The 72089-nt window shown below is 39.2% G+C and overlaps 2 protein-coding genes and 1 long non-coding RNA gene across 3 annotated transcripts; 2 read left to right on the top strand and 1 right to left on the bottom strand.

Moving 5' to 3' along the window:
• Positions 1 to 14319: 14319 nt before the first annotated feature.
• TTC14 (tetratricopeptide repeat domain 14) lies at positions 14320 to 22979 on the top strand. Its single transcript, XM_039381851.1, is given in 11 exon segments — positions 14320 to 14692; positions 14975 to 15174; positions 15550 to 15634; positions 15723 to 15852; positions 16453 to 16605; positions 17276 to 17347; positions 17860 to 17979; positions 18059 to 18181; positions 18882 to 18999; positions 20971 to 21080; positions 21533 to 22979. Coding segments are annotated over 11 exon segments (2439 nt in total). The 5' UTR covers positions 14320 to 14334; the 3' UTR covers positions 22503 to 22979.
• A 164-nt stretch (positions 22980 to 23143) lies between these two features.
• Positions 23144 to 43389, bottom strand: CCDC39 (coiled-coil domain containing 39). The gene is made up of 20 exons (XM_027709949.2): positions 43242 to 43389; positions 42755 to 42874; positions 41516 to 41662; positions 40334 to 40492; positions 39283 to 39375; positions 39069 to 39197; positions 38362 to 38553; positions 36659 to 36762; positions 36206 to 36338; positions 33133 to 33327; positions 32285 to 32449; positions 30907 to 31044; positions 29456 to 29664; positions 28372 to 28495; positions 27026 to 27185; positions 26163 to 26269; positions 24822 to 24962; positions 24507 to 24686; positions 24206 to 24276; positions 23144 to 23603 (listed from the first exon to the last, which is right to left on the bottom strand). Exons 1-20 carry the CDS (start codon positions 43350 to 43352, stop codon positions 23441 to 23443), a joined length of 2841 nt encoding a protein of 946 aa, XP_027565750.2. The 5' UTR covers positions 43353 to 43389; the 3' UTR covers positions 23144 to 23440.
• Positions 43390 to 43466: 77 nt separating this feature from the next.
• Positions 43467 to 53050, top strand: LOC113982079. Its single transcript, XR_005563712.1, has 3 exons — positions 43467 to 44053; positions 48473 to 48541; positions 52840 to 53050. It is a non-coding gene; the product is annotated as an uncharacterized LOC113982079 (long non-coding RNA).
• Positions 53051 to 72089: the final 19039 nt, after the last annotated feature.

A 72089-nucleotide genomic window follows, 5' to 3' on the forward strand; every position in this document is an offset into this window, starting at 1 on the left:
AGGAAACTTCTGAGTTGGATTTTTTTTTATGGTAGCCGTTTCCATTGTGACATTTGAATGTTCAGATGTGACAGTAATGGTTTGTGGGGGTGAACTGGCCAGTGACTCACAAATGGCTCCTGAATTTGCTATTCCAGGAAACAGCAGGCAAAGGAAAGCTGCAGAGTCTGTCAAGAGTTCAGCTGTTTGATCCACTGCCTGGTAAAATCTCCAGGCACTATGCTCTGCTCTAATCTGTTTCTTATTATTTGTAGTTGAAACTATTTTTAAGTCAGTCAGCAATTACATATTGTTCTTTCTATTTGCTACAAATGTAATTAAAATAATACTGGTACAGGATCTAGTCATGTTCATTTTTTTTCTTGGAAAAATGTTTGCCTGAGCTGAAGTAGAGGTAACGTTGAGGCCACAGTGTGATATAGTTCAGTCCTGCTTTGCCACCTAATGCCATATTTCTGAGATTAGCTTTTCTCAAATGATTCTTTTGCTCCAAGCCAGAGGCCTCAAATTCAGGAATGAGCTGAAATAGCCGCTGGCTAGAAAAGTTATAGCTGATACAGATACCCACTGGAACTGGATTTTAGAGAGAACATTCAGGTTATACAGAAAAGAACACCAAATTATATGTCATTAGTCATGGGTACAGTAAATGTTTTGAAAAATATAATTGTGGGCTAATGCATTTGGGCTAAATCCACTTGCTGCCTCAAGTCCTGTGACTTCAGTAGTGTTTGATATTGTCAAATTCTGACCTTCCTATATCAATATTTTCAGAAAACTTGTGGAGAGTGACATAGTTTTTGGAATTCATGGAGATTTCAGTATGTTTTGAGAAGGTCCCAGAACACTGCAAATCATATTCAGGGGAAGATCACTAGAGAATGTAGAGGCCATTCCTTAACAACACATCTCTGCTCAATGTGTCACTTCAATATATGTTTCATCCAGAAGCTTGCAGATTACAGTGTCATGCATCCTGATCTCTCCTGATTTCTTTTGTCTTGTATGTGATTAAATCTGTAGGTTCTGTTGTTACATCTGACTGAAAGAAATCCAACAGCAGAAGAGAGCCGGGAAAGAACTTCCCATGCTCTAGGTCATGAAGGGCCCATCTGTCCCACACAATGAAATGGAGAGCAATGTAACTTCTCTAATCAATGTTCCTGAACTAATGACTCTGCCTGCAAAGCTGGTGTTACCGCCTCAGATTTGGCACTGCACCAAGGCAGTCACGTTGCTGTCAAGCCCTCAGTGCTCTGTGCACTGTCTGAGTGTCCCAGTGCTGGTTGGCAGTGATGGGTTCTCCTAACAGACCACAATTGCATGTGGGATTTACGTGTAAAAGGCATATCAAAGTTGAAAGATATATCATAGATCAGATTTTGTGGATCCTGAATTATATCACTGCCCAGAGAGCTCATCAAACTAAATTTGAATCCCCTGTCTCCCCTGGGGCTGTGTGGCAGGAACCAACCGCAGGTATCACCCAGTGTGGTCACATACCAGGAGCAGCTGCACAATCCACCAGCATCAGTCCAGCCCTGCGTGAGCTGTGGGCTGGGATTTCTGTGCTGCATTGCTCAGAGGCACAGAGCAGGAGATCACCATTCATTTTTCTCCCCTGGTGTTTGGCACAAACAAGAAATAGCTGGAACTAAAACGGTTAGCATAGGTTTATTAACTTTGAGGGAAACAAATCATAAAAGGGTAAATTGAAATTAACTGGGTTGAACACAGGGTAAATCAATAGGATTATACAAGGTTTACAAAAAGGGAGGACTTTCTTCTATTCTCTGACCTTTTATGAAGACAAGCTTGAGGAAACACACAAGAATGAGAAGACTCTGAGCTCTAGCTAAATAGCAGTAACCAGATGTTTCTAGCAGGTGCTCTAAGCCCTGAACAGTGGGATTTTGCTACATGATGTCTTATTTGTTTAAATCCAAAAAAGGACTTGACTAAGGACAGAAAGATGCAGGTGGCTATGCACTCTGCTTCCAAAAGCTCAGTGGCATCTCATTTGCTCCAGTGGGAATGCAGACAGAAAATTTCTTCTCAACAGACAACTGATCTAAGAATAAATCCCTCAAACTGATATTCAGGCTTCTTTTGTATGTAGATATTAAACAGAAGTAATTCTATGACTACTAAGACAGTTTTTGTTATTGGGAATTTGCATTTGAAGTTGAATTGAATTGGGGAAAAGTTCTCTCTAATGTATTTCCCTCTAATTTTAATTCCGATTTTGAATTTTAAGTTCTTGATGATTTCAGCTCACCATTCAGAGCAGTTTGTCCTATGGCTGCATAGGGTATTACAGCAATGACTACAGCCTGAGCTGTTGCTGCAGGCAGCAGTTGCTGCAGTATCAACTATATTATTAGAAACTGATTGAAATGATTTTGAGTATGAAACATAAAATTGTCATCTGTGCAGTGAATCATACTCATTTTCATATATATATCTGTGCATATATATATATACCAAAATTGCAGATGTTTCCATTCCTGAAATATGATTCAACTTCTATCATACCTTTTAATGTAGCCAAACAGTTGTTTGTTTCCTAAAGCTAATGGTGAGTCGAGAGTAACATCAAGATGCAGTTTGATAAATGCTGGGCCAGAATACGGTGATTAACTGTACAGTTGAGATCACTTGTAGCTCCTGGGAAAATACAGTCCAAGACAAAGAAGGAAATCATACATTAATGAAACCTCCCATCTGTGCTTTGCATGCACTCTGGATGAGTTATTTAAAAGTATAGAAAGAAACTGGGAAGCAAACAGTCTGTTTCTTGGAGGTCTTAAAAACTTGATGAAATGCAACAAAAATTAGATTCAACCTGGTAAAATGCCAGTTAATCTGTCTCAAGAAAAAGAATTCAAGTTCTAGACACTTACTGTGATGGACAAATCTGGAAAGGAATAACATGAAGGACTGAGAAATTGTTGGAATGTCTGTGCTTGTGCAGCATGAATAAGGAGGCATTGTTCAATAACTCTGGCAGAAGAATACATAAGTTTCTAGATACCTCATTACAACAAATTGAAGGTCATTTAGTGTTGGGCAGAAATACCTACAGAGGGATTTTTGTATAGACAAAAAGGGAAGGTGGGAATAGATCAATATTTATAGGCTGGTGAAAGGAAGGTTAAGTGGTTGAGAACAAAGAACTGCCAACAGTCTGCAAAGGGGATAAGCAGCAAGAAGAAATTAAAACTTAGGCTGAATACTAAGATAAAAACTCTGATACAGAAATGTATTTCTAGAAGTCTCCCAGGGGAACTATTTGAACCTCATTGCTTGAAGACTTGGACTAAATATGTTTCTGGGAATAATTCATTTCCATTAGGATCAGGACATGACCTTCTCACCAACTCCCATTAACTCCACTGCATTGTGTATGTGCCTTATGTGGTGGCAGCAGGGACTGGGTTGCCTGTTAGTGCTTGGCTGGGCAAAACTCCAAACAAATGCAATTCAGACCCATGATGGGACCTGGGGCCAGTCCCACCTCCAGGATGAGTCTGTATAGATCTACATTAAGTACCCCCCCAAAAAACTTGGAAACTCGTAAGTCATTTGTATAACAATAGACACTACAGTAATTAACTTCTTTATCTATAAATAACTCCAAAGTGAACTCAGATTTAAAAATACCATCTGTTTTCTCTTTGTGAGTTTGCAGACTGTGGCTTTCCTTCTGGATTTACTTTTTGACAACTCAATGACTTTCTCTTCTGGTCCTTAGGAATTTTCCTCGTGGGAGCACTAAGTGTCTCACTGTCTTTGCTTGGGCTGCAGACAAAGCTCCTGTCATCTTCTCATTCCTCTTTTGCCATATTGTACCAGTGGGACCATCTTCAGCAAACAGGTTCAGATGCTTCCATGGGAAGGAGCAGTCTCCCTGTGGGCTAGATGGGTCCATCCAACTCAGACACAGTTTTAAGGAATATTCTCAGACTGAAAACATCCAAATCAAACATTTACTGTACATTGCAACCTCCCATATTACTTATATCCCACCTTTAGTTCAGGAAGGTTTAGAAAAAGTTAAAAGCCTTCAAACTGTTTGGTAACATATGTGAAAGTAGTTGTGACCTCAAATCACAGATAATCCAGATAAAAAATACTGAAAGCTACTGCTGAACCTGGCACTGACAACTCTGCTGGAAGTCACAGTTAGGTGTGTCACCTAAAGAGGAATAAAAGACAGATTTCCCACGGCAACCTTTGCAACCCAATAAGATGCCGGTGGGGGGAAAGCTTTTGCTGTTTGTGTCACATGATACCAAGACTATATTTTACCTTTACATTCACATTATTATTAAATTTAGTAAGTAAAAGTCTATGCAATTATATCCCAGATCATTTGGGGTGAGTAGCATGAAGTAGCACAAAAGCACACCACTTTTCTGTTTGTTTTGTGTTCTAGGACAGATGAAGAGATGGTTTTCACCAACAGGGTCTTTTTACTTTTCAAGTATGCTTTGCCCTGTAGAAATGTCCTCTGGTGTGTTTTGTTTGGTTTTTTTTAAATGTCACTCTGGGAGTACAGTGTGTGCCTGGGAGCAAATAATGACTCTTAAGATGATTAACATGTTATTAAACTACGGGATAATCACTGTCCTGTCAAGTGTCAGTGCGTGTGTTTCATCAGCCCCATGTGACTGTGCTGGACTGTCCGTTGCTTTCTTTGATCTAAGGAGAGTATTTTTCATGGTCAGCTGCTAAATGTGGCCCCTTTGGAACTGCAAACAGCATAAAAGAAACAAAGGTGGACAAACATTACTAAGTCACTCAAAAAAATAATACCTTTTCGGTACCATTTGAAATAAGCCCAAGCTGACTTCTCACGTGCCAACATTCCGGTGGGACCGGTAACAGCAAACAGCTGGGACAACACAAAGTGTGAACTTTGCAAAAAATTCTTCATTTCAGAGTGGTTGATGAGTCACATAGAGGCATCTGTACAATGAAATGGACCTGTGCCACCTGCTACAAGTGCTTTTACCTGAATTTATGCCAGGGCCTTGCGTACATGCCCTTATGGAGTTTAGTTGGATGAGTTAAGGGGTTTGGTGTACTGAGCTCAAGATCAGCATCTTCGCTGACAAGAACTACCAAGAAGAAAAATAGAAGTGAAGGCTTGCCCCTCCTTTCCTTTGGGGAATTGCTCTTACATTGAGAGTTTGCTGTTGGTTTTGCCATGTTATTTTGCAGCCCTGTTACAGTTGTGTCTGCACCAAGCTCTGACCTCCAAACTTGAACCTAAACCCAAACCCACTGGCTGGTCTTCCAACTGGAGCTGCCTCATCCCTGAGGGCTCACTGAGCTGTCACTGGGCTGTGTCTGGCTCTGATCACTGTCCCCAGCCTTGATCCTGGTGCTGACTTGCTGACCTGCATTCCAGCTCCTCAGTGGGGTCACTGCTTCCCCCTCTTGGTGTGCTCAGCACCCAACTCACCTTCCCTTCCACACAAAGGTGCCCTTCGATGCTCTCAGTTTGTCACTTTACTGATTTCATGCACCTGAGTAACTGGGTTAAGTATGCTTGGTTTGGGGATTCCAAATAAAATAAGTGAATGGCCATAATAATTCCTTTCCAAGGTCCAGCATGTTGCATAGTTAATAACTGAAGTCAAACTTTTAAGTAATGCTGTGTTTTACCCCAAGAGATGAGCAGGACTGAAAGTAAGACAGAGACACCCTGTGAAATGGTACATTCAAACTACAGTTCCCCTGCTGAGACACTTTAATTTCTACCATCCTGTGGCTGCCTCTTTTCAGCTCCGAGATAAGAGACCAGTGGCTTCCTCCACTGAAAAATTCATTTGTTTTGTTTTTTGGGTTTTGCCATGGAGCCAGCTTTAGATCACTAAGATGTGTCATGCTGCTAAGCTGTGTGACAGCTTGATGCACAAAGGGATGCTCTCCACTGAAAATGCAAACTATTTATGCTGTATATTTTTCTACCTAAGGAATCTAAAGATTTTTGCTACTAATAGCTTTCCTTTTTTCCTGTTACAAAACAGTGTCTGCAGTTTTTCCAGTTGCAAAATGTCTGTGTTTCCATTCCTGTATCAGTGAAGCTAAACACCTTTTGTACTCTGATTTTACTTTGTAATATATTTTTCTTCTCTGTGATCGTTATTGTAAAGCACAAAAGCAATAATATGTTTTCTCGGGGAAAAAAAAATATGTATTTGTATATCAGACTAGCCAAGCTTCTGCTTTCTCCTGCTTTTTCTGGTTTCTAATATAGCTCTTAGAGACCAAATGACTGTTTCACCTCCCAGCTGTGTGAGGTGCAATTTCTGAAGTTGAGTACAGAGGATTATGGCCCATTTCAGATACCAGCAGGAACTATTGCTCCGAGTTACATCTTAGAGTTCCACAATGGCCCTTGTTGTATTTTGATACCTTCATTTGGTCTTACTGAAAATCTTACATATCTTAAATTACTTTTTCCCTATCCTCCATTTACTTGTGGTTGAGTGGGGATTTTTTGACAGCATTTTGCCACAAATGATTTGTCAAAGACTCTATATAGTTTCTGACCGCCTGACACTGTAAATTGTTCCTCTGCTGCCCACTCCTTACAAGAAGGTACTGCTAGCTCTGCGTAGGGAAGGCTTTTTCTTTCATCTTGGCACTCAATGTCAAGACAAACCTTCATAACCTTCATAGTCTAGGGAACCCCCTCTCAAATTTTGAAATTTCCAAACCTCTTCTGGATTGCAGGAGCCAGAACACTCTTTGGATGCTAAATATTATTTAAATTACCTGATTTGAAGAAAAACTGTTCCTCATATTTTTGAGATGTACTTTGATCACTCCTAACCCAAGGCAGACTTTTTCAGTTTTAGAGAAGTGAAGTACTACATTTGCATTATGAGATAGCAAACCAACTTAGAGAGGTGAAAGATAAAAAATAATAGAATGCTGCATTTGAGGACCTGACAATAACCTGTTTTCTTGACTTCCACTGAAATTTCTCAGAGGCACATTCTGGCAGTGGGGGCTGACAAGGCAGTTAAACCACATCTGCTTGAAGTGTCACTTTTCAGGACCAACCTTCTCCTGGACTGTTAACCTTCTGTTTAAAATTTTGATTGCACATCTGGTATCTGGCATTACCCAAGCCTTACAACATTTTTGAAAATGCTACATCATTTTCTTCCAACTTCTCAACTAAGGGAACATTCTATTGGAGCTTTGATCAGCTCTCCCGGTCAGTGAAGATACAGATTAGAACTCGAGCGGCCTGGATGGTGCCTATAAGGATTTTTGTTGACATCTTTTTATAGGCAGCATGTTGACATTTTGTACAGATGGAAAAATCTGGATTTGTTTCTCCCACTTACTGTTCTCCTACACATGTACACACAGTCCTTGATGTATATGTTTGCCAGTTTTAGGAGGATCAGATCAGTAATATTACAAGAGGGGAGTTTTAAACACCAGTGGTTTAGATTTGTGTGTTTGTTCCTCACTCACAATCAACTCAGCACAGAGCTACATCTGTAATTGGTTGCGACAGCAAACAATGCTATTTGCATATGTAAGAACCTAATTTGTGGTACTAATTATCATCCTTTCTTAGCCCAGAATTGCAAGGGTATTTACATGCCTAAGCTACTTTTATGGTTTTTTGAAACCTTCTTATGTACCATTCTGTGACTTTAGCTGTCAATACCTTTAAAACCATAATTTGGTATCAGTGTCATAGAATGTGCTAAGAGAGAGAGACGAATGAAATGCATAATTTGCATTTCAGTTTGTCTCTGCATTTGATTTTGGACACAATATTAAAGGTTGGAGTTTTTTTGGTTTGGTTTGGCTTTTTTGTAAGAGAGAAATTCTGGCAGCATTTTTGGCAGGGGTCCCTTACCCCTTCTCTAAATCATGCCTGTTACCTGTGCACATACATGTCTTTCTTTCACAGCAGTATTATTTTTTCCCATTTCAAGCTACCTCCTTCTGTTTCTGCTTTAGATTTTCATCTATTTTAGAGCTTCTGTTTCCTGTGATTACGTATTTGGTTCAATGCCTTAATGAGACAAGAATTGAGAGGAAATCAACAGCCATATATTAATTACATTTCAGCAGTTCCAGTCAAACAGTGTCTGGACTTTGACACTTGATTGCACTGATGTATTTTGATTAATTTGAAATTACAGACAGCAGGGCAAGCATAGAAAGTTTAGTGACTGATTTCTGTCTCTCATGCTTGACCTGGAACCTGCTAAAGTCAACAGTAGCCTACAAAGTCTCCATCCAAAATCCCTCAGAGGCATTAAACTGTGCATTAAAACCAGTGGCAGTTGTTTCTGTCTCAGCCTTTGTAACTTCTTCACTGAGCCAAAAGGCAGAATGGAACATCAGGCAAGAGCTTTTATTGACAGATTTTAAAAGGTTTATGATATAAATTGGAAACCTCTAGTAATAAATTATAAACCTAAAGATAATTATGAAGTTCAGAGCATATTTTTTTTTTTCCATGGCTTGTTAATTTACTTGCAAATAGGCTTTCTGGATTTAATACTGTGAGGAATTCACCAAATGTTTAAATAAACAAATATCATATACATACATCAGTTTGGCATTTCACTGTTCCATCTGGCCTCTGCTTTTGGTTGATTGGAAAAACAAACCTGATCTGTTGAGAGACTAATGAATGTCTACTTATGGCTGTTACTTACTGGAATTATACTGGCCAGATAATACTGGAATTAACTTCTCTTTCTATTTCTAAAATATTTCTTAATCACTGTATTTCCAGACAATTCTTTTGGAGATAAAAATTAATTGGAATCATATCACACCGATTCAGCTTATTATCTTTACTGAGAATTTCACCTGCTAAAGACAAAACTAATTTTTCAATACATTTTATTAAAGGTATGCTCATGCATTAAATGGGAGCAAATATGGAGATAATTAATCTGTGTTGTGAAGTTCCCAACTGTTTAACTCCTAAAATTTTTATTAAAAACAGTCTCAACTTTTTAGTTTTAGTGTAGTTTAAATAGTGACAAATTTTAAAGAAATGAGAAGGCTGCTAACTAGTTTGTGGCAATGGTTACATGCCTGGTTCATTGCAAGCAATTAAGAAAACAACTTCTGATATCTGCTAATTGCTGCTTAGGCAGTATTTATTGCAAATGCTGCACAAATGGAATGTTAGAGCAACTGACCATGAGATACATAAATAAGTAGGTTGTTTTACCAGGAATAGAAGAACTCCAGCTGGTTTAGATCCTCTAAATATTTTTAGAGACTTCTTTGAACATCTTTGGAAAGTTCATACATGTGCTATGGCAGTTTAGAAAGATGAAAATTGCTGGAAAAAGAATTTTACAATGAAAACATGAACACTGCTCTACTATGAATAAGAGACTTAATAACCAAGAGTGGCTGCATGCTTAAAGATCTCCTTGTAGTACTTGCAGCCTTGAGGTCAAATATTCATACCTTGGGAATGTAATTTTTGGGTTTAAGGAGCGATCTACCCTGCTGACTGGAAAGTTGTGATTTCTGCAATCACTCAATCTAAAACCTAAAAATCAGGATGACTCCCCTTTGGTATAAAGCAGGAGATACTGTCAGCCTGTGGAGTGTTAGAAGCTGGAAAATCCATGAAAACCTCACAAAAACCTGTTTACTTGGCACACCTTCTGCTGAGCCCTCATGAATCACAGGAATTTGCTCCATAGGCAGTATTTCTAGAGGTACTGCAGGCTGTACAGGTGGGTGTATGTACATATTGTCTGTGTCATGATTAGCGCTAAGTTGCCCGACTGGTGTTCCTGTCAAATAAGCAAACCTTCCTTCACCACAGCTTGGCTTTCATATTTAGGGTAAAAAATGCCAATGCCAACGTTTCCTCCAGCAACATTTTCAGTCTTACCTGAAGCCTTTAAACGCTTGTCACTACCCTGCAGGCACAAAGCGCTGCACTAAGTGCAGGAGTAGCGCTGCTCACAAAGGCTCAGCAGTGCCACTGCCCGCAGCTTGGCACAAATCGACAGCGCTCAGAGGGGGTTCTCCCTTGACCTTTCTTAACCATTAGTTTTGTTGTACTCCAGCAGGGTCTAATTGTCGATTCAGAGCCTGGGCAGTTTGCACAGCCTGTCTTTGCATATTTATTACATGAGTCTGACTGTTCTTTGTCTACACAGTTTCTAGGAATCTGAGAAGTGCAAAGGTCCCTGACACCAGAAACAGGTGCTGAGCACACTCCAGGTAACTCTACATGTTATATATGGTCTGAAACCATACCCTCTCACAGACCATGCCAAAGCTGGACTTGTTAAAAATGGAAGTGCTTGAAAGGGCATGGCTTGGGTTGTTCCATCATTCTGAGTTTAGGGTTGTTTTCACATTTCCTCCAACAAATTTGGTGATTATGCCTGCAGATATGTTTTCCTCAAAGTAGGGCTACTAACTGGCTAGCAGTTATTTTGTGCTGAACATCCCTTCATCACTCTTTAGCTGAAATAATATCTTGGATATCATACTATCTTTGGGCAGTCCCTTTGCTGCTTCATAAATTAGCAAGTCTGGGCAGCAGGACTGCTTTTGGCAGAATTTGCCAAAAGTCTGGCACAGCTGGAAGTACAGCTCTTCATGCTCATTCTCATTAGCACTATTAGTTCCCTCTTTCTTAGCCCAAAGAACATATTTAGTTGAACATTTCACTTCCATTTCAACAGGCTAAAATTTATTTTCAAATCTGCCCAAACTTGGCAGAAAATAATCCTTTGACGTGCATGATCTTGGAGGATCTTTTTGTCAGTGATAAAACATGGCTCTTGGCACAAAATCCTTTCCTCCATGAGATTTTTCTTGTAAGCTTCACTACTGATATTGGATATTTGGGAACATTTGAGAAGCAGCTTGACCTTGTTGCATTCAAGCTGTGCTTACTGGATTTGGATGAAAATCTGCTTAGTATTTCACATACACACTTTGAAGGTCTATCAAGTCTATCAGTGTTTGGGTTGTTCAGGGACCATACCACTGTGAGTTTGACCCTGGGTTCAAAGCTGGCTTGGTGTAAATTCATCAGCTCTGTACTGTGGGAGTTACAGTCTGCAGGATGGATTTTTGGGAGCTGCCTTTTATCATGCACTGACCTAAACTGTCAGAAAATCTACATCAAGCGTGTTCAGACACGTCGAGTTTCAGAGGATCTGGAATGTTCCTTCCCAAGTAGGGTGATATGTTGACTTGTATCACTTTCTCCTGCAGAATCAGGACACTCCTGCCCACCCTCTTGGTTTATTTAGCATATGGGATCAGGCACTACTCATCCAGGCAGTTCCTAAATCAATGGAACAGAGGATTAATAGCATGTGGAGCATGCCTCCTCCTCAGGCCTGGGGTCTCTTCAGCGGTATATCTACCCTTGGGTTTATTCCATACTGTTCCATTTATCATTATCCCTGCCTGAACTGTGTTGGCTGCTACATCCTTTTATCAAAATTATTTTCTCTTGGGTAACTGAAATAAAGCAAGCAAAGAATGAAAAGAAAAATGGAAAATCCACCACTGAAAAGATGCAGAGATACTTTTTAAAGCACAGTGAATATCCAGGCAGTAGCCTGCAAGAGAAAAGGATACAAAGGCTTATATGTGTGCTGAGTGAGGTGGAACAACACACAAAATGTCACAGTCTTGTTTTGCTTCTGAGTTCATTACTATAACCTGGAAAATAGGAAAGAAGATTACAAGTTCATGCTCAAATACCCTGCTCTGCCAGAGCTATTTCTGAAGATGGAATGATTTGAGGTATTTTAGTTTGTTGGATTAGGATAATTTCAGAATGGGTTTGGCCCAGTTAAAGAATGGATTGCTTTAAATATAAAGGTAGCCCTCACGTTCAGGGGCAACTAATCTACATTCTGTATATTAATGTGGGATAATTGACTGAATTTCCTAAAATGCAATTTATTTTTACTCAGAGAAGAAAATGTCTGTAAGAAGAGCCAAATATTATAGGTGGTTCTGCTTTGCCCATGATTTTTTGCTGGTGTGTTAAGTCCAGAAACTGTAACACATTGAAAGTATTTACTCATAACGTCTAATTTCTTGTACATTGTGTGTGTGTATCTGCATATGAGACCAGAGAAATGCTTACACAAGCAGAGTTTGTGCTTCAAACAACTCATTTTATTACTAGCTCTTGTATTTGCTAAGCAACACCAATTAACTCTTCCTCAAAATACCCTTCCCTCAAATAAAACTGCCGCTATTTGCAGTTGTGCCACACAGCTCAGGACATTGCACTTGCTGTGTGATTCCCCCAGGAAAGGCTCATTTCTGCATCAGATCTGTGCAGGTGCATTAAATGCATTAACCTCCCCATGTCAACCTGTGTCTAATCAGTCTCAATGTCTAGAAACTTCCATCTGGTGTTAATGGTGTTTTCCCACCGTGGTAACCAGAAATCTAAATGCACACCTGGTCTCATACAGATCAGGAAGACTTTAAATCAAATTCCTGGCAGCTGTTTGGTACACAGTAAGTGTTATGCCTCCTTTATCTTCTGTTATATTAAAACAGGGTGACACGAAATGAAAATAAAATATAAATTTGCCCTTCCAGTGTCTTCCCCAAATCTGCTATACCAGCGATATCCCTGCTGGCTTTGAACTGAGCTTCTGAGACCAGCGTCTTTGATATGATCCTTGCCCTCTCGGTCATGCTGCTTCCTAGAGGAGTCTATGTCCCTGATCTGCTGACAGCCAGATTGCTATTTTTTCTTCTGCATTGTACTGAGGGGAGAAGTGACATTATGCTGTTTGCAGTGGATTTTCTTCCCCCTACCCCCCTTTTAAAATTAATTATTAAATGTGATGCCAGGGACAAATTATTCTTCAGGGCTGAAGAACTGTGATCTTTCTAATAGGCTTGGATTATTTCCAGCTGGTTTTAAGCACCTTTCTCCATTAGCTAGAGAGGTGATTAGCATGAAGAGCCTCCTGAGTGAAGTGTCTTTTTAGCATTTAAAGTTAGCACTGGTGAAGAGGAATGCTGAGCCCGGCATCAGGCCCATGGTAATGGCCCAGCTGCACCCTCAGCCCATCACCTTCTCCTGAGGGAATTGCCTGTTTTCCCTCTGTTTCAGTACAGACTTTCTCACAAACAGGGCCAGTACATCCCTGCACACTGCTCTGTGTCACCCGTACAAAGTGCCAATAGGAGCCTGTTCTCCTGCTTGAATGGCTGATGGGAGTGCATCCACGGGACAGCTCAAGGAACCTGGCTTACAAATGCTGCGACCATCCCTGCCAGGGTGAGCCTCTCACCTCCACGCTGCTGTGCTGGCTCACACTCTCCTGTTTATTCTCAGAATCACAAAATCAATTAGGTTGGAAAAGACCTCCGATATCATCGAGTCCAACCTATGACCGAACACCACCTTGTCAACTAGACCATGGCACTCAATGCCATGTCCAGTCTTTCCTTAAACAACTCCAGGGACGGTGACTCCACCACCATCCCGGGCAACCCATTCCAAAGTTTAATCACCCTTTCTGTGAAGAAATTCTTCCTGATGTCCAGCCTACAACTCTCCTGGCGCAGCTTGAGGCCCTGTCCCCTCATCCTGTCACTGGCTGCCTGGGGGAAGAGCCCGACCCCCACCTGGCTACAACCTCCTGTCAGGGAGTTGTGGAGAGTGACAAGGTGTCCCCTGAGCCTCCTCTTTTCCGGGCTAAACACCCCCAGCTTCCCCAGCCGCTCCAAACGGGACTTGTGCTCCAGATCCTTCCCCAGCTCCCCTGCCCTGCCCTGGACTCGATCGCTGTAACTCAGACCAGCCGTGCCAGAGCCCCGACCGAGAGAGTTCAGGGGTCGCTCCCTCGGAAACGAACGCGCTCCAGGCACCGTCTGGGATAGCGGGGCTGCGCCTCCTCAATCGAGCCCCGCGGGTGCGGCGGCGCTGCTTTTTCCCTTTAAACCCCGCATTTGGAGTCGCTCCCGGCCGGGGCTGAGCGGGGCGCGGGGCGGGCACGGCGGGGGCGCAGCGCCCCCTCCCGGCAGCGCCGCCGCAGGCACTGCCCGCAGGGGCCGCCCCACCGAGCCGGGCGGGATCCGCACGGGGAACACCTCTGTGATTTGCACCTTGTGTTTAATTACTCTCTCTTTCATCGCTCTCTTTTTATTACCTGGAGACGCGCCCGCAAACAGGGTGGGCGGTCCGTGCTCAGCGCGGTCCTCCCGCCCGCCAGGGGGCGCTGCGGCCGCGCGGTCTCGCCCTGTCCCCGCTGCCCGTGTCGCGGTTCCCGTTCCGGGCGAGGCGGCGGCGGCGGCGGCGCTGGGATGGACCGGGAGCTGCTCCGCCAGGCGCTGAGCCACCACGGCCCCGCGCTGCTGTCGCTGCTCCGCGCCGAGCAGCACGACAACCCCGACTTCCGCGGGCTGCTGCCGCCGCCCGGGGCCGCCCCGGAGCCGCCCCGCGGGGCCCCGCCGGCCGCCTGGTGAGGGGCGCCGGGGCAGCGGCCGGGCGGGCCGTGAGGGGCCGCGGGGCGCCACTCACCGCGTTCTCCTTCCCCCAGGAAAGACAGGGCGAGCCTCGACACCGAGATAAAGCGCTTCATCGCCAAGAAGGCGGATCTGCTCTTCGCGCACTCGTGGAAACCCAACGGGCCGATCGAGGACACGATCGAGGAGAATGAGGGTGGGTGGGTGAGGGGGGTCGGTAACGCCCGCGGGGTGGGTGAGGACACACTGTAGGTAAGTGTGGAACACACTGTGTGTAAGTGTAAGGACACTGCACTTGAATTAGCGGTATCTTTAAAACAGGCCTAAAAACTTTTCTTATTGCTTTATATGGGATGTGCACGAGCTTCTCATTGGCACAAATAAGTCAGATTTTAGCGTGTTTTGCTGCCGAGATGTATTCTGTATTTTCAGGCAGTACTTTGGTCGTTTGTAACCGACTCTGTGTCCTGTGTTGCAGAGTGTTATGCTGTCATGCCGCCCCTGGAGAGGTTCATGGAGGTGCCCAGGGAGGAGAGGAGGGAATTGTTTTTCCGCGACATCGAGCGAGGCGATATCGTGATCGGGAGGATCACCTCCATCCGGGAGTTTGGCTTTTTCATGGTGTTGATTTGTCTGGGAAGTGGTGTCATACGGGAAATTGCAGATTTGGAAATCACTGTAAGATACAGCTTTGGTCAATGCTCCGTTTTTGACATGTGTTAGTTGCCTCTTGCATCTCTTAACGGAGTGGTGTGTGTGAAGGTGAAACTGAGCTTTGGGATGATGGGTGGTTGTCTCTCTTTGTGGGCAGCTTATGATGCTTTGCTGAGCCAGGGAACACATCTTGTTATGACCCACACTCTATTACTTTTGGGTTGAAAAGTTCATCATTTGTGGATGCGTGAATTTTTATTTGAACCAAGCCATTTTTTAAGTATCACAGTTCTGATGTACATTAAGCTTAAACACATCTTTCTGTGGCTTAATCTTGGGGAGGAAAAAACCCCAACCTTTCGGCTTCATTTATGATATTCGTGCTTTCTTGTGTTGCAGGCTCTGTGTCCTGTGAGGGATGTGCCTCCTCAAAGCAACCATGGAGATCCTCTGTCTTATTATCAAACTGGAGACCTTATTCGAGGTGAGTAGTTGTAGAATTGCTGGGAATTGGTTTCTTTGGGGTCTGAAATGTTTCTGTACTTTTATCTTAACCTTTATGACTTCTTTAGGTGCAGTCAAGGATGTGGACCGTTACCATGAGAAGCTCACGGTGTCTCTTTACAGCTCAGCTCTTCCACCCAACCTTTCCAGTACCAAACTGGGCGTGATCACCTCTGATGACTTCCCAGTGCATTATAAGTAAGGATGTGCTCCCTCTCTGCGCTTGCTGGGTGTAACCACTGTCTCTGAAGAGTATGTCTTGACAGGTTGTCTGTCCCTTAAACTTGCCAGTGGTGTTTCTGATTAAATTGGATAGTTACATACTTCTTGTTCTTCATCTCTTTAATATACCTGTGTCTGGATATGTGGGTGTGGTTGGTGTTTTAGCTGCTTTCCCAAAATGTAAGGAGCAGAAAGCATAGTGAGGTGTCTGTTGCTTTGGGACTGTGTTAACAAACAAATGAAAGAAACAAAAACCTTGAGAGACTGGAGTAAATTATTAACATTTCAAAACTCCCCTTAGAAGACAGGAGGACACAGCTAACTCTGCATTTTTATAATGGTTTTGTATGTTCTGGAGGTACCTAGATGGGTGCCAAAGTAGGTTTCAAAAGCTCACTTAAGATGAAGGATATAAGGGTTGCTAAATAGTAGGAAAATAAATGCCTGTAGAACAGAATGGCTTGTGAGCAGTAATATAAATATCAATATAGGCATTTTTATTCTCAGTATAAGGATGAAAAAATTAAGTATAGAGCCTGTGAGGTTTCATTTATGTACATTGGTGCTTTTTTCAAGGCGAAGCATGGAAGTTGCTAATACAGGAGAGACATTTGAAGAGGTTTTGCATCGTTCCCCAGGATTTGCTAATCCATCATTAGTTGAATATTTAGCAGAAAAACTAGGACTAAGTGAGTCAAATCCACCGTCTTTGCTGAGAAGTCTTCAAATGTAAGTGATTTTTATATTGTTCCTATACTGTAGCTCTGTGGAGATTATTCTAATCCATTGAAATAGACTTGTGAGTGGAAGTCCTAGACCAGTTATACTTAAACCTTTTTCATTTTGACTTGCATGACTGCAGCTTACATGTCCTTAAATATTTAAAAGCAAACTCCTCTACAGTAAAGAATTTTTATTTGAAATTCTCTTGCTCTGGATAAGCAAGATACCTTATCATACACAATGTTTGATACCAAGTACTTTAGGAATTTATTGCATAACTCTTGTTACCTTCTTTGTATTGAAGCACAGGATGTTTAAGTTTTAATGTTTTCTGACAGATGTTTATTTTAGTAATAGATATGACCTCTTTAGTAAAATGGGGTCAGATATATACAATTATTGATGTTGTCAGCCCCACAAATGTTAGGCCCAAAATAGGTGTGAACTTGGTATGTTTCCATTAAATGTACTGCAGTTGTACTTGTTCAATTCAGGACTTTTAGAATGGTTTGGGAAAAATTGGTTTCAGAAATAAATAACCTTCCTGACTGAGGGAGAGCAGTAAGGCATATATGAATAATATTTCAATTTATTTCAACTGCATTACATATTATAAATTTAACTTTGTAGACTCAGAAGGCCAACTTGATGTTTTTGTTTGTTTTTTTCCTTAAAGTAAAAATTTCAATGAAGAAGATTTTGCCCCTGCATTGAGGAAAAAGCAGTCTGCATCTTGGGCCCTGAAATGGTACGTGGTACTTCTTGTTATTAGGTTAGGTTAGGTTACAGGTTATATTTCTTCAAAGAAAATACACGTTAAATCAGTTTTTCCACAACATGTGTAGTGATCTGCTAAGCGGGTATGTGATAGATAAAGTCCCAAGATTCAGTTCCAAAATGCATCTCAGCTTTAAGGGAGAATGTTTATAATATTCTGACCCATTCATGAGATTGAGAGCAAGATTTGTGGTAGGTGAAGAAAATGACTTAAATAATCATTCCATAAATAAAACCAATGTAATGTAGTAGCATCATCTGCAGAAATTCTCTTGAGTGCCTTAAGATTTTGGATTAAAGACAATATATTGTTGTGGAATTAAGTCAATATTGTATTAATTTGAAATGCCACTGTGAAGTACATGGTAACAAGGCTCAGGTTTTATTACCTATCATGTGTTTGGAATGGTAATTTGTGAGTAACAGTGCAAAATCTGCATAGACAAACTGTACATAAGATTTTCTAAATATTTTTGTCTCCAGTGTGAAGGCTGGGGTGGATTATTTCAAGGTTGGGCGCCATGTGGAAGCCATGAATGAGTACAACAAAGCTTTGGAAATTGATCCACAAAACGTTGAGGCTTTGGTAGCACGTGGAGCTCTGTAAGTCTGCTTGTCTCATTGGTTTTTCTGCTTTGCGAAAGAGAAACCTCACTGCAATCTGTGCAACTTTCTGTTCTAGATATGCAACAAAAGGAAGTCTAAACAAAGCCATTGGGGATTTTGAAATTGCTTTAGAAAACTGTCCTACCCATAGAAATGCAAGAAAATACCTGTGTCAGACCCTTGTGGAAAGAGGCGGGCAGTAAGTGTTGGGGTTAGGGGTTGGTTTGGTTGTTAACAATTTTTCTCATAATATTTTTTTTTAATACCATTCTAGTTAGGATACAGAAGGACATCTTTCCTTCCTGACTGTGTTTAAAAAAAAAGTCCTTGAAAATATCCCTGCTCATGTAGTTGGTTTACACTTTGTCCCCTGTCCCAGTTAAAATCCTGGCAAAATGTTTGAGGTTTAATCCTCAATATCCGTTTTAATCCTTTATACCCTTTCACTGCTAGGATACCAGGCTTGCATAAAGTCCTCTGAAATGTTTGAATATATTCGAAAAGGCTGTGGGGTGGGTTTTTTTTTAAGATAAAATCTTTGTAATAAAATGATGTACTGTAACTCTTCTGAAATACTGGTGAACCCCTCTAACACAAAATTTTAATTCTGAATATTCAGGGAATAGGTTTCTTTTAAATCCTCTGTTAAGAAGAGAGAGACAGTATTACTGGAATTGGAATTGACATTTTGAAGAGTAGTGTTACTGATCAGGGGTAGGAGATGATTATGTCAGAAATGCTGTTTTGGTGGCCTGAGGTGATAGAGGTGGTCTCGGAGGGATGCCATGGTAGTGTCATTGTGCAAATAAGAAATATTTGCAAATAAGAAAGTCCTAAAAATGAGAAGAAGCTGCCAAAATCTGTGTCTTAACTGTATATGAATTATCATTGAATTTTAGATTGGAAGAGGAAGAGAAACTACTAAATGCTGAGAGTTATTATAAAAAAGCCTTAAGTTTGGATGAGACTTTTCAGGAAGCAGAAGAGGCCTTAACAAAACTCCGTAAGCACATCCAGGTGATTCTTTACTTTCTTTTCATATGGTGCTCTCAGTGACAATAAGTGAACATCAAAAATCATATTAAATCTTTTGAACAGAGAGGGTTTGAGTTGATGGTTTGTCTTACTCTCTGCTTCCCTACTCCACAGTAAATCTTTTCTAGTGAGCATTATGGCTGTACCTACCAGAAGAAAGGTATCCCTTGGTGACTCCACTGTTTTGAAAAGGATAGTAAAGAAATGCCAGACAGTGGAGACAGGGAAGGAGCAAAGCAGGGATAAGAATATCCCATCACACAAGCATGATTAATGCTGTTAACTTAAAACGTTCTGTGAATACAAAGTTGCAAAGTGTAAAACACTTCTGCAAGCCAGATTAACATTGTCACTATATAGTGACAGATCCTTGTCACTGGCCGGATCCTGGGCCTTTGGGTAATTACAGAAAGAGAGAGGAACACCAGGCAAAGTTAAGGCATGGGGAGATCACAGGAGAAGGGAAATTAAAAGGTAATTTAAAGGCAAACAGCAGGAGGTGGAGGGTGGGCGGGCAGACAGTTTGAATATCTCAGCTTTCTCCTCTGCTGTCTGGTGGTTTTTTCCTCTCTTCCCTTGCATGCAGCACGTTTCCCAGGTGAGCCTGGTGGGTCTCTGTGCTAATCTGAGTTGTCATCTTTTGTCTCTCGTTCACCTCCTTTGCTTGTGTTGTCTTCCACAGCAGGTCAAAGAGTAAAACAGAGCACTGAGGAACAGGCTTGTTTTGTTCTGTGCTTCTGCATGTGAGGATGTACATAGGCTGGGGTAGATGGCCTTAGTCAGCATTTCTTCAGTTGGTGGAGCCATAATGCTGACAGGTTGTGTGGAAACAAGGGGGAAGAGGAGACAGGACAATCTTCTTAATAAAATTGAACTACACCACAGATAAACAGGTGTATGGTATTTGAGCAGTATCTGCATTTGGCTGCTTTAGAAAGAGGTGTCAGTTAAAACGAGGGAGATAAATTTTTCTCCTTTAACACTTTGCTATGGTCATTGCTGCAGCAAAGAACACGATAGCTGTTGGTTGTTGGTGTGCATGGCCTTGGCTGCAACAAAGGGTTTCCTTTATTATAGCTGTTAGCATAGTTGCTAAGTTTTGAAAACTCTAATCAGACTTTCTGCTCACTCTGAATCAATAGAGCTGCTCTGTAGGGCTGTAGGTGGCAGAAGTCTGATCTCTTATAGAGTTAAGTAGTCTAAGGATTATTCGTCTGGTGAGATGCTCTTCTGCATTTACCTGTAACTTATGTATTAAGTCTGATCCTGTCCCTGCTGTGCTAGAAGGGCTGAAATGGCACTGGAGTGTGTTTTCCTGTAATACTGATGATGTGTTTTTCTCCAATGCATTTTCCTCTGAACGGGACCGTTGTTGCTGTGTCTGACGTCTGGTGCTGCTCATCACCACCAAACCCCTGGATCACGATTTCTTACGTAAACTCTGCGTCAAACTGGGCTGTGAAATGGTTACCAAACGGTTTGTATTCAAACGTGGCCAACTTGAATTCATCTGAAACTGGGTTCTACCATGTTTTACTTGTAAACTGCAATAATGATACTTTCCCTCAAACTTTTGTCTCTATTTTGGTTTGGTTTTGGTTGTTTGGTTTTTTTCCTTATTTTCTATATGTTGGTAATATTGGGGATTTTTTGCATATTCTACCTATAACTTTTGGGCTCTGTGTTTCACGGTGTGCTGGATCACGGGTACCACTGCAATGACTGGTCAAATATATTTTTTAATGGAATAAAAACTGCAATATGGTCCTTAAATATAAACCTGACTATCACAATGGCCAATACCAAACTCCTGAACAAAATTAATTTTTGGTCTGGGAATACTGGTAAAACATCCCTGGTGTGATTATACATTTGAATGGGGTTGAATGGGGGAAAATACCCTTGTTAACACTACTAATGTGATCTTTTTTATGATGCTTGGGTTCAAAAAAGAAATCTTTGGAAATGAGGGAGAAACAAGCTGCCAAAGAAGAGAGACAGAAAGCAAAGAAAGTAGAAACAAGTGCAGAAAAATTGCGTAAGCTCTTAAAAGAAGAAAAAAGGTAACTGTTATCTTCAGGGTATTGGTTATGGGGCAGTAAGTGCAGACAAGACCGTGAACAATCCATTCCAGACAGATTGTCCAGCAGTAAGCTAGGGAGAATTTCTCCCTGGGTAAGCTGCTTTACCTCCAGAACGTTTTTGTGGGCAGTGTCCTTTAATGCATGTAACTTTTAATGTGCATGTGGAAGAGTTGTTGGAATACTTTGCAGTGTGACGTATTTCCAAAGTGTAATGCCATGTGTAATTGGGAAAGATGCCTTTTATAACAAACCGTTCAGTGCATTTAATCTTAATTTTTTGATGAAGAAATGACTTGGAATTGTCTTGCCAGGTCAGGCTGAGTTTCCCTTCACACCTTACAGTCCAAACTGGGGTATACAAATTTGCTTTCTGCATGTAATTTTTGCCTGATACTGAAGATTATCTCACGGGTTAATTACGTTTTTTTTAGGTTGAAGAAGAAAAGGAAAGTATCGACTTCCTCCTCCTCCTCTTCTTCATCCTCCTCCTCCTCATCATCATCAAGTGATTCATCATCAGATGAATCAGTGTCTTCTTCCTCCTCTTCCTCTGATCACAAGAAACGTAGGAAAAAGCGTCGGCATAGATCTGAGTCTGCTCGCAGCTCCAAAAAAAGCTCATCTAGAGCTTCTTCCCATTATAAAGATCAGAATAGGAAAGAGGAGTGGTATTCCCCTCCGGCTGATACCTCTGCTTCTTTTCTTAACCAAAATTTTGAAGTGGAAAAGCTGCTGGAAAGGCAGGACAGCTTAGCGTGTCCAAAAATGGAGGTAAAAGAGAAAGACAGACACTGTTCTTTGTCGAGGACTTCAGGTGATGATGAAGACACTTTTGGAGGTAGGTCTGAAGATTCAAGAGATTCTTATAGTAGCTCCAGAAGTCAGCCAAGTCATAGCAGAACTGAAAAATATGGTAAACCAGAGAGATTTTTCTCCAGTTGGAGGGGCTCTTCAGGTTCGTATCATAAATCATATGATAAACCGTGGATGCATCATTACCGGAGGTCAGAAAGGGACGTAGAGGGGAGAAGAGAGCAGTTTAGAAGACATGGCTCAGGTCAAGACAGGTATTACGTGTCTCCATCAGGGTCTGACTATTCTGGCAAGTCGTGGGGGAAGTACAGGTCGTACTCTAGCACCTGCTCACGTGAAGGTGACAAAGGTTATGATAGTGACAGGCATGTGTCAGGTCAGTATAAGAATGAAAGCGAGTCTAAGAATAGGAAAAGAAGTTCTGAGGAGACTGATAAAACTAAAGAACCAGATGAGGAAATGTCTTTAAATGGTACAGAACAAGCAGAAAGTGGCACTAAAAGAAACCTGCCCCAGAACTTAGTTAACATATTCAACCAAATAGCTGAGTTTGAGAGGGAAAAAGGAAGTAAGCAGAAGAAACAGTGAAGTACCCTGAGAATACACTGTTTGAATGAGTGTAGTTAAATGAACCTTTAACTGAGTATTTTGTGAGGAAATGCACATAAAAAGTGATAGAAAGGCAGGATTTTTTCTGTATTGCAGGATGTCAAAAAATTCTAAAGGATTATGTGGTGGAAAGAGATAGAAAGATATCTTACATAAAATAGCAGTTATTATTTAAGTTTCCTGTGCTCTTAATTTGAGGTGTTCCTGTACAATATTCTGTCTGATGGGCTGAAATCCTTTGATACCCCTGGATATAGTTAGCTGTGACTTGCATCAAATAAGCACTTTAACAACAGATGGGTTTGATTTGGTTTGGTTTTTCTTGTCCTTGGGGTACTACTGACTGTTGATATTTTTCTATCAAACTTCCAGCTATAGAAAAGGGATAACTGAATGAAGTCATGTGCCATCACAATGTATATAGTTCATTTGATCATTAAATTTTCTTAATTTTTCTTTCGTGTCTGGGTTTTTGTTAATGTTGCTGGGATGTTTCATACTGGTCACTGGTCCAATTCAGTGGAACCCTCCCCTGTCTGTGAAGGCAAGTATATTACATTCTTTAAATATATCAAATGTTCTCTAGGAGTAATGTTAAAAAAAAACCCAACCAACTAAAGTAGAAGAGAGGTTTTATAACAGTGTTTATTGTCTAGGTAAGTTTAAGTATGAACCTTTGGGTTTGAGCATTGTTGTTGGGATTTGCTTTACAAGCAGCCTGAAGGCAGTGGTTGCGTTACTGAAGGAGGAGGTAACGCTGTCCCCAGTGAGATCTGCAAAGGTGGGTGTCAGAACCACACTAAGGAGCAAATACCTGTCAGCCCACACAATAATAATTGTACTTCTGCTGCAAGTGTTCCAGGTAACTCCATGGATATAGGTCAGTTGCAAAAATTAAGGAATCTCAACTAGATGACTTACAACTTCTTTTCGCCTTTAAAAATACCAGAGGTGCTTCCTCTGCTGCGTGGCTGTGAGCCAACAGCTGCTGCTTCTTCAGGAGTGGGGAGAGGCAAGGTCAGCTCAACGACTTTGAGGGATGAAGCCTGACTAGAGACTGAACTTGTTCTTCTGAAGGATCTGAAAGACAAAAATTTACTGATCAAGATAGAGAAATTCCTTTATCTAAAACAGAGCTGCCAAGGGTGGCTCACAAAGCAGCCACCCAGCAGCTGTGTTCATTCCAGCTGAGATCCCCTGCAAAGATCTCACTAGTGGCTTCAGTAACCTCTGGGAATGTTAGACCATAACTGGTCAGTGTGGCACAGGCATTATGTGAGCATACCTTGGACAGGGGAAGAAGATATCAGTAAAAGCATATATATTTTCTCTATTTAATCAGGAAGGGGAGTTCACACTACGAAGTGTAAAATGTGGCTCAAAGTTGTGCTTTTATATTGTAAAAACACTTTTTAAATAGAGCAGGGTTAGGAAATATAAATGCAAGTAATTACAGTTTTATTTTAAACTGATGGATGCTGAAGTAAACTTCATCATGTGCTAGAAAAATCTGGTAAACTTAAAGGACAGTGTAAGAAGAAAGTTTTTATAGAGTCCTCAGAAAGTAGAGACAATTGAGAAGACCTTTGGGAGTGAAAAATTCTGTCAGTTAGGAACCGATTTTGCTGGTTTAAACTTTATCTGAAAAAAACTCAAACCAACCCAACAATGCTAGTACTTACCTGGTAGTATGTCGTGTGGATTGAGAACTCTGACTACCATCAGCAGAAGCAGTAGGAAGCTCTAAATTGGACTAGAAAATTTGGAAATAAAAAAACAAGTTGAAGTGGTGGTTGTATAATAGGACTGGGATATCAGGAGGGTTTATAGTGCTGGGTATTTGCAGAGCTGTGGAAAAGGGATGAACATTTTCCTGTTTTACTGTAAGTATATTGTTGAATTTAGGAGTTGCCCTTAAAGAAGCTCAGCAGTAGGCTGGAGCTCTCACTCAAGATTTTGGTGGCAGTTAACTGGAAAGCTCACCTGGTTAAAGTACATTTGAAAGGTTGCAGTTAAACCAGGATTTGTTTCTAGAACATCAGCTATCACTTGGTTGACGGTTCTGTTGAAGCTTTTCAATTCTCGAAGATCAATGTCTCTCTCTTCCTCTGTTTTTGTTCCATTTTGCCTCAGAGACTGAATTTCTCTGGATAGTCTGGAACACTTAACACAAATTTTTAAAGCATTTCTCTTATGAAAATACAACGCTGTTTCAGAACCCTGCTAAGCTAAAACCAGAGTTTAACCCACACTACTGTCTATCACTACAAAGGTAGAAGTTGTCAGTAACATACAAACCTGTTTTATAACCCTTTCTAGTTTTGGCTTCTGTTCTTCAATGTCCTTGTTCAGCTGCAGAATAAGATCTTGTTTTTCCTCCTTTTGCTCTTGGAAGAGGGCTTTCTGCTTCTCTGCTACATCAAGGTATTGTTCCATGCTCTGCAAATTCATTTGAATGGCAGTGTTAGTTTATAAAGCAGTTTTGGTATCCTTTCACTTTTTGTATTTCTTTGTGGAAGGGTTTGTTGTCATTACTACTTGTTTCTAGATGTACCTCAAGCAATTAGTGCTATCGATAACTCAAAACTTTGTTTAGTGGACACAGACCTGGATAAAGTGACTACCAGGTAATTTACATATCTTAAAAAATTACTTTAAAGGTACTGTTAGTGAAGTTGCAGGTATGTGTTTTTTCATATTTGCTTCTGAGCAGTGTCTACAAATTATTTACTTGGCATACCACCAATTTACTAGTGCAAGCTATCCTAAGAAACCCCAACATAGTTTCCTGTGGAAAGAGAATGGATACCTTTGACTGGAATGAATAAAATCAGCTCCATAAGGGCAGCTCTGTTTTTGTGTTTGTTTGGGGTTTTTTTTAATAAATAAATAAAAAGGCAGGTAAGGGTGTGCTGTAACACCTCATTATGTCCCAGGGTTTACTCCCTGATGAATATCTGTGTCCCTTTACCTTAAGAAAGAAGAGATATGTCCTGCTTTGGTAGAATAAGCAATAGGAACGTTTGTTGACTCAGGGCTTAGAACAGTTGTGCATGTGGCAGTGTTCCTCGATTTCCTCTGCCTGATAAAGTTCTAACTAAATGTCACACATCAGAATTAAGTGTTGCTCTTTCTTAAGGTCCAAGTGGCTTTTCGATAACCAGGGGAACCAAGAATGAGTCCTTGCTGTGAACCCTGAACACAAGTTCTCCTTTCCCTGTGTTTAGTGCTCAGCCTGCTACGTTATGAGTCAGCTAAATTAATTCTGTTTAAACTGAAGCACCCTCAGTGCTAATAAAACTGAATTTGTTCCAGAAAAATCCTGGGACATAGATGCCAGAGGACACAAGATGTGTGTGTTGATGCAATAGTGGCATGTGCTGCACACTAAAGCACAGCTGCTTTAGTGGCTGCCAGAACAGCATCTGTCAGTGCATTCTGGACTCTGAAACTTCTAGCTGTAGGTGTGACTTAAAACCTCAAGTTTTGTTGTGATTCAAGAAAATTCAAGTAAGCACTCAAATATAAAAGACCAGACAAAAATTTGTACCACAATTTCCTAATCTTCCTCTAGGATGGCTTGCATGGGTTTAGCCACGTGCTGCAGTCTTGTCTGTTTGACTAGAACTTTTATTTTACCTGGAGATTTTCCTGAAGTTCCTTGATCTGTCTTCTTTTGCATTTGTATGTTTCATCAGCAACCCTTTTCTCCTCCTCTAGTTTCAGTCTTTCCTCACGTTCCTCACCTGTGATCCCAAACAATGAGGCAGCATTTTTGCTGTGTATACAACTGTATTTTCACTTGAAAATAAGTTGGACCTTAAAGGAGCTGCATCACAGAGTATTACTATATTGGTATTGATGGTATTCCAGCAACTTCAAGATTTGTGGGTTTTTTAAATACTCTCCTACTAATTCCAGATTACTTTGAAAAAGTAACTAGCTTCATGAGGGAAAAATGATTTAAAAGCTACTGGTTCCAGAGCCAGTAGAGGGCACAAAAGTTAAACTTAATTCTAGATAATAGTTATTATTTATGTAATTTCTCATAGTGATGGTTTTTAGACACTAAACAAAAAGTTCCACTGTGAGAGAGAGCAAGGTTACAAAGTTTGAGTGGCAGTGCAGTTATCCACTAGGCCCATGTACTCCAATGGACACCACTTCCTCCCAGTGATGATCCCCCAGGAATATCTTTATGCTTTGCTTCTCCCGTCTGTTCCTACTTACGACTATTCACAAAGTGTATACAGGCTTAGAGATTTTCACACAAATCTGAGAGAACAACATAAATCTTAGTTAATTACACCTGACTACACTTTCTTCTGTGCTTGTTCTGCTGAGCTATTCACAGCAGCATGGGAATTACACTCCCTTTTGCTACTCTCAGTTTAGTCTCTCTCTGATTCATTCTTTTGTGCCGTGGAATTTCCCCACTACATACCCGAGCTGTGTGATCATCACCAACCCCCACAGCAAACAGCAATTCCTATTTTACATACTTGTCTCAGTGACTTCCTTGAAAGAGTTTCGGAAGTTGCTGTTGCAGCTATTAAGAACACGCAAAGTGTTTTCCAGAGCTACGATTTCTTTTTCAGCTTTGCAGATCTTTGCTTCCAAATCATCACCTTCTTGTTGAAGTGCTTGCTTTTCTTGTGCAGCCTGAAAGCAAAACAGGTATTTTAGGTGCCTGCACATTTACTGAAAGTATTAGGATCATTATAGAGAAAAAAATACCAGCCAGGGGTTTAAGGCGCTCGAACTGAGATTTGAGTGACTGGGGGACTCGGAGGACTAGTTATTTTCAGTACTGGACGTTCTTTGAGGTATTTAATCCATGTGCATTTCATGATGGATATCTGCCTCTCCAGCTAAGCCCTCCAAGTCCTGACCAACAGCATCCACAGTGTAGGGAGCAATGTCCATGCCCTGCACTGCTGACTTGAACTGCAGCACGTTTCACATCTGCTTCCTTCACCCACAAAATACAAGAGTTGAGATTGTACATTATATAAAACCACAGAGAGACTGCTAGAAGTCATCCAGTTTAGGAATTACTTGTACCTCTTCATTTACCTGACCAGCGAGATTTAAGAAACAGCCAACAGGTGAAATATTTTCTATGCCCTCAGAAAATATGACACTGAGAAAAATCTCTGTAGGTGTGGAGGGTGTTTTATACACCCACAGTGACCACATGGGTTCTGCTGAGGGTCTTCTGCTGTTCTGGATCTCACAGTAGCAGAAATACTATCATTAAGAAATTTAACACTTAAGAATATGAAAAATACGAACTTCAGAGCCAAGTTCACAGCTGGAAGCATTTTGTCTTAACAAGATATCAGAGAATTTGTGGAGATCAAAAATAATAGATTCCTGTTCCAGAACCAGGGTATTGCATTATGGATAAAGACTGATTTTTTTTTTCACTTAAAAGCTAAAGTATGCATGAATGATTGGTAAGTGAAAGGGGAAAGCTGACATTCTTCAAGGTGCAAACACCATGTGATAAATACCTAGAAATAACTGACAAGTAGAATTTAAGATCATGTGAGACTGTGATAAACTAGATTTCAGTTCATAGCATTGCCACGTGGCAAGTAATTCTTGTGTCTTTGTAAATTAGCGAGCACTGAAGTGAAATGTTCAAACTGCTCAAAATTAAGGCTCCACAGAGATTCGTGTGAAATGGCTGTATCATTTAAATAACCAGCAATGTCAAATAACATAAAACAATTAGACTCAAATTAAGCAGTAAGCAAAGAGATCGCCTTAGTTACTTGAATAGAGCCCAGGGAAATCTATAGCTTAGATACTTGAATTAAAGTGAAATACGTTAAGAAAATACCTTAATCACATAGTAGGCTTGACTTTTCTGCTCCTCTCCTTCAGGGGGCATCATGGCAAGAGTAAAAATTTCGTATCTGCATCTCAGTTTGTCAATTTTACTTAGGCATTCTTGAAATTCAGCACTGATTTGTTTTGGGAGAAAAGAAATGGATTGAGAAAGTGTTTGTCTGGTAGTGTTTTGCAGACAGTTCTTGCTGTGGCAGTTTAAATTCCTGGTGTTATTCCAGCAGCCTGTAGCAGGAGGCAGGCAGAGCAGCAGTTGTGCTGCTACTGGTCTTGGTTTCTTTCTGTGTTCTCCCAGCCACAGACATCCATTGTTCTGGTTACCTACACTGAGTCAAATCTATTTTGACATTCCAGATCACTGCATCCTGGGAGGCTGTGCCACAGTCCTTCCCAAAATTTACAGATTTGGCGTTTCAGTCCTACGGCTGCCCCTGCTGATGGTATCTTAACATTGCCACTGCTGGATGAGCACAAGCAACAGCAGAGAACGACCCCAAATCAAATTACATGAAAGTATCAATTAGCTGGGTAATTACCAAAGGAAGAAAGGCACAGTCTGCACTCTTGGTGAGCAGTTAAGCCTCAGCCACTCTAAATCACTCTAATTTCCCATTGTGTGGGGTGTGGTTAGCAGGGCAGTTCAGCTGCTGGAATGTTCATTTTTGGCTGGATATTTCACTGGGATTTCAGGGCTAAAGCTTTCCCAGATACTTTGCACTGGTTATTACAGGAGGGAAAAGTTATTTTATAAGAGAGTACATATGTAATTCGGAAGATTTATTATGTTATACATTATGTTTCCACATAATGGAAAGCTCATTAGTTAAAAAGAAGAAAAAAACCCAACCAACCAAAACATATCACAAACCTCATCACCAAGGGGCTAAAGCTGCAGCTAGATGTCAGAGAAGGGATCTCTTGCTGGCCTCTCCTGTCTTAGTATATAGCTTTGAGCAAGATTTATTTCTTCTTCAATTTCTCTATGGGTGAAACTGGGTAAAATGTTTCTCTTTTCACTAAGTCCCCATATAAAATATACTCAAAGCTACAGGTTTAATTTATATAAGCACAGTTACCTTCTGCGTTGCCTTTCCTGCTCCACGAGTCTTATCTGGGAATCCAGCATTGCCTTATGGATCTTAATTTCCTCAGTTCTTTCTGCTATGGCTTTATTTAACTCCAGTCTTTGTTTTTCCATTGATAGAACTTTCTCTGTCTTATTACACAGAGTATCTTTAAGGCGCTTCAGTTCTAGTTTTAGGAGGTTATTGTCGACCATCATGTCCTAATAAATGCCAAAAAGGTACAAAAATTATGATTATTTATAATTTAATAAATCAATATTTATTCATTATTTTACCTTTAATATATATATAACTGTAAGACTCATTTTGCTCTGCGTTTCAAAATGTTGCCATTTTCTTATTTGCCAACAGTTTACATGGTGAGTGTGACAGGGGTAGATTGTTTCCTGATTGGTTTTATACAAATTCATCAGGCTTGGTAATTCACTCTGAGTTTTGGGTTGTTAGACTTTTCCATCTACAACTTCTTCAGTTTAGGTGGTTTCAAACAAATTAGGAGACCTTACAAGGAATTTTCTGAAGCAGTCAATATCTTTCTTGAACCATTAAAACCATCTGGGAATATGTTCCAGATCCTGTAGGTCTGCAAGTCATGTTACATGAGCAAACTTTTTATACACCAAAGCTTATGAAAAGCAGCAAGTGGTGAACTTCCTTAGCATGCAAACACTTGGAATCATTTTCTTCAAATCTCTTATGGATCCCAAACTCTGTACCAATTTTTATCTGAGTTGTTTTAGGCCATCAGCTTCTTTCTTTTGTTGCCCTGAATTTCATCCCCAAAGAAAAGTCCCATGTTAGGGAGAGTTTTCATTGAGGAGCAAGTGCACCAGTAAAGCTGACAGCAAAACTCTTTTCCCTGCTACTCAAACCATCTTGTTCTGCTGTGTTAGTGCTTCCTTGAGGAACTAAGGCTTATTGCAGGAAAAAAAGTGCAATAAGGAACCATATTTTTTGTTTATTAACATGAGGAGAAGGACTTCCATTTTGTTTCTAACTCCTTATTTTGGAATACGGATTGATCCAAACCATCTGCTAGAAAAAAACCCTCACAATTTAATAACAAAACTGTGCCAAACTTATTAGTAGGCATCACAGATTGAGAAAAAACACTCAGTGCTAGGTAGAGACATCCTTGAACAGTAAATGCCTTTTCTATTTTAAAGGTAATTGCTTCTCAGAAAAAAAGCAACCATCCACCGATACTGTGGTATAACTAATGTGGGATTAAATTGATACCTCATCAAACTTTATGCTGTATAGAGAGGAGAAGCAACACTTTGTCTAGTAAGATAATAGTGCTGAAGCTGAAAGTTTGGCAAGTTAGAAAAACTACAAAAAGGATTTTTATGGATATAATGATGTAGCACCATGGGAGGCAGACAACAGCCCAAACAAACAGATGTGTCCTGTATTAGTAAAGTTGTGGAATAATACTGTACCTGCTTAAGGGCCTTAGCTTTTTTTAAATCCTGAATTGATCTCTCATTGTAAAGATTTAGTTCATCTATCTTCACCACCAAAGCACTTGTTTCTTCTCCTGTCTTATGAATTGTTCTCCTCACGAACTGGACATCATTCTGTGAATGTCAATTGCAACAAAAGCTACCAGTTAATTTTAAATGAGATAATTTTAAGTCCTGGAACCAGGAACCATCGTCATCATGTGTCCATATGCTGCTCTGCAAACTGCATGGCATGTCCTCAGGCAGAGTGCTGTTGCAATACTAATGTCATTGCTTGTTTTATTTGGAGTCTAGTAGTTGTTATTTATACAATATAAATTGTTAGACCAATAAGGCAATTCTAATATAATCATATATTTTATTCTAGATAAAAGAAATCTCCTGGCATGTCTGACCATGACTTTGATATCTGTAGTTCGTTTTCATAAAACCATCTGTCTTTTATATGTAAAATTCCTGGAGGGGGGTTTCAAGGTTTGATTGTGCTCACTGCTCAGTTTCCCATCTCTTCAAAACTCAGGTGTGGGCACTACTTGCCCAACATTAACTGGAGATCCATGCAATGACAAGATTTAAAGGGCTCTCCTATAAGTAGTTTCTTCCCCTCATTAAGTCAAATTCTTTCTCAGCTATCACTTTGAGAAACCAGTTGTTATGTTTTATTAAAAAAACTGACTTTTTACTTTCTCTGGCTTCTCTTTGAAAAGAGTTTTCTAAATTTGTTAAAATATAGCTGATTAATACTCAAAGACAATACTTATAAAAAGAAATTATAAACCAGCTACAGAATAACTGGTTGGTTTTTCTCTACAAGAAAGGTAAGTGCATTTTTAAAGAATTAAGGATGATCACTGCATAGGAAAACCAGAGGACAAGCATGTATATGCAAAATTCTCACCTGGGAATAAAACCAGCAAAACAGTATTTCTGAATTATGGATCAGGATGGGGTCAACTGTCCCTTCAGTTCAGTAATGTGACTTTGGACAACTTTAAATGCAACTGTACTTATGAATTTATGAAAAATATAAAAGTAACAGCTTCACAGAATAGCATTCTCCTATTTCTGCAAGGTCCTAACAATAAACTCAGACATTTGCAAGCAGTTGGTAAGACCCTGATGAAAGCTAAGCTTGTCTTTCCAACACTGCAATGCTGGTCTTCATGCTCAGGTGTCTCAGTTGGGCAGTAATAACCTATTTTCCCTATTCATATAGGGAATATATGAAGTTTTCCACATGGGTTACATAAAGTTCAGATGCCTTTTAATCTGTGTTATTGATAAGACCCAATCTCCTTAATTCCCTGAGCTTTCTAGATGTTGCACAGTCAGCCTGATGTGCTAAAGAAGTCACCTGAAGTTTCCTGTACTGTGCCTGTAGAACATCATAGGCATTTTTCTTTTCTTCTAGGGTTTTCTTAAGTTCAGCAACTTTTGCTTCCAAAATTTCTTTTTCATCTGAATTAACCTCCCCTTCTAACCGTGACAGCCGTCTCTGTATTCGCTGAATATAAAAATCCTGTTAAAATAAATTTTAAGAGAATTAATAGTATGAGATAAGCAATAAACTTGGATCTAAACGTTGGCTTTAGGACAATCACCCAATTAAACTATTGTTTTTAGAATCATTTCTGGCTTATAGACCTCATTAGCAAAGTATCTTAGATGACTGATGAGCAGTGATGGTTCAGGGGTAATCTTCTAGAAGAGTAACAAAGCACACTCAGCACAGGCTGCTGTAGGGAGGCTTACAGGGGAGTTGCCATCTTGCTGTTACCAGTGGATGCTGATATAAAAGAGCAAATTTTCAAAGTGGTGCATAGGAAATATGCACATAATCCAATTAGTAAATAACAGGATTTGGGCATGTACCTCTTGTATTGCTTAAAAAATACACCCTGAGGTGTCTGTGGTTCAGAGGGATCAAAGTAAAGAATGGATTTTAGAAATTAGTGGGAAAAGCAGCAAATGCAAAAAAATAATGAAATACACAAGTGCAAAATGTAGGTGATACTTTAGCAAGTTTCAGTAATTTCAATTTTATCTGTACATCTAGAGACAGAAATAAATGCAGACTTTATAATAAACTGTACTGCATGGCATTTCCTAAATGGAAAGATGTTATAGATTACAGAATTTAAGCAACTCCCTATCAGTAGACTCAAGAAACAGTCATAGTATGAAAGTACATTAACATTTTACCTGGTTATATATTAATTCCTGTTGTTTAAACAGTTCTGCATCAAGTCTGTGCAGTCGACACTGGAGATTTCTAAGTGATTTTTGAGCTCCCCCAATTTCTGATAGAGCAACCTTCTCCTTATCCTTCTGCACTTTTAACTCCTGATTCTTCTTGAAAAGTAGTTCCTTTAACTGTCTCATTTCATTTTCTTTTTCCTGGTAACAAATTGATTGTTAAGCAGAAAGAAGTAATTAATCACATCAGAAGTAATTTTTGGGAAATTTCTTGCTTTTATTAGTCATATATAGGAAAATTAAAATTTTTAATACTATATCCATTAATATGAACACAGAATTTCATAGGTCTTCAAAATGGTTGGCAAGAAGGGTATTTGACTTGAAGTAATATTTTTTATTTATTTTTTAAATCTAATCCTACCGTATTATTATATGACTTTTTTCCCAATTATGGGAATGCTACTCTTTCAGAAATCTAAATTCCTGTCATCTTTTTAAAAAAACCTCCTCATTGCCTCCAGCATATGTGAATATTTGGAGAAATTATTACGAAGGTTTTCAATGGTTTATTAAAACTTGTAACTCTCTGTGTGTACATGTGTATTTATATAAGCTGGAATAATTCTGTTTGAAAAATTACACATTTTAAAATCCCTTCCTTATTCTCAGAGGTAAATTGCCATTAACACCTAAATCAGTGCAGGAAATGAGGTTTTAGTAGGGTCTGTTACAGGAAGACAATGCTGAACATTTCAGGTAACCTGAAATGTACTGAAAACCAACAAAATTGAGATTATTTTCTTTTTATAAGCCTAACGAGGACGACAGTTTTATTCTTTTCTTCCCTCTTTCCTCAACTCAAATAACCAAAGACTATCCAAAGCTCAAGCCAGTTTCCTGTAAGGTACATCCTAAAATGAGTGATGTGACTTCCCATTCCTGTTCCAAAGGACTCATTTACATTTAGCTCAAGTCTGGTACAGAATTTGAAGATGTACATTTAAATTAATATGCAAAACACCTGAGATCAGACTTTTCTATGTTGATTAACAATGTGTTTATTCTTGATTTAATATGTATACAACCCTCTTGCTGGATTAAATAATGGTGAAAGATAACTCAGCTCCTTCTTTAAGAGTTCACAGTCACAGTCCACATTCTACAAAACAGAATTTTTTTGTTGTTGAACTTGCTGCAATTCCAAATCCAAAACTTAGGACATAAAAGGCAACTGTAAATTTAATATGAAATTGTTATGGACTGTAGCACATGTCAGTGGTCTTTGGATCATGCCTGAACAAAGGAATTTAATTTTGGAAGCAAACTGGTTTCTAAGCATGTCCCCAGTGCTGAGCTGTATTTCTGAAGCTAATGGCAATGATGAATTCATCCACTGTCATTGGATCTTGCTCTGACCTTCACTTTGTGTTTTTTTGTGCATACCTAAATTAATTTGTTTAACAGAATTGTTTCTCTCTCTTTAAGTGAGGTTGTTAATAGAGATAAGATATTCATTAAGCTGAAGTGTGCAACAGTGTTTTGCCAAAAATTGAAGAGGGAGAAGTATCCCAGAACTAGAGCACAAAATGGGGACATTTCATCCACATTGTTCCTGTAAATATCTCTTCACAGTAAATTAACAGATGCAGCAAATAGTCCTGTGTGTCTAATGGTGATGGAAGGCATGCTTCTGACTAATACATTGCAGACATTGTTCAAGAACAGTTCATCCTAGCTAAAATTTTCCCCTGGAGCTGTGGAGCTGCCAGGCTCAATGTCATTTTGGGTTATCCACCACAGACACAAGTAAAGAAACCCTGCTAAGGGTTTAGCCACCCTGAAAACAGTCTTAAGGGGAAGCAAATAAGGTTTTAATGAAATGTTATACCATTACAACTTGTTTTCAAATTATCTGAAGAGCCAAAACAGCAAGGCCTGTAAATTAAGAAACTCTATAACGGAAAGACATCCTGTCTCTAGTTTCTGAAAGTGTATTTAAAATGTACAGTTAATGCCTGTGGAGTTAAAAAGTTTGAAAAATAAGATTCAATCTACTGCAAGGCATTATTTCACATACATGCGACAGAAAACACAAAATAGGGGGGAAGAAAAAAGTGTGCAATGGTGTGCACAGATAGAGCTTTGTTGTCACTTGTGTGAACACCTGCTGTCACATTAATTTAACCTGGTCATTCTACAGTAATGAAAGCTTCAGCTTATCCAGTGCTCAATTGTCCAGCAAAATGCTAAAAATATTTCTCTCATGTTCAGTCAGAAGCTAAACAGTGAAAATACTTTAGGAGAATTAGTAGTACAATGACAAAACAGCATAAGCATTTCCTGAAATGCAGGGAAGTTCAGATGATTGTATTACAACATTGCATTTATTCAAATGCCCTTTGCAGCTCATCAGATGCTAAAGAATTATATTATTTTATTCCTAGAATTAATTGGCAACATAATAAGTGGGGGTTGAATTTAAAAGGAAGTATTACTAGACATGTTAAAAAAAGTCACCTTACAGCTTGCACATGTCACTTCCCAGATCAAAATCTTTATACACAATGGAATCTAAAGCAAGCCAGTAATTATTTAATAGGCCACAACAAGTCAGATGTTATAGGGTGTCATGTAGTAGAATTAAAATAATGAAGAGCAGACTAGGCCAGCCAAATCTGATTAAAAGATTTCTAAATGTTTTTTAATCTGTTCATCAAAATCACAGCTCTTTGCAGGTTTATAAGTTTTGGTGGTGTTCTACTAGAGCTAAGAAGTTTTCAGTGGCAATGCTACTTAAAAGTCATCCTGACAAGATTCTCACTCTTTCCAAACATTATTGATGAGTATCAACATCCTATGTTAATATACTCTTCTAAATTACTAGGATCTCTTATTTTCCTCCAGTTTTCTCAGCACAGATGCTGACATATCTATGTGCAGATTACCTCAGCATTTGATGAAACAGCTACATGTCATATTAATACTTTCATTTCATTTTAATAGAGATTATTTTAAAATAATAGAGTTGTAAATTCAAGTGAATCCTCATTTATGGAAACCATGAACAACATTTTACCTCAACAGCTTTTTCTTCTGCTTTCAGTATTTCTTCCATCCTTAAGGCTTTCTCTTCTGAACTGAGTGTCTCCTCAGTCACAAGCTTCAGTTTATCGGAAAGATTTATATTTCCTTCAATAATAAAGTTTAATCTAAACAAAATGACATGATTTAACAAGTTAAATGTTGGTTGCCTAAACAACTGCCAAAAGCAAGCAGCTAACCTGACTGAGCAGTTGCTGTATGAAGTGGGCTAAACTTCAGTCTATGATACCCAAATCCAAAGGATTTTTTCACACCCTTTAAAAACAAGGATTACTTTGAGTATTCCCTAAATTGCCCAGTGTCAGAAACTATGCAGGACATGAAGGACCCAGAAATTTGGAGGCTTTAATCATCAACATTATTTAAGGTTCTTTACTACCTCAAGGATTTGATGGTATTACTAATCCTTACAAATGATATTTCTTACCTGGCTTGTTTCTTCTGAATTTCTTTCTTCAGATTGGTTACTTGTATTCTCAAAGACTCTAGATCAGAAGCAGTTCTGTCCACAGTGGATTTCAAAGCTTCCAGCTAATAAATTACAAAATAGAGCAATCGAGCTATTATTTACTTTGGTACGTGTCAGGATATTTAAAATTGTAAGGGACTTATTTATTGGTAAGTATGCCATTAATCTTTAACAGTGCTTTCCAAATGAGAAGTCAGGCACTGTAAATTGACAAAGCTAGTAAACTAATTTACATAGTCTGAATATTGAGAGAAAATGCTTAATAATTACAGCTACAGAATGGATCATGAAGATGCTGTGGCTGTAATGTTTGCCCAACAGCATCTGTACAAGTGCAACCATGGTTTTATAGTGCACAGCTGACTTTGATGAGGTTCTTCATGAAACATGGATGCCCTTATATATCTAATAAATATTTCTACATCAAACTTTGTTGGGTACATAAAATTACTTTGATTAAGATAAGGGACCACTGTGACAAAAATGCACAGATATTTAATTTGGTAAAAAATACATGACAGTCATTAAACACAATAGGAATACTTTACAATCAGTAGCTTACTCTTCAAAGTATCACTTAACAGCATAAGTGTAATTGTCTTCACTTTCACAGATGAAGAAACCTGATCAAGGTCATGTATAGCAGGTTTCTTAGAGCCAACAAGTTGTTGGCTGAACTATCTCTTTCTTTCCTTGTTTCTCACATGCATGCCACAGATGTTCTAATAATGGGAGACTGTTCTATTATCCCATTATGGAGTATTAATTGTGAAAAACTTCAAGTAAGAATCTCACAGTTTGAGATGAAAACATACCAATTCTAGGAATCCTCAAGTTAACATGAATTATAGGGTAATCTAATAGCCTACCCCTTGTTTGAGCTACCTATAGTTTAATTAGGAAATGAATCTATGAACCACCTGCTACAGAAAAGCTATCCAAAGTTAAGGCAATAGCTATCCAAAGTTAAGGCAAATCACCAAGCTTGCTGAGTAGCCCAGTGTCACCACTTTCTTGTTGAGAGAAAATTTACTCAGGTAATACAAGTGTATCCCTTCTCAACAGAGCCATGAAACCTGAATTACCTCTTAGAAATACTTCTACAGGTGTGTAAGTCATTAAGCAGTGCAGCTCATTCCCAGCTTTAAGTGTAGAGTAAGCATGGACAATGTCAAGCATGGCTTGTTCACAGGGCAGCCCTGTCCTACTGCCTCTTGATTAGAAAGCCATTTGGTTTTTTCCTCAGGAATTTTAACCTCACTACAAGGCCCATCAACATACACTTCTGAGAGCACAGGACAGGCATTGTTTGGAATCTGGAGGAGATTTCTCATCTTTATACAGTACTGCAGTCTATGTATGCTAAAGGCAGGACACACCTCCTGAGGCATCTAATAGTGCTAGACCATTTAAGAGAAAATTCATCCATCTTACACCAACACAACAGAGAATACCAGCTAATCTTTTCACCACTCTCAATAAAAGGATTTAAGGATTCAGATCCCAATAATCAGGAGTAGGCTGAGAAGAGCAACATTTTGTTGAATTATTAAGAGTCTAACAAAAAAACAGGGAAAAGGAAATGCTACTCCTGTATTTCCTCTATCTGGACCACAGTTAGAGTTTCAGTCTGTTTTTCTGAGCTGTTTGGTCATCCTCACCTCATCCTGCAGACGAACCCTGTTGGCTTCCTGAGTTTGATACTCAATTCGGAGGCGGTTGGCTTTCCGTTCAGCAGAAGAGATTTTCTTTTCATATTCCATATTATTAAGAGTTTCATTTACCAAAAAGGCAGTCTTCTCTTTCAGCACAATTTCTTTCTTTCTGATCTCCTGTTTTATCTCTGCAATTAGCTATCAGGATAAAAGTATTTTATATTTGTTTGCATTAGTTAAGATATGTTAGATTAATTAAAGATACAACCAGAAGACCAATTGCTATTATAACTATTATTTGCACAAGACAGCCCAGTTATCATCCTTAAAATTACTTTATTCCACAACTCCTTCACAACACCAAATACTACAATTGTTTTGGATTGAAAACTTCCAAAATATTCCAATAATTTCAAAAAAAAGTGACACTATAGACTCATATGAAAATAATTTTTGATTGAGAGAATAGGGGAAAAAAAGCTAAACAAACATTCAGATAGACTTGCAACAGATGAAATGCAAGAGGAAAATTATTAACAGTAATAAGGCTTTCTTTACCTGACAGATTTATAGCTATTCAGTGAAAACTGTGTATTTTGAAAGGTTAAGTAAAAGATTAGCTACTGGGAAAATTATACTGTAGTTCTGATATTTGAAAAGAAAAAAACCAAACCAAGCAAAATCCAGATATGGATCAGTTCCAGCAGTTTTACCAAAGCACAATGATCAATCTGTTGATCTCTTTTTTGCATCTGTTGTATTGCATTCTCCCACTGCCTGATGACTTCTTGCCTTTCTTGATGAACTCGGCGACAATCTTCAGCTGCCCTGTCAAGCTCCATCTGTTTAAAAGAAAGTACCCCCATGATTCCTGGTGTTAAAAATGTCACATGTAACCAGGGATCTCCAAGAACCTTAAGCACAAACCTGAGCTGTTAAGGTCTCTGTAAGCTCATTATCAAGAGCTCTGCGCTTCTGATTTGCCTGTATGGTCAACTTTTCTACTTGAAAGGTTAATGCCTGAAAATGAAAGGATATGAAAATATCATGTGTTTGAAAATAAACAGATCACATCTTATAGATTCTTAAAGCCCTGGTACAAACAATTAGGGGTTGAATTACTGAGGCATCAATTTTATTCTGCTTTAGAGAACAAAAAGCTGACAGTTTAGCCTCCCAGATTTTCAGTCATACAATAGGTCATAATCACGTCAGCCCTTGGGACCAGACTGCAGCAAGGGCCAAGTAACCCCCCAACTGTGTGTAAATGCATATGTGGTGTCCTACTTCACTCTTCCTACTATGCTGTGTGACTGCTACTGTAAATGATAGCAGCGAGACTGTTTGTGTAAACTAAAGTTTTTGAGTTAAGTACTTAATGAGTAAAAATCAAGTTTCTCCTCACTGTATTTAAAGGCTAAAAAGAATAATAACCCAGGTTACTTATCTCTATATTAATAATATACTTGAGAACTAACCCTTAGAAAGTATGAACTTGTGACTGGAATCTCTGTTTATACAGATATATATGTTTATATCTTTCATTATTCCAGGTAGTTTTACTGAAGTAGCTGTACTTTGTTTTCAGCCATATTGACAAATTTGGTTCTAAAAGGGAAACCTACACTATTCATCTATTCATCCACACTTGGGGTGGATTTTTGATCCAGCTCCTCTGAGTTCAGTGGCACTGTTTTCCAGATTTTATTATCTATTTGTGCACCCTCTCAGAAAAATTTAAATTTTACCCAGACAAACAAGCAAATGAATGTCTTAAATCATGCCTTTCGTTGCTGTAAAAGCTGTTCTCTCTGATCTTGAAAATGAACCTCATATGGAATTGCACTGTTGTGCTAAATGGAAACCAATTTAAAAGCACTGTTGTACAAAATCTTGTTTCCATCTTATCTGACTCAGTAATATAACAAGGTCTTCAAATGCCCAAACAGTTTTCCATTTAGTTTCCATTTCTACTTACTCCTAGTTTCCCTTCATCCTGCTGTGCATACTTCTGGATTGCAAGAGCATCATTATCTGTACGATTTAGTTCCTTTAGCCAGCTCTCCAGGACTTCCTCATCACAGTTCATCTGTTCTTTTAAGTCTTCCAACTTCTGAATTGTTTTACTGATAGTATTCTTATGAAATAAGAGAAAATTAAAGGGTCAATCCAAAATGTCTAATATTCATTGACATTTTGATTGAATGTAATTGAAGCAATCAGTTCAGGCTACTGTAACAAATTTACACACATCTTGTCCATAGAACTGCTAGGTTTTTTATTAGTTGTGTGTTATACTTGAGGAATGCTATTGGATGTCCTGCTCTCAAAGAAGAAACAAGACAGTAAGTTGTCACAAATTTGAAATGCAAATAATTAAAAAAATAATTTAAATAAATTTTAAATGTGGGATATTTATTCCACATAATAAACTGATCTGAGGCATCAAAAGTTAAAGTTCCTCCCTCACATGCTAAGACCAAGCTCTTAGATCCTAATCCTACATGTCAATTTTCAAATGTCCCCACATGACTGTGAAGAGACTTCCTGACACTAAAATGGGACAATCTGCACCCAGCAGAATAGTGAGAATATCTTCATCCTGCTACCCATTTGGAGAGACCAGAGATTACAAACAGCCTTAATCAGAAGAAATAGAGCAAATTAAAAAAAATAATTTAAATAATTCATAGAAAGAAAAAGAGACATTTCCAATCCCAGAAAACCACCTATAACTGGATAACATTAGATTACTTTTTACATGAAACAAGTGTTTGATCTTGAAATCATGCCCAGAGTTTATTTTACGTGGAGAAGATTGCCACCAACAATTTAATTTTTAAACCATAAAGAAAATACCTGTGAGAATTAACAAGACAGTGATATGGATGTGTGGCTCTGTATCTGGCATTAGGAACAAAAGTCTTTCAATACCTAATTAATGTTTGCTAAGTCTTGACAAGTCTAAGCAAGGAGATCCTCAGTGTCCTTTTATTTACCTTCCCAGGGAAAAGCACATCCAGGTCATCTACTACAGTTCAGAAGTTTTAATTATAATTAGCTATTCTTGACTTATATTATTGTTTCTGTAAGTGCAAGTGAGGACAAGCTATAAAATTTTGCAATACAAGTGTTCTCTTCCAAAAATTTTAAACCTTACTTCTTGTCTGTTTTTCTTTTCTCCTAAGGAAATCAACTCATTTTGCAGTCGTTTAAGGTCGCTTTTGAGACGTCCACATTCTCTCTCAGCAAGGGCTTTAAAGTGTTGTTCAGTTTCAATTTCATTCTCTCTGGCTCTGTAAAGATACTGCAGAATAATGAATTGCAGCATTTGACAATAAACAAAAGGTATATATCAACAAACAAACTTTTTTCTACATACAATCAAATCCCAAGTCACAGATGGTGTGATTTCACCATGTAAATGTAGGAATTTTCAGAGAAACTTTATTGTTTGGATTTTAGTATCTCAAATACATGTATTCTTATATTTTTATATATATACATATACACACACATACGCACATTGTATCAAGTATCCACAGATCAACCATTTATAGCCCTAAAAACTCTTAAGATTTTTCACCCAAGATTCAGAAATCTTAACCTTTCAACATCAAAATCTTAGAATCTTAGTCTCTTAATCACTAGTGACTTTACATCAGGTTCAGCAGGTGCAGGAAAATAAAATAAAATAAAAAATTATTGTTTTGGGATGAGACAGACCTCCACCAGGCTGGCCTATGGCAGTACCTCTGTATTGTCTAATCTTTCTTTCCTCTAATTCAAATTAAAACTTGAATCTGGCACACAAAAAAACCCCAAACATTAAGATGTTATTCAGCTGCAGGGAATAAGAGTTTTTCACCTAGGAGATTTTACCTAAAGGGGGTAAAGCTTTGACTCCAGACTCTTTAGAAATCTAAACTACCCATTTTGGCCAATTAACTCAGCGTGTAAGTGAAGACTTACACTTTAACCATGTCACGTCATTTTTCAGGTCTGTAAATTAACTCTTCACTAGCATTTCACCACTGATTCTTGACCATTATAAAGAGTATAAATTTGTTCTTCCCATACACTGATGTTTTGTTTTCCTTGATCAATTTTTTCTTAATAATTTCGAAAGCCCCCATTCATGAAGAATTCTAAAATATATCCTCCTTGGCTTTCTTCTAGGTACATTCATTTGACCTAGGGCGATCTTCTTAATGACCATCAGATAATATCACTCAGATATACAGTTTAATTTTTGTTTCTTGTGGAAATCCTGGGAGAAAAAGCCTAAAAAAAAAATCTCTAACAAAGCTGGCAAAATGTACAGGGATACCAGCCACAGAGAGACACTCAGGTTACAAGTCTGTCTGATAAAGCAGATCAGCTTGTGGTGGTGATTTACCTGAGAGAAGCTTAAGTCTTGTCTCACGTTCTTCAAATGAGCCGTCATGGCTTCTATGCGCTCCTTAAAGTTGGTCAGCTCATTCCTCAGGTTCGCTTTTTCCTTTTGCATCTTCTGCAGCTGTTTAAGATTAGAATCGCCAAGTGACTATTTGCAGCTGAGCGCTTATTACCTGCAACTACTTAAGGATAAGTCATTGCGATTATTAATAAAAAAATGTAAGAAGCACACGCTGCGTTCCTGCAAAGCATTGAAATGAGAGGTTTCAGGGGAAAACCCCGAGCTTTGCTAAGGGACCGCACAGATCCCGCTCCTCCTCCCGGGGGGCTCGGGGGATGCGGGTCCCACGCTCGGAGGCAGGATCTCCCTCCCGGGTGCCCTCTGCAGCTCCGCGGAACTCGTAGGTTTTCCCCCCATCCCTCCCTCCCTCCCCGGCCGCGGGGGGCAGGCGGGCTCCGCTCCCTCCCGGCCGCAGCCCCGCGCTCACTTCGTCCTCTAGCGCCTTGTTCTCGGCGTTGGCCACGGGCACGGCGTAGGAGCTATCCCAGCCGAGCTCGGCCAGCACCGAGGCCGTGGAGGAGCTGTCCAAGCTCTCCATGGCCGCGAAGGTGCCGCGCAGGGCCGGGGCTGTGGCGGCTCCGGGCGCTTGGCAACGGGCGGCAGCGGGAGGCAACGGCGCCTCAGGCGGCACCGCCCCCGGGCCGGGCCGGGGCACCGGGCGGGGACAGTCCTGGGCTCGGTGCCTGCAGGGTCACGGGGGCCTGGGGCCGGTTACCGTGTGCGCAGAGGGGGTGTCAGACCCAGAGCCATTGGCAGCGCCTCAGAGCCCCCCCGGGCTCAGCTGCTCCCTGCCAGCGCCAGCCCGAGCCACGGCTCTGTCGGGTCTGGGGTCACACAGCCCGCCTGCTGCTGGTGACACCAAATAGTTCTGGGGTCACACAGCAGGACAACATGCTTGCTGCTGGTGACACCAAATAGTTCTGGGGTCACACAGCAGGACAACATGCTTGCTGCTGGTGACACCAAATAGTTCTGGGGTCACACAGCGGGACAGCCTGCCTGCTGCTGGTGACACCAAATAGTTCTGGGGTCACACAGCGGGACAGCCTGCCTGCTGCTGGTGACACCAAATAGTTCTGGGGTCACACAGCAGGACAACATGCTTGCTGCTGGTGGCACCAAATAGGTTTGGGATCACACAGCGGGACAGCCCACCTGCTACTGGTGGCACCACGTAAGAGGGGTCTGGGAAGGTACACAGTGTGTGTCCTGTTTCTGAACTATCTTCACAATTAACAGGTGGGTTCCTGAGCCAGATTGCGTTCAGGTGTCCATAAACACTAATGCTGTGTCCATATGAACATGGATGTTACCTTTTGTACCGATCTGTACTGCTGGGCTGCAAATAATCACGTGTCATTGAGCTCCACCCTTCATGGATGGAGACAGGGACACCAGCCTTGGCAGGAATCATAGGATCACAGAATGGTTTAGGTTGGAAGGGACCTTAAAGACCATCTAGTTCCAACCCCCCCTGCTACGGGCAGGGAAACCTTCCACTAACCTAGTTTTCTCCAAACCCCATCCAGCCTGGCCTTGAACACTTGCAGAGATGGGGCATCCACAACATCTCTGGGCAAGCTGTGCCATTGCCTCACCATCCTCACAGCAAAGAACTTCCTCCTAATATCTACTCTGAGTCTATTCTCTTTTAGTTTGAAAATATTCCCCCTCGTCCTGTCATTACATGCTCTTGTAAAAAGTCCCTAAAAAGAGGAAGCATAGTCTTGACGGAGAAACCCTGTGTTGGTGACTATTGTCTGGCTGAAGCATCTGAAAAGACATTAAAGGAATTAATCCAAGCATGATTAAAAAGTGCCTGAGCAAAACAGCAATAAGCACTGGCAAATGGTTGGGAGATGGTTTGGAGGAGCAAGGAGTTCGCAGTGATGTTTGTTACACAACGAGCCCATGGTATATTAGCAACACTGCCCATAGCAGAAGACACTGATCTTGCTAGATGTCTGCATGTGGTATGGGGTATTTTCAGAGAAGAAAAAATTGCTGAAGACAAGTGAAAGTCAATCCTGATAAGGAGGCACCAAAATGGAGACTTGCAGTGTTGTGCAGATTATCGCTGGTCGCTTCACTGATCATCCCCTGAGAAGAGTCCCACATTATTATTATTGAAGTATTGAAAGAAAAAATACGAACAATGTTCGGAAGCAACAGTTTCTCTAAAACAGAGGAATGGTACAGGGTTCAGTTCCTCAAGCTACCTGTGGAAAAAATACAGACCTTGTGAGGCAGATCTTTTTTGCCCCTGTTGTCTTACCTGGCATGATGGACTGTGGATGTTTATAGGATGTGCTGAATAATATTTTTGACCTGCTGGAGGGTCCGTGCCAAGAGCCAGGTATTGCAGAGTGCAGTGACCTGACCTGACTGAATGAAAAGGGGGAATTCGAAAGATGCTACAAGCTACTAGAAAGATGTCAGAGACTACAATGGCACATCACTGTGTACATGGTAGCAACCCCTTCCTTCCTACCCAAAACGAGAACCTCCTTTTTCTCACTGCATGTGAAAAATAAATGCAACTTGCCTTGCAGAGATTTTAAATTAACATCTGTAATTCAATGTGGCATTGCAGTGATGAGCACCTGATAATCTTGAGTTGAGCTTGTGTGTGAAATAACATAAGACCACATAGTGCCTGAGAAGAAGAAAGCAAATTATCAGATAGCTGTTTGTTATTAGATGAGCAGGTAGTCCTGTTTGCTAAGCAAGGCTTCCAGTGAAAAATGGTGATTTATAATCACGTGCCATAATGTATACATGCAAGAAACCTAATTAAATCAATCTTGATCCAGTAATTTAATACACATACCAAACTTTTGAATTTTTGTAATCATAAACTTTCTGTTCATGTTTTTGTGAGCGCAGATTTATACATAGTGTCTGAGAAGTATAAAGTGTTATATGAGTCGAGAGTATTAATTCACAATTTGCATGGAAATTCCAACACTTCAGTTTCTCTTGCCTGACCCTGACTAAACAAATCTCCATGATATGCTTTTCTTTGTACAGCTTTTCCCTTCTCCAGCCTGTGGTAATGTGTTGTGTAAATGCAGAACTGTTTGCCAGTCGTGCTAATCCACCAGATGGTGCTGCGTGTCTGTGGATTTCAGGGGGGTTTTGTTGGTGTCTCTTAAAACAGCAGCATTTATCAACTCCTCAGTTAAGAGGGAATATATAATTCCTATTCCTAAATATATATATAAACGCAGGATGTTGATTTGTCTGTTTGTTTGTTTGTTTTTAAAGTCTAGCTCTTATTTTTAAAGGTGTTAGAGAAACAGAAGTACTTGTAACGTAACAAGCTATTTTCCTCCTAACATTCCTTATAGATTCAAATTTCACTTATGTAGGCTGCTGTGCCCATTTGTTCAAACTACCTAAATGTAAACTCATTGTTTCTGTCATTTAAAGGACTTACAGCTCCTCTTGTTCCTGCTAAAAAAAAAAAAAAAAAAAAATTTGTTTATTTGTTTATACCCAAGCTCCTTAAATGGTTATCTGTGTGAAAATAAAGATTTCAATTATGATTTGCTTCCTAACAAGTGATACTTTTGTTATTTAAAATACAGGTAAACGTTTTTTCCTGGCTGTATATCTGAGCTACCTACTGAAAAAACGACTCATTTAAAAGGTTATTGGATTATTTATAACTAACCCAGCGTAGACAGTTAGTTTCATTTAATCACTGTTTATAATAAATTTCCCATGTGAATCTGCAAGTCACAGGGTGTTTGATAATGGGATGTCATGGCCCACACTGTATCTTTTCTTTCCGATGGGTACAGACACAATGGAAGAAACAAAAATGGGAAGAGACATTGAGGGGACCGCACAAGTCAGTGTGAGATCAGAACATGTAGGAAGTCTGAAGGGTGGAGGATCTTGCATGATAATGACTTGTGTATTGACTAAGAATCTCATGTCTATACTAAAATCTGGATCCTGACTGAGACGGGAGAAACATAGTTGCCTAAAAAGGAGAATTGCTCGTAATCCAGGTCTGATATGTTATCAGTGAATGACATAAATTGTCAGCAATTTAATATATTGGTCTTAGGGAAAAAAAACCCAAACCAAAACAACAACGATTTTGAGCCAAAATGAAATACCTCTGAAGTTTGAGGAAATTTAAATTTGTCAACAGTAGATTCTCTTTGGCCTGTTCTCTACTTTTTGCATAGTTTTACTGGCAAAGGCTGTGGTTTTACTGGTACAGCCCAGTGGCTTTTGTGTGGTGGAGATGGGTGCAGAGGAGAAAAAAACCATCCTTTTGCCGCAATATTCATTTGAAAAGCTACTATAAAACATTGTGACATAAGGCAATTTATTTTTACTTTTAGGACCTGATTTTCCACCAAGCCCAGCAAGGGGCTGTGACAGGAGTGCCTTTGGGGCAGGCAGAAGTGATTTGTGTGGGGGTCTGTGCAGCCCCTCTGGGCACTGCCTGGCAAAGGGCGTTGCTGTGGCTGCCCAAGAGCTGCCCGGTGGGTTGGGATGTGCATTTGCCAAACACTGCTCAGAAAATGTTCATGTAAAACCATTACCAGGTTTTATTTAATAACCTCCTAACCCTCTCTCTCTCTCCTCCTCCTCCCCTCTGTTCCTCTAATGCCTTTTACAGCTCTTGCTGCACAGCGTGAAGCCTTAGAGCTGTATTCATCAATGACTCACACCCTTGCTTAGGGGCCAATTTTCATGGAAGCTATACAGGAAAATTTTGAAATGCACCTATCTCATGCAGGGCACAAGATGATTTCTCTATTCATTACTATTCCAAAAGGACTTGTTGTCCTTTGGAAATGGTCAGATATTGCTTACATTTGTGTGTGCATGCAAAGCTAACTTGCCTTTGGATTTGAGTGGTCTAAAAATAAAAATGTATTGTTATTATCATTGACACCAGTCAGCTGAAAGGCAACTAAGGTCCTGCTTACACTGAGTGGAAGCAGGCAAATGCAAAAGAAAATGCAGCAGTGTGCTTTGGGTGAGCAAATCCTACAGACTCAAGCACAAAACTTGTTAAAGTTCACCCTTTTGTTTGATGATATGAGTATCAGCCTTCTGAGGAATTTGGGAGTAAAGCCACGGACTTACTCTGAGAAACCAAACTGCACTTTTGCCTCCAGAAGTTTTTTATGTAGGTCACGGTCGTAGTACATTTCTAAAACACTACAAGAAAACATGTTCCTTTCCTTTAAGACATCACATGTTAACTCAAGTTTTTAGCTCTGGGGAGAAGATAGAGGTAAAATTATTAGCCCAAATGACCCTTTGCTTTAAAACCCACATGATAGAAGGGGAATCTTTACTGCAAAATTGCCAGTTATAGAATAATTGCATTTTCAGGGGTTGCTAATTATATCCAAAATTACATTAAACAGTTTTGGGGAAGGGACTGAGACTGCTTAGCATAAAGCAGTTTATTTACGCATGTACAAAGTAGCTTATATCCCTAAGGGATTAAACTAATTGCAATATTTTAATGTGAGTTGTAAAAATTGTGTCATGCAATGATGAATCAGAACTTGCAGGAAAAAAGAGGGCAAAATACACTTTTGCTTTTCATAATTTTTCCAACAGGCATTTCAGATCATAATTCTAAAAATAGCTTTTTCCTTCTCTTTGTTTCTTAAACAGAATGGAAAAATCCCTTTCTGCAGATCAAGCCCATCCACTGACATTAATTTTTGCCTTCGATCTGCTCAGGTGAGTTCCTCAAGAATGTGTTAGAGACCAGATTTGTTTTTTCCATATTTGTGGATGTTGTTTTTTTCCAAAGTGGATTATGCTAATAACATAACTTTTGGCTTGGCAGACAAGTTTTGTCCTAACGAGAGAGCATTTTCTTACAAGAGTACACAGAATTACCAAGCTCCACATGTATGTTACACAAATCAGGAAAATTCATGACCCTGTCAAAGCCAAGAAATAGGCAGAGTCCTGTGAATACAGTAGCATGATCCTTGTTTTAGAGATGACAAAACACAGGCAAAAAAAGAAGATAAGTGAATTCCCTCACATTGCCCAGAATACAAAGTAGGAAATTAAAAATTTATTCTTTGCCTTTTATTCTCAGGCGCAACTTTAGTACTTTTATGAAGTAATTGCTGTTTACCTGGGTAGCCTCTAAGTTCTTCCTTTCCAAAGTCCATTTGTGCTGTAGAGAGTATGTAGGGATTGTAAATATACTCCTAAGTAGCATTCCACAGTTGAACTAATTGCCAGGCCAAGCAAGAGACCACAGTAAAGGGGTGAATAATTTGATCCAAGATGGATTTGTACTCTACCAACACAGCCTGAAATCTTCTAATGCTTTTGGATTTGATTGTGAGCTGTTCATTGTTGTTTGAGCCTGTTCTTTTCTATTACCATATTTTCTCTGGATATCATTTCTGTGTACCTTATCTTTGTATAAAAGGCCACATCTTTACCATATTTCCAGGGAGTAGTCAGTAGAGGCATACAAAATTTACTGCTGTAGACCAAAGTAAGACAGATAAAGGTAGTGCATTACAAAGTTCTTGCCCTCAATCATGCAGAAGGCTCTCTATGCTTCTGTGAGCAGTGGTACCTATGGGGCTGCACTGTAATGGGAGAAGGGTTAACAGCAAACTAGGACATTTTCTGCAGCAAAAGGAGATGGAATCTTCTCTAAGCAATTACCTTTTATATGATAAACAATGTCAGTGGTCAATAGAGGGAGTTTTCTTACCCTAATCCCCTTCCATTCAGCTTAAAATAAAAATGCTATTCGTTTGACTAGCAGGTTGGGGTATCATGAAGCCTGGTCATACCTGTTTGCATGTTACATTTATCTACCAGCAGAAGGGTTACTGCAGTAGCCTTTCCTTAAATAAAAAAAGCAATACACTAATAAATGCATGTTACAGCTTTAGTGGTGTAAGGTGCTTTTGTGAGACATGTCTATTGACACGCTGCAGTCTTTTTGGAATACAGAGTGCACTGCTATTTATTACAGATTCTATTGGCATCATGAAGTTGTAAGTAGCTTCTCCTGTACTTTTAGCTTCTACTGACTCTGAAAATCCAGCTTTAATTACTAATGGGTAGTATACAAAACAATTTCCTTCTGGTAAAGGATGCACATAGTCTGTCATCATTAGATATCTGCTGGCACTACACGTAGCTTGTGCTTTGATCAGCCCTTAGGGAAGGGGAGGTTTGATAAAAGAGAAAAGCCAAAAGCCATTATACATACTTAAGGTACTGAAGAATTTAAAGATTACAACAGCATATCCATTTGACCATATGAGCTGTGACTTTCAATGGACGTGATGTTCCTCGTGGATGTGGTGAGATGTGACAGAATGGCCACACAGCTGAGTATTCCATAGGTGAGTAGCCCTCAGCTCAGTTACAGGACACAGAAAAATCAGAGCTTCAAGGCAGCATGCTTATAGCTTTCTCTGTCTATTGTTCTTTCTAGTGGAGTGCAGCTACTGTGATCTCTTTCCTGACCATCAGGTTTTTTTGTGTCTTCTTTTTTTACTTCAGAAATACATTTATTTGAATCAGAATTGAACTCAAAAAATAAAAATGGGGCACAACATTTGAAATAAAGAAAGTCCTACCTAACATTGTGAAAGGTTATATGCAAAAGTAGTGAAAACTGCAAATGGATCATTTTTATTTTTATTTTAATATTTTTTCCTTTTGTTTGTTTTTTTATAACTTTCTTTAAAAACAGTGTAATGATAAAGCTAGGGCAGTGCCATGGAAGGCCAGAGGCCTTGCAGTTACAGGAATCTGATCAAAGAGAAGAACCTTAGGCTGGCCTTAGCCACAGCCATTCCCAGCTCTTTGCTGAAGTCTGAAGCAACTACAATTTCTTCTATTCCCCACTTCTGTCTGTGAATATTCAGTGCTTGAATCCTGCTACTTCTGGCTCATAAAATCTTCTCTGTAGAAAGTTTCTTCATTTTCTTGGTTTTCTTTACTATCTAGAAATTTTAGCAAGCAAAAATTTTTACTTGATAATATTCAGTGCTCCAGAAGGAGGGTGTCTATTGGTCTAAACTACAAACTTTACAGTGAACCAGATCCTTAGCTAGAAAAAAGCACAGAGCTCTCCTGAACCAACAAACCTATGCTACAATTTACCTGGTGCAGACTGTGAACTGCAGGAATTCAACATGGAAAATGCCACTGTAAGAGTGTGAGAAATGCACATAACTCAGCAAAAGTACCTTCATTCTGTCCCAAGGGCAAGATCCAAGGATTCTATCTGCATTGTAGTATTTTTGGAATTTCTTCTGCTTCAACAGCCAACGATTACAAAATCTTACATCTGTATATTATAGTTGGAATAGTCCAATGTACATTTCTATGGAGGCATGAAAAATTATACATTCCCTATCAAACTTACAGTGAGGCTATCAAGTGTTTTGTACGGGGAGATCAGATGGCCCCAAGACTTGTTGCTGTGCTTAGTATTTGGCATGGAGTGTCAGCATCTTCATGCAGTAGTTACTTGATGTCTCTAAAGTGCATATTTGCTGTCATGTTACTGCTCTGTGTATAGTAAAATGCTATATAGGACATAGCATAATCTTGTTTGATATTATGATCCTGTAATTTTCTTTAAAAAGATTAATGTTGTAAATACTGTAAATTTATATTAGTAGTCACAGTAAGCTGTTTAAGGTTTATGTGGAGCAGCATTATTTATATTTATAGTCAGTGACCCTGATACCTTGTACTTAGAGTTGAGATATTTTTATGTTAATTTGTTTCTTTATTTCCTTGGCCTTGGCTAAAAGAACCCCAAACACTATTAGACTTGATTTTCAAAAGATCTTCCAAACTACATATATCTACAATCTACTCATAGATTTCGGAGGTATTTTAACACTTATTGCCATTTCATATTGCCATTTAAGTCATTAGGGGGTGAGTAAGGTACACCTAGAGATACAAAACATTATCTCTGAATTAGCCTCTTTGAAGTGCATTTCATTGCTGTATCAGTCATTGCAGACAAAGGTTCTGAGCCCAGGAGTACAGATGAAAATGTATACAAACCTTTTAAAAGGTAGAATATTTGAATTTAGGTTGCAAAATAGACAGTTGCATGAAATTATCACTCCTGTCATGTCAGCTGAAATATCAGAAATCCTATTTCTAATCCCCTCCATGTAATATGGCACGGGGACATAGATACACATCAGCCATAAAGAGAGACAGTACAGCCCTTCCAGCAGACTCCGCAGGCTGCCTACAATTCAGTGCCCCTCCTCCAGCCTCTCCACCCACTGTTTGAGCCTCTTGTTGCCCTTCCAACACCTAATGCACTCCTGACACAATGGAGGGGGGGGCAGGAGCAGTGTGCTGAAAAATTAGGCACTACAGACAAAAACTTGACAGACTGTCTTGCTCCCAGTGTCACAATATGAACCAGCCTGGTAAAAAGTAATGGCCATTATCCCATCTCACTGAATGACTTAAATGACTTACAGACACATGTAGAGAAAGTTCTTTGGACTACTTCCATGGAGTTTTTTTTAAATTTAATTTGCATGATAAGATGTACAAGCCAAGGTTTTTACAGTTTAAACAGCTTCATTTTTCTCTGACTCCTGTATAAAATATGGATAATTTTACTGGAGTCATTGGAGTAACTTCATTATCAAACGGATGTTGTGAGAGCACTTTCACAGTCCTTAGGCAACTTTCCAGTTGTTGCTTCTCTATGCTCATGGTGAGCTCCTATTTACATCTTCCCTAAGGCTGGAGTTTCTAGGCACACTGGGCACCCACCCAACACTGTGTATCTGGTGTTCTCAGGAGAGATGGTCCTTACAGATCGTGCCAGTGTTGTACAAGACATAACTTGGGTCAACATCCAAGATTCTCATGCACCCGAGCAGCTTCTGTGTTGGCAACTATCTGGAAAATGTAGGTATTCTAATAAGTACAGTGTTGTATTTGCACCTTTACAAACACTGCCTCAGATTCACTTGAATGTTTTGTCTTTGATTTTCCAGGCTGGTACCTATATCCTGGTTTGCTGGCCATGCCTCTCGTTCGTACCTTTGTCAGAAATCCTGTCTTGGACTTAAGATGCTTTTCTCCCTGAAGTTTCACTAAAATTGGTAAACTCCTGTGAAAAGTTTCAATTCTGAGAAGAACAGTTTTCCTGAGGAATTCCCAGCAAGTTTTTTACAACAGTTCTGGTAAAAGCAACTGTTCTCTGTCTCCATGTCCAGTTACTCCTGCTAATTTGAAAGCATAGCCATGGGCTTGAGAAAAGCAGCTCTATGAGCAGAAGCAGCCAGAGTCTAAATGTAAGAGGAGAGGAGAGGGACCAAGAGCTGTGCAAAGCTGCAAAGGTATCACACAGGAATTTGAGGCACCAAGCCTGGCTATCCCCTGTTGTGTCCTACAGCTTCTGTAATCTGACCTGAACAGTAAATCCTCCAACTACTTACAATTGGGGCCATACATTTACACATGTACAAAAGCCAGGAGAAGGTTGCTTATACCTGCTCAACCAGTTGCTGTTAGTGTGTAAAGCTGTTAAAAAGCACACGTGGAGCAGCCACGAGCATGATGTGATTCCTGGGCTTTTCATCTGCCATCCACACTAACTGCCATCTGGAGTGCCCATGGACAGTGTGTGTGAACATAAGGTTTTCTCTGGGAGTACCTTAAGCCGTGCTTATATGAACAGCATGTCTACTCTGAGAGCACATTGAAGTATGACTTGAGAGGCAGCAGAAGGTGCTGTTTGTCTTTTGTTTATTGCTAATGCAGATGAGATAATGTAAATAATGGCAGGCCAAAAAAAAAATTCAGATTGTTGCAATTGCAACATACTAGTAACTGCTTTCTTCCCTTTGCACTGGAAATGTATTTAGCAATCTATTCCCATTTATTATTTCTGATGGAAGCAAAATCTTAGCACATAATTAGCCAATATTTCATATACCTGAGTCTATGTTCATAGTTCCAGCAGTATCCTCCATCTTTTCTCTCCTCCTTCTCTTTTTTTTTTTTTTTTTTAATTTGTGGTTAGGCAGGGTTTACTGTAAAATAATATTTTTGTGAACTATTACTTGCATAAGATCAAATAATAATGTATTCTCTTTTATAACCTTTGTTCTGATGTGCTAAAATCATATATTTTGGCAGTGTAGCACTCTGTTGATGAAGCCTGAAGTACACGAAAATATGACTGGAATTCATCATCAAGTAAAGAGTGTAGTGAATTTTGCACCAAATCATCACAAAGTAATCTTGCTTTTCTCTCTGGTCTTACTCTAAATGTGATTTGCACTCTTATGGAAAGAGGACTTTGTGATGGTTTTGATGTTACATACAAATGGTCTTGCTTTGTAAAATTTCCATTATGCCTGTTTACGTTTAGCAGCAGTGCTATTGATTCAAGCTGTACTGATTGGAAAGTAGAAGTCTTTAACACTAAGCCCCTTCAAAGTTTTTCAAAAATTTGTGGCATTTTGCCAGCATTGCTCACAAAACAGCATAGAGCTGCTGGGAGGAAATGTTCCAGCTGCAGGGATAACTGGAGCCAAAAAGTAACATCCAAATAGAAATTATCCAGTTCGTGATTTCACTTTGATCACCAGATGTTTGTCATGTGACTTCAGCATTAGAAAATAGGAGAGAGGAGAAAGTGATGGTGTGATGCTTAGCTTAAATCTGACACAAGAGCTCATAGCTCAGCAATAGGTATAAAGAAACAGTTATTGGCTTTTCCCATTTTCGTTGTGATATTCCTTGTTTTACCATGATATGGATTAGAGAAAACTATGTCCTCATGCAAAGTTTTGGGTTGATTTCTCAGTTCTTTAAACTCTGAAAGACTATGGCAGCAGAGCAAGATATACTCCAGATTACTAGTATAGTTATTCTGCTTTGGTTGGTAATTTGTCTCTATCAAGAGTCTGACTGTTGTGTACTGACGACAGCAAAACATAAAGACCACTATTCTTGGCTCCCAGGGATTGCAGATTTAAATTTGTATCTTTTTCCCAGTTTCAGCATTGGCATTCCTTTTGATTTAACTTCCTCCAATACAGTGTACTTGAAGGAGCTTTTTTCAGCTTCTCCTGGTTAAGAATTAGTTGAGCCATTTCAAAATGCATAGAATTGAAAGGACATGTTAGAGTTTTCAAGTCATAACCTTTTATCATCTCTGTCAACCATCTCATATAATGCAAAGCTCCATCTAAAATCTCCTTATGATTTTTGCTCTTATTAACCTCATAGGATGGCTGATGCAAACTTTTGGTGCTCTAGGGATTAAAAAGTCTCTTGAAATGTCCATCCTAAACTTATCCAGGATCTATTTATAGATACTTATTCTCATAATTGAAAACTTATATGATGCATGCCATAGATTTTCTAAGTGCATTATGACAAATGACTTAATCTTTATGTTTGACTTATCCCAAAGCAGCAAGTCCTCCCCCTACATCCTCTCCCACCTGGCCACACGTTTGTGTCCCTTGCTGCTTCAGGTATTGGTCAGCTCCTTTACTGATCTATGTCAGTACCTTTGTGTAACAGAAATGTGCTTAGTTTTCAAGGGATATTTTTGTGCTGGAATAGTGAACTAGGCCAGCTCAGCAAGTGGTGTAGGAAGCACATAGAGAGGACAGAAGCAGGGCCTGGCAGTTCTTTTTCTGGTTTAAGTTGCTTTGGAATTATACCCTCAATTCTAGATTGATAAAGATATGATAATTCTTTCTTTTCCATCATTTTGACCATATTATCTGTTTAGATTTTAAGTTCTGCAGATCAAAGACTGTGTCTTTTAGTGACTTGCACAGTGACAACAGTGGATCCCCACATTTAGGTATCAAGACAGTACAGATACAAGATCACCATAAAGTCTTTTATGCTGACCTTCTATCACCCTCTTTGTGTTGTGCTGCAAATGTATCCAGCTTTACTGAAAACAGATTATATTCTCTACTGTTTACTTTCAGCTTATTATTTATCATTATATATGATATAATGTGAATTTTTGATTATGTGGACTTCATTTTTCAGTAATGCAACATCATAAGTTTCACTAATATAAATCCCCACTTTTCTTTGTAACGTGAAGTTTTTTTACTTGTGAACTTCTTTGACCTATTTAGCAGTCCTAACAGCAAATAGTATTGATCCTTTTTCTCTATTAACCTCTGGAGTGTGTGATATAGGCTTATAACATAGATTTTAATGTATGATAAAATAATACCACCTATTAGCTTGGAATCTGGACAGAAAAAATATGTACTTTATAATAGGTGCTTTTAGGTGAAACAAAATATTCTTAACATTTTTAACAATTCCTGAACGTACTGTCTCCACCCTTCACTGTAGTATTTTGCATGTCTGGTATTTCTGGGTCTCTTTCTCATAGCACTGTTGAGAAAATTTCATGCTTTCACATTTTTCAGCTGTAATACTATTTACTTTGAAGAGAACTGAATATCCTCTAGTATTCTGCCAGGTCCCTCTCTAGACTTCCACACTGAGGTAGTTTTATTTGATCCTTTTATGTGAAAGATTAAATTTCCTAGTGTTGTATGGTGAGATGCCAGTGCTTATTTTCATGGAATAATCTCATGGAATATTCTGTGTTCCAAATTATTTTCACTCAAATTCAAAATGCCAGTAGCCTTTGTTTCGGTAACAGAACATCTGATTTGCTCTTGTAGTTCCAGTTCTCCATCTTCCATTATGGAGCCAAACCCTTTATTCTTTCTTACAAAAATTATAAATAATTAAGAATACTAATATTTCAAAGATAAATAGATAAACTTATATTGAGTTGATTAATGGGAAGGAATTGACTGAGGAATTGTGAATATTCGTTGGTTTTCAGGTGTATGAGTTTGAACTGCACTTAAGACATTTATTCCAAAACTTTATGCAATTCAGTAATTCCTGACTTTCTGAAATGTTCATTTAACTTTCCATATAAGTGCTATAGGTGTTTCAGAGCCTGATCACACTTTCTGTGTTGAGACAAATATTTCCTGTCTCCAGTGAGGAATTTTACATTGAAAGAGGTTTCCCCTGTGATGGGAGTTTTGACTGAAGAGAGGAAGCTGGATCAGTCCTACATGTTGTAGAGACTTAAAATCAGAAATTAATATGCAGTAGAACTATGACAGTGGCTTTAATTCTACTCACATTAATTTTCACTGTTATTATTAATTAAACCCTGAAAATCAGGGATTTAATGGAAACTCTGACAGACCTTTAATTATAGCATTTCAACAGTCTTAGAGTATTGGATGTCCTCTACTAGTGCACAGGACATTCTGTACTTGAGAGGGTATAGAAAGAAGTCATAGTTTGTAGTGTGCTTTATGTTCAGAACATTTTTTAATTCATTATAGGCTTTTACTCAGTGTTGTCTGCTGCATCTGGGTAAGTTATATGAAATGAATACTTTAATTGTTGTGTTCAGGAACAGTTTGGAAACAGATTTTTAATTTTTTTTTTTAGTGGAATTGCTCATTATTGTTCAAAATCATCTGTCATTGTTTTAGGAGAATGTATTTCAATCTATGGATTTCTCAGGAGCTATTTATGTAGCAGAGTGCATTGTGCTCACAGATATGTCTACAATTTATATTATTTAGATTGCAAATTTCTGACAGGAAGGATGACCTCTTTTATTCTCTGTCTCTCTTAACATCTACCATAGTGGGGTTCTGACCAGAATTCCTATGTGAACCTGCAATATGAGCCATAGATTACAGTAATTCATCTCAAGTGATTTTGCATCACTGTGTTTAAAGTCCTTGCATTATGTGTGTTCCTTTAAAGCCTCAAGATGAAATGCTTAGGCCTTGACTGTGCAGGATAGGAGAGATATCAGAGTGCATGGTGTGATTTACAGATACTGATTGTCAGGAGGGAGAGGAAACCATGGGGAATAGTCAGATATTGTGGGCAGCAATAGTATTCTATAGTGTTTAGTACACTGCAGTTCAATTCATTCGAGCATACAACCATATAATATGCATCTTTGTGTGTGAAATTCAGTATTAAATCCTACCTGCTAATTTTTACCATTTTATCACAAATTTTGCAACATATACTTTCCATTAAAGAACATTCCTGGATTCACACGGATCTATGATAACTGAAATTGTCATGGAAGTGTGGGGGAAGATGGATGTAAAGTTTTAACCCTGGAGAGTAGAAGGTACAGCCTAAAAGTCTCAAAACGGGAGACAAATTTAAAGTATTTGTAGCTATTAACAATATTTTTAGGTAAAATGCGGGAGAAGCTGAGTAATGAGTTTTTAAATATTTTTGATATTGGTAAAACCTGATGTTTAATAATTAGCCACCTGTCCTCTTGATTAGATAACAGAAGAAATGAGAGAAAAAGGTGTATATTCCAAAATTAATAGGGAAAGAATTTGAGGATGTTCCATATGAGAAAGGATTCCAACTTTTATGTGACTCATTCTGAGATTTCTAAATTTGTGCAGTATACAATTATGTTTGGATCTATAAGTTTGTTTATATATGAACCAATTCTAGAAACATTTTAGGCATTTTCACGGATGGAGATTTGGAATACCTCATTGTGAAACCATCTGCTCTTCACTGCCAGTCACATGCTCTCTCTGCTGCTAGTATTCCACTTTGGCATTTATTGTCTCCTAAATCACTTAAGGAACCTCAACTATCAGAAAACTAACCTTGCCAAAAAAGTGGATGGTTTTCTCCTGGATTGTTCCTGTGAGCTGAAGTGTAGAGGTAGAGGAAGAGCAGGACAGCCCCCCTTGGTGGCAGATAGCCCTTAAATTTACAGGGCTGTCCTGTGAAACAACAGCCTGAGGGCTGGCCAGCATTGTGTGCCTCTAGTCCTTTGTGGGAATACAATGTGAAATAAAATAATACCTGTGGCAGATAACAAATAAATATACATTTAACTTAATTTAGGGAAAAATGCCTCTGATATAATTACTTCAAGTCATTAGGAAAGCTGCTTTAGTGTAAGAACTATAGAGGAGTCTTCTTAGCAATGCTGGGTTTAGCAGAGTGCTGGGGTGTCAGCCATGGACAAAATTGTTGTCAGCATTAGGGAACTGCCTGCTGTGTGGACGGGCTTAATGCACTGTGATACGGTGTGGATGCAAATGTAATGGGCTTGGAAATACAGAAATTGAGCCTGAAACCTGTAGGGCATGTCCTTGGCCCAAACTAACCCACACCACTTCTTATCAGTCAGTCTACCGAAGTGGAAGCTATTAAACCAGCAGCTGATTGGAATTGGGACCCAGTTATTTAAAAGGGAGCTTTGGCTGGGCAGGTGACCACAGCGGTTTTTTGATTTTTTTTTTGTATTTGTATTTTTTTGAAGGAGCAGAGTAGCTATTCCTTTAAATTCACGTGAAATACAAACCCCAAGTGTTAAAATGGCATTTAGAAAAAGCGTAACCACACAGAGACAATATTAAAAGAATGCAATTTGAGAAGGTGTCCTTCCTCACACAGTAATGGGATTGCCACTGTTGCTCAGCACATCACAAGGAAGTTTTATCTTAAAAGAGCAAAATAATATCATTAACAGAAAATTAAACTTAAAGTCACCATGAACTATGGACTTAAAAGACCCTCAAGAAATGAAAACCAATTGTCTGTTGGAAAACCAGGAGGTCAAGTAGTCATTGACCAACCAAAAGCTGCACCGATTGCTGAAACGTACAGTACTTTCAAATCCAATTAACTGTTTCAAGCAGACAGTCCTCATTTTCTCTTTCATCAGGAAGGGAAATGTGCAATCATATATTCCAATGAAAGTTAAGTTGTTTTGATCTGATAATTGTCAGATGTATTTATCTTAATTTGTAAGTTTCTAATGCTAAAGCTCCAAGCTGTTCAGATATAACAGAAGTACTGGGAAATGAGGTACAAAACGCTGGAATTCAAATTAACCAATAAATATATTTTAATATATATCAGCAGGACTCTAGAGGATTCCATTAATGTTGAAAAATAGAAAGGATTTAGGTTAATTTGGTAAGAAGGCAGGTCAGAACGTTTACAACAGTGGCATAGAATTGTATAGAGATGCAAAATTTTTCAAGAGAGCAGAATTTTTTCAAAAACGCTGACTCTAGCTGTCACAGCCCTGCCTTGGTTAAATCCAGTGGAGAGATATGAGGACTTTCTAATTTGCTTTCCCTCTATTTTAATAATAGCTGTGCATAAGTAATTTATGAAAGGCCAACCAGGCAGTGGGCAACAGAAAATTAAACTCATTTTATCTGAAAGCAGGTGGATTTCTATATATCATTAGCATGCATAGAATTCTCACAATGTTATTTCTCATACTGATGGAATGTAACCAAATAATATATGAGTTTTTTGCTTATGCACGAGTGAAATTTTTAGATAAAAGTACCAGCCCCAATGGCAATTTTCTGCAAAACGAAAACTAATTCTGCGAAGCTTCTTATTACTGGGAAGACTCATTTGGCTTGCATTAGAGACTGACATAAGTGACTTTAGGATTTTACTAACAGATTAGATGAGATGTGCTATATGCAGTAATATCATTAGAGAATGTAGCAGTAAAAGCAGAAGAGTTTGTGGCACTTAAGGACATGGGCACAAGTAAATTGTTTTCATTTATGACAAGCTTTTAAACGATTTTTTTTTTCTCCTGATGAGAATGTGGTTTAGTTTTAGGTTTCTCCCACCCATCCCCAAGACTGAAAAAAATGCTTCTTGCCTGAATTATTCCTCATATTATTTCACCCCCTGATACTAAATCTATTGTATATGCCTGCCTTATCACCTGCATCACCTTGAGAGGGGCTAGATTTTTATGAAGAAAACAATACTAAACCTAAATAAATGTAGTGGCAGTGTTATCTAAATAAGGAGAGAGAGGCAAACCACATATTCTCTACTTGCCGTATTTTCACTATTCATTAACAGAAATATATTTGGAACCTATCCACAAATTGTTCAAAGTATTTAAAACCAGCAACAAATATGCTGCAATCATCTGAATTAACCAAATACAGCTTTCCTTTTCTTACCTCATGAAAGTCTGTTAAGAGTTTTTTCTTGTAATTATGATACCCAAAGGTACCTCTTACATAAGACTTTTTTCACTCTTACATCTCATTTAACAATAAATGGCACTTGCCAAGTGGTATTTTTCTCTCAGGCAAGAAAGAGTAAAAGACTGTGCTAAATCCATGTCTCATATAATATTATATTATGTTTTATAATGAGGATGAAGGAACAGGTAATTGGTCTCAAAGTGAAACTTACAATTTTATTTTCTTTCTTTAATTCAATAGTAACAGCTACCAGGAGTTAGCAGTAACTACTCCTGTAATGGGTTGTATTGGTTTGTACTGCCAACTTGGAGTTCACAATGTATTTTGTTCACATTTGAATTTCAAAAGAGAGGGAAGATATGACTGTGTTGTTGGAACCAATAACACTGACCCAAGTCATATGACAGAGATAGTCCTTTGTAACCCTGACCCATGTGAGGGGACTGTGTCCAGCTCTTCTTCAGCTGCTTATTCAGTTTCTTATATCAGCACTCATGTATGTCACACTTACATGACTTTTTTATATTACATGACTTTTTTATTGGTTTACTCTGATAGCAAAGTTTATATTGTCCTCCACAGTCAGTACTTTTACAGAGCTATCTTGACTACTAAAGGCCCTAAGAAATAGCAAAATAAAATCCTCAGGCAAACTGCATGGGTGTAAATGTAGAATGACTGTGTTTACCTCAGTGCAGCTAATCTGGGTATAAAGTGTTCTGCTAAAAAAGCTGAGTTTGACCCAATGTAACCAATACTGAAAACAGGCAATATTGAAGAGAACTGTAAGTCTTCTTCCCAGGGGAAAATGCTGGTCTCGGCCATACTGACGCAAAATAATTCTGCTGAAATCAATAGATTTCCTTCAGACATCGCTCAGCACAAACAGGGACAGATTTTGGCTCTGCTGTGACATGGACTCAGCGAGAGTATTAAATCATAAAGATGACAATCTAATGGTGACATTCAAATGGACAGATTGCAAGGCTCTTTACACACTCTGGTTCATAAAGTCTCTCCCTGTTGCACTTGCCACTGTTAGCAAATGAGTACAGGAGAGAAAATAATTAGCTGAAGAAATATAAAAAAATCTGAAACTTCTGTACTGAGGTGCACAGACATTTTGGCAACAGTTGCTGAGATCTGGCTCCTGCTATCATGGGAGAGCTGAAATACAAGAACAGGTGTATGTCCTCATTCCAGATCAGTCCTCCTCCATTCTGTGCTGCTTTGTACCTATCTCAGCTCTGCAAATGAGCTGAGCAGTGCTAATTTTATATGGTGCTAATACCTAGCATAGAAACATAGGACAAGACTATCTGAAGCATCTTAAACCACTAAATCTGTTTCTTGCACAAAGCTCAAGATGTGTTACATAATTCTGATAATAAATATCTGAAATTATATCTTAGAGCAAGTTAGGTTCTCTGCTCCCACATTCTCTGCTGGAAAGCTGTTCCAAGACCTCCTTCCATGAAAAATTCTCATGACAAACCAAATATAACAGCAAGTTTGTTCCAGTGCTGTCTTCTATACGTTAATTAGCTGATCTTCCTTTGTTATCTTTGTTCAAAGTCTGGCATTATTTATAGAAGAACACTACACTAGACCTGGAGCTCTGCTCTGCTACTTCCTGAGTCTTCTGGCATTATCCAATTGAACGTTCAAAAAAGTAACTCTTAGAAAAGCCAGTTCAGCTCCATCAGTGCTGGGAAATGCTTTTTCCTATGCAATATTCCCATTTTATAAAATCCTTCAAATACCGAAAGGGGACCTACAAGAGAACTGGAGAGGGACTTTTGATAAGGGCATGGAATGATAGGTCAAGGGGAAATGGCTTTAAACTGACAGAGGGCAGGTTTAGATTGGATATTAGGAAGAAATTCTTCCCTGTGAGGTCGATGAGGCCCTGGCACAGGTTGCCCAGGGAAGTTGTGGCTGCCCCATCCCTGAAATGTTCAAGGCAAGAACGGATGGGGCTGTGAGCAGCCTGGTCTAGTGGAAGGTGACCCTGCCCGTGGAAGGGGGCTGGAACAAGGTGATCTTTAAGGTCTCTTCCAACTCAAACCATTCTGTCCTTCTATGATTTACCTTTGGTGCTTAACAGCCACGTAAAGTGAGTGCTCCAGCACTTATGGCCTCAGCCATAAGACTTCTGCAGGGTAGTACAAAGTATTTAAATTGATTATAACAGTGATCAGAGCATAGACAAAAGACAGATGTGAGAACAGATGAAGTAGATAATATGGTAGAAGAATAATTTTTTGCTGCAAATGGACTAAGAGAAGGTGTATATTTTTCTCAAGTTTGCATCTTCTTTTTTGTTGTCATATTTTATTCCCTACTCAGAACGTTAAAGTCAAAACAGGCACATGGTTATGTCTTTATTTTCTCCCATTTTCATTTAAATATACAATATTTGAGGGCATTCAACCATCTGCTTTTTGTTTGCAGCCAGCAATCAAAAAGTATTTTCACTGTATTAGTATAAAAACTGAACAAAATACTATATTTTTAATCTTAAACATTTTAAAAACGGAAGGAGATGCTTACCAGTAAGTGTCAGTAAGTCTAAGTTGCTTGTGTTGACATACTGCTGAAGGCTAAAAACAGCTTATACAGATTTTATTTGTTTATAGGGCAAATTATAAAATGTTCCACTGAAATAAGTAATGACAATTTTTGTCTACATAAATGTGCATGTAAATGCAATGATGTTTGTTGTCACTTCAACATGACTACCATTATTGAAATAGAAGAGCCAGTACTAATTCTTGCTGTCATATTTCTTAAAAAATGAAAATAAGGCATTTAAAGAAGCGTCAAGGTTTTCAGTGTAGATCATTCATCTCCTGCATGCTCTTAGAATAACACCCTCAGCAAAACAGACAGACAAAAGCTAACTAGAGTTCTGCTTCCTAATCTTTTTAAGAAACATCCATTTGAAGATATTTTCTGACTTCAGAGTGTTCTGGAACTCAGTGAGACCCTAATGAATAAGATGTGAAGTTTTATCTTTGTCTTAACGGTTGTGTAACCTGGGTATGGGGTGAAAACCTGCAAAAGGCTGCCTTTGCCTTTGTTTTCATCGGCCAAAGGAAACCTTTTTCTTTTTTCAGCTGAATCTTAGATGTGCTGTGATAAGCTCTCATGGTGCCCACCCTCCAGTGAGACTATCCATGAGATAATAGCCGATAACAACATGCAGGCCAAAAAACCCTCAACTGAGCTTCTGTGTGATTTGAACACAGAAGTGTTTTTTCAAACTCCTTGAGGGTGTGAGTTCCTCTCCTCCCCTTCTCTCATGGTATTTGCCCTGGGCCCCCAGTCAGCAATGGTTCAGCAGGGCAGGGCAGCAATACTCACCACCTGCCATGACCTCCCCCTGCTTCCATGCTCCACAGAAGTGTGGTGCTGCTAGCTTAAGAAAAAAACAACTAATATCAGTTAAAACTTTTCATTTTTGAATTTTGTCATGATTCCTGCAGCTGTCATCAGCCACTCAACCCAAGCTGATAAGATCTTGCACTGGCCACTACCTAGAGATGCCATCCACCTTTTGGGAATGTCTCACTGTGGTCTTTGGGGTTTCCCCCTTGGCTTTAGCAGCTGGCTGTAGCATGATCAGGAATGGAAATGAAAAGTGTCATTTCTAGAGCAAATGACTATTTTAAGTAGGTTTGATGGCTGAATATACTTAAGAATTGAGAAGCTTTGAATTCTAATCTTGCCTCTCCCAGCAAAGTGGCACATGAGTCCAGGGAAGGTGGGTAGGGAGGGTGGTGTCACCTGTTTTTTGAAGGAATGTCTTAATATTTTGTGCCTAAGTAGCCATACCTTTAAAAGGCTTGAGTATTTACACAGCTTGAAAATAATTTTAGCTAAAAACTGCAAACATGCAAATTCTTTGAAACAAAATGCCTCAAAAGTTCTAGAAAGCAAAATCTGACTTTGGAGCATTTTCTTTTCTCCATGCCTCAGTTTCCCCCAGGTGCCAGCAGGGTGAGAGAGAACCTGTGACGTGAAGTTAAGAGGGACACTAATTTCTTAATATCTGTGAGAGACTCAGAATACATCAATGATACTAAATATTACCATATGCTTTTCCATTCTGAGGGCTCACAAAGTGTTGGGCAATGGGACAGGCAGCAGTCCCACACTGTGACATAGCTGCAATGACTGTATTCTGTGAGGTTGGGGCTGCCTCCATGCAGTGCCTTTCCAGAGCAGCAGAGCAGGGTCAGGGACAAAAGGCTGCTTTCCTCATGGAGTAAAAAGGTGGAAGATGAAGGGCTGAACCGTAGGTTCAGTTAGGTTCAGGAGCTCTGTGCTGGATTCTGCCTATGTTAATCCAGCAGACCTTCTGCTAACTACAAAACAATAGAGATGTAACTATAAAACCTAAGAGATAGGCAAACACAAAACCGGCAAGCCACGTGGAATTACAAGACTATTACAGGGAAATAACTCTGATATAGGTCCTAGACATGGCTCTGATCGTAAAACTCAGGGAAAATATTGGAAAAGTTTTCTTCCTCCTTTCCAAATTGATTGACTCCCCGGATCCTGCTGTAATTGTTCCTGCTGGTGCGGCGCCGTTTCGTTCGGCGGTTCCTGAGGAGGCGGCACCGCGGTGTGCTCTCCGATTGTTACTGTCATCGCAAACTTCCCACCATCCTTCGTCTTATGTAAATTTAATTCCAAACACACCACTTCATGCTTTATTATCTCACAACAGCAATTGCATTTGGCCCTTTGATTCATCTGTGGAGAATGCATTATGAAGCAAAGCATAAACATCACAAAATGGTTAGTTCATGGGGCTTCTAATTTCAGGAACATCACAAAATGCTAATTCGTAGTCTTCATACTAGCACAAAAAATATATTTCAGTGGATGTCGTGAGGGTAAATCCCTGCTTTCGTCCTTCACTTGGAAAAATGCTGCAGCTTAAAGAAACTTAAAAGCTCTAATAAAACTTAGAGCAAACCAACTTGCTGGAGTGTTCATCTACATTTCAGTGTATTCTGAGTAAAAGAATAAAAATTAAAGAGCTTTCAAAATAATCTAGAGGGGAATTAAAGTAATGAAAGAATAGGTTGCACTTTCTTCTCTTTTACCTGCCACATATTATGGGGTGCAATTGTTTTCCCATTGATGTAGTTCATCTTAAACAGTGGTGAAACTGCACCTTCCAGGTCATTTTTTAATTGTAATGGTACTGAACCACAGCAAAATCAGCTTGATTATACAATGTATTGCTCTAGAAAGAGAAAAGCCAGTCGCTTTGGGAGAATCCATAGGCCTCTGTGTACATTTCCAGCTGGGATTGTACAGCAGAGGCAGGAAATCTGGTCTAGGAAAAAAGAGTATATTGAGTAGAAAAATATAAAATATACTGCTTACAAATGCTATTCATGTGAAGGATGGAGAAGGCCCTCAGTGCTTTTCCACTTTAGAACGTGTGTCTGAAAGCTCCATCCACAGATGCTGCCCTATTGATTTGTTCCTATTTTCAAGTGTAATTCGTTTTGAAGATTTGTGGACTGGGCAGATACATAGATTTATTTTGGCTTATATGTAACACCACAAGTAGCAGAAAAAGTTTAGACAAAACTTCCCAACTGCTAGAGGTGAGTGTGGGGCATGTCTGTGTGAGACAACAAGAGGATTGAGGCTGCTGAAGAGCTGGCTAGGCTGGGTCTAGGCAGCCCTGCCCTGCCCAGCCCATCAATAGGTCTTAGTGCCTTGTTAGAATTTATGAATCGACCTTTGCAGAAGATAATTTCCTTTTCAGCAGTTACCAACCCAAAATGCTGAACGCTACATTTCAATTTTCAGAAATATTTGCATTTAATTCCTTTTTTCCCCCACATTTTAACCAATATGTTGTATTATTTAGTGTTCTTTGTAACCAAAGGTAACTTCTGAGGTGATGAAAAGTTCTGTCCATATGGAACAGCTCAGTGCAAGCTGAGTGAAAGTGCTTACTTAAAGACTGAGTCACTGAGACTGCTGCTGCTGCCCTGAAAGAGCAACCTTTGGACTATCCCCAACACGGCACATTCCTCATGTCTCTTCTGATCCAGTCACCCGCCTTGTGATGATGGGGGTTCCATTTGGTTCTGTTGGCCATTTTTCTCTGTAGGTGGTTGGCAATTTGGGGCCTAAAGATGGTCCACAAACAGTGAAGGACTTGTTAGCTTCTGCTTTTCTTGTCCATTAATTATAAAACTTTTCTAAAATCAGAATTAAATCATTTTGCTGCACAATAAAATTGGGCAGGTATTTTTGTGTCATCTTCCATGTCTGGTAATTAGCATAGCAAGTTCAGCCTGGGCATGTGTGTATGGATGTAGTCCTTTCAGAAAAAGAAAAAAGGCAGGTTCACCTCTTAGTTCACATTTCTTGAAGTCTAAATCTGAGGTAATCTGCTCTTAACCATAATTTTCAACATTGAAATCAGCATTGTTTTCTAGCCCATGCTCAGAATTACTTGAAAATTCATGGAGTTTGATTATTGACTGGTGTAAATTCAGCCTGCTTTTGCTGGGGTGCACAGAGATATATTGATTTATTTTAGTGAGGATACAGTTCATTGTCTCTCAAGACCATTTATGCAGCAGGGCCATTGTATTCCTCAGTAGGAATTCTGATAAAAGCTCCTGCTCTCCTGCAGCAAGTGGCAATTATATATGTATGTAGGAAAACACTAGCTACTCCAATTTTTTTTTTTTTTTTTTTAAGTTGGGAAGGTAGCAATTGGAATAGGGAAGATATGGGGTCTGCCACCTGCTACAGGCAGTGCTATTTTTTTAAAATTTTGGATCATGCTTGTTTAGGATCAGAACATTTCTTTGTGTAATGTGGCAACCTTGATTTTTGTACTGGCTATCAAAACTGTTGAGTTTGTGATTTTATTCTCTGCAAATCATCATCATTATTTACTCTTAGATGAATAATTTAGATATGTTACTTTTACGAAGACTGGAAGGAAAATTGAGTCTGTATCTCCAACACCAGCAGAGAGTTTGTAAATTGTATTAGGATGGAGTTTCTGAAATCCGGTCAGTGCTGTAGATTATTTTATATATGAATGGAAAGAGCTAAAGTATATTTATTGCAAGGTGCGTTTGAATTTTCAAACCTGTAGGTAAACTTTAACTTCTTAATATTAATAACATTGCATTGGTAGGAAAACAAACTTGCTCACCTTGTGTTTTTATATTTTCTTTAATTTTGGATATTACAAACAACATAGGCATGGAAAGCCGTAATAGCCCATGATTTCTAATATTGGGTAAAGCACAAATATAAAATATACTTGAAGCTCAGCTCTAAGTAGATTATAAACATTTAATATAGAATGTTATCATAATATTCAGAGCACCAAATTGCAGACTTCTGTCACCCACTTTCAGGCATGCTTCTGAAGATCATAGTTAATTCTGCTGATTTATGGTAATGCTGTAGCACTATCATATGCAGCATCAGAAACCACTAACAAGCTTAGTATAAGCTTGGACTGAAATGGTTTGAGGTTTAAATTTCTGTAACGATTATAAACTAGAGGGAGTGAAATCCCACTTCAGCAAAAAAATAAAAGTGTCTTGTTACAATTCAATATTGCATCCTCTCTCTCTCCCCCTCTTATTCCAACCCCCCTTACTTTCTCTTCTCTCTTTAGCTTCTCTGAGGAGCCATATTTGAGAAAAGTAATTTTAAATTGTGACTGGCATTTTTAAATTTAAAAATAATCCTTTTTGTATGGTAATGCGCTTTATAATTAGGAGACACAATGCTAGCATTTATTGGAAGTAGAAAAAAAGCTATGCTGAAAAGTATTAAAATCAACTAGATTTTTTTTGCCCATTTCATTTGAAATGATAGCTATTTATAAAACAAATCTAATGACTTTGCCAACACTTTCCATAAACATTTTAATAACATATGTCATATTTGACTGTCTCAGGGATACTATGGACTGCAATTACCATAAAATCTGCTTCAAAACTCACTCTGAGCAGAGGGTTAATAGGAAGGTGTGCAAAGAGAAAACATCATGAACCAGAACTTTAAGGGATGTAAATCCCAGTGCTGTTGCTCTGAAATCAAATCGAAGGAACCACAGTAACTTAGAGCTGTTGAGAATCCACCTTTGCTTGTTCTCTGTGCAGACTGGGCTCCTCTCCCCTGTGCCTTTGTGAGAGCTGTGCTCAGGAGCCAGTCCTGGCAAATGGCTGACATTCAACTACAAATACAGAACTTCAGGAACCTTGGTTCAGGCAACATACTGTCATTTTTAAATTCTAGATTCCCCACTCCCATGAGCCAAAATTGCTTTTTCTCTCTCCAGCCTTATGAAAATGCAGAAATTGCCCAAGATTTTGAAAGGATTTGAAACGTTTACGTTGTGGACATTAAATTTGATAGCAACAAATCATGATTTCTGAGTATCAAATTTTAAAGAAAGATGGGTTTAAGTTATCTCAGTTTGTGCAGGTAAAAAAATTACAAACCACCACTGTCTTCCCTCTCCTCCCCACTCCCAGGGCCGTCATTCATCAAAATTAAGGTCAAGCAAAACACGGCAAGGAAAAACAGTTACATCCTTCCTTTTTTTTTCTTTTTGAAATCTGTACTGAACTGATTGTTCTACCTTGGTGCAACATCTTTGATTTTGTAGAGTTCTGTTACTTGCTTCCCATCTATTAGAAAACAAATCATGATGAAGCATCAATGATTATTATATTGGGTCAAATTCAGGTATATCTCTTGACTTCAATGGGCCTATGAAGTTTTTTAAGGCAAGGAAATAATCATTATTGAGTCTTTGTAATTTATTGAAGCTGAGCCACATCTTGTTTACAGTAATCCTAATTGTACTTCCGTGTTGCCTCTTACATCCCAAATGATTAAAAATAGGTGTCATGACTTAAACAAAAATCCTAATCATTTTCACTAGCACTTTTCCAATTAAATTCCATAGAATTTGTCATCTGAATCCAACAGCATCAGGACACGGTACAGTAGTTGACTGTATGGCAACGAGTTTTACCTTCATCATAGGGAAATTGGTGCAGCCACCAAACATGTCATATGATCAGAGCCCACAAGAATCATGGGTTGACATAATTCAGCAAATCTCCCATTTAAAGAAGTTCGTGGAATCCACTGCCTTTCTGCTGAAAAGCAGAGAAAGGGAATCAGCTCTTTGGGATCTGAACCTGTGCTTCCAAGTTGTTCAGCTGTTTTGTACCTGCTGCCAAGGCTACTGATGAGGCCAGTGGTCAAAGATTTTACTCTAAAAACGGATCTAACTGGTTCTGTTTCTTTTCCTCCATCAGCCTAGCAGAGATGTGAAAAGGAAGCCACCAGGTTCTGTAAGATTTGGGAGTGCTCATCATCCGGTGTTGAAATACCGACTCCACATGCTACAGCTTTCTTTTCAGGATGTCACTCTCCCGCCTCCACACTCACCACCAAACAAACATAGAAATCTACTACTGTTCTCCCCATGCACTCCATTTTCTTCCAATCTGAGAGCCATTTGTGTGTATAATTGAAAATTAGCAGTGCAGCTGTTTGAAGAGAGTAATTTATCACAGCACATTGTTCGCTCCTGACACTTTAGACCTGGCTCTAACAAGGCAGTGGTTGCTGGGGGTTGAGCTGCAGAAAGTGATTCGGCTGTAATGCCGCGTTTCCCCTGCTTTGTTGCTAATTGTAGCCTCTTTTTCTCCATTGAATTGGGAGTTGAGTAAAAGAGCTTGTTTGCTCTGTGCGACGAGGCTGCCAGGGCCGCTTGGGCTATTATCACAAGATACTCTTGATCTTTTGAAAAGCAGGAAATAGAATTTTTCTCCAACAGGGAAAGTAATTTGCGATGCGTCCATTAGTTCTTCATTAAAGCAAGATTAAATTGCACGGCAAATCACATCTGTGTTTGGATGATTAAAGGGTGGCATTTTAGAGGCCAAAACTAATTACTAGCCAAAATGAATGGGAGTGAAAAAACAGTCATGTTTTTACATTAGATAGTGTGGCTTGTAATTAGATTCAAGCTAATTCCACTATTTCTTCTCATTTAATGAGATGAGCCTGTCCTCATCTTTTTCTAGGCCATGCTAACAGCCCCAAATGTATAATTTTGATAATACTGAGAGTTTACTTTATTGAAATTTCTTAGCTACCTGCCACAAGTGACTGTTCTGTCTAGTGGTGCTTCATTATACATCAACACGAGCTACTGTGCATGGCCCAAGCAACATCTCAAGCAGTCTCTGTACATTTATATGCAGGTATATTTACATAGCTATGAATTTGTGTGACTGTATGTGCATACACATATAATGCCCATGATATGTGTATATGTTTTTGTTACATGAACACAGAAATGTTTGAAAGACTATTGAAGGGAAAGGAAGGTAGGTCTGGAAAGTACAAATCTCCACATAAAATTCCTTTAATTCTGGAGGTTTGTGGAGGTAGTTTTTCTTCAGGCATGAGAAGAAGGAGGTAAATAGGGGCATCAAGTGGTGAGTGATTGAAATAACACAGTTATTTCCTAGATTTTAAAAAAGTGAGGGTTTACTAGTTGTTTTTAAAGCAATATCTCTCAGTAGATGCTTGGAAGACTTTTGATTCAGTCCAGGATGTCACTTCTTACATTCACAGCCCTTTCTAGTGGACTAGTCACTACAGGAGACTCTAAATATATCATCATGGAGATCTTGTGAAAAGGCTATAAACCAATTCATAATGTAGAGCTGTACTTTGATAGAATACTCATTTGAGCAATATCAAAGAGTTCCCACTACCTACAAAATTCTCTTCATCCTCAGTAATTTATTGGGGCATTTTTTCCCAACTTTTCTTTCAATGCCTTACTGTCCCCTGTGAAAGTTAGGAGAGTCAATTGTGGTCCACTCGTTTGCTGCATTATTTTTACTAGATCATTGGTTTATATTCACTATATCGGATTTACTTTGAAGAACATATTTATAAATAAGAGCCATGAAACTGCCTCCTGGCAGAATACCATAGGGGCCATCAAGCTCACCTCTGATTGATTTTTAGAGGGGTTTCTTCTAGAGAAGCAACAATGTATTCCATGATTGCCAGTTTCATCTACATTTATTATTGACATTATGCAAACCAAACTGTGAAAATAATAC

The sequence above is a fragment of the Pipra filicauda genome, unplaced genomic scaffold (assembly GCF_003945595.2).
Source record: "Pipra filicauda isolate LSUMZ 115617 unplaced genomic scaffold, ASM394559v2 scaffold242_size1167801_pilon, whole genome shotgun sequence".
In the NCBI taxonomy this organism is placed as follows: domain Eukaryota; kingdom Metazoa; phylum Chordata; class Aves; order Passeriformes; family Pipridae; genus Pipra; species Pipra filicauda.

What these genes read in the sequence shown, in the direction of transcription:
- CCDC39 (XM_027709949.2), bottom strand. Translation starts at nt 43,352, where the DNA reads ATGGAGAGCTTGGACAGCTCCTCCACGGCCTCGGTGCTGGCCGAGCTC. An exon ending in ACAAGGCGCTAGAGGACGAA is followed by an intron (nt 42,875 to 43,241) that starts GTGAGCGCGGGG and finishes AATCTTAAACAG; the next exon opens with CTGCAGAAGATGCAAAAGGA. An exon ending in AACTTCAGGAAAATCTCCAG is followed by an intron (nt 24,963 to 26,162) that starts GTAAAATAAAAG and finishes ATGAATTTGCAG; the next exon opens with AGCATGGAACAATACCTTGA.